Source organism: Camellia sinensis, chromosome 14, assembly GCF_055761805.1.
Source record: "Camellia sinensis isolate YWXY chromosome 14, ASM5576180v1, whole genome shotgun sequence".
Taxonomy (NCBI): Eukaryota; Viridiplantae; Streptophyta; class Magnoliopsida; order Ericales; family Theaceae; genus Camellia; species Camellia sinensis.
In genome coordinates this window covers 142274463-142346551 of record NC_138974.1, presented here as the reverse complement: position 1 = coordinate 142346551, position 72089 = coordinate 142274463, and the positions used below count along the sequence as shown (strand labels likewise).

At 40.9% G+C, this 72089-nt stretch overlaps 1 protein-coding gene across 1 annotated transcript; it reads right to left on the bottom strand.

Annotated features, from left to right (window-relative positions):
- Positions 1-50809: 50809 nt before the first annotated feature.
- LOC145807351 (uncharacterized) lies at positions 50810-51262 on the bottom strand. The gene has a single exon (XM_082905341.1). It carries the CDS (start codon positions 51260-51262, stop codon positions 50810-50812), a length of 453 nt encoding a protein of 150 aa, XP_082761467.1.
- Between the last annotated feature and the right edge of the window lie 20827 nt (positions 51263-72089).

Sequence of the window (72089 nt, the reverse complement as noted above, 5' to 3'; positions counted from 1 at the left end):
CTTAGAAGAAAAAATATATTCCATCATCGAAGTAAAAGAATAATGCTATATGTACCTGTACTAATTAGTGTGCTAATAGATAATGTGATATAATTGTAGAGGTTTTGAATATTTATAATTTATATAATACATGAAGTCAGTAATAATAACTGATTGATATACTAATTAATATACCAATTAATATATGTAACACACCGTAAATAAAATGCATAATGGAACTAATCAAGGCACAAATCCAGGAACTTATAACGGAAACAAGTAACTAGACTCCTATAGACATGGTAAACAAATGGACTTCTAAAGACTAGGACAAAAGCTTATTCAAATTGACTTGAACTCCTAATGCCTTCCCTTGAACTGAGTGCTTTGCTAGCCCCTCCAACGACTTGTCCCTCTGAGCTTGCTTATTACCGAGTAACCTTTCAACTCCCTCCCTCAAACTGGATTCTCCAATGAACAAATTCCAAGTAAGCTTTGCAACTTTACGAGCATAGCTGGAGTTTAGTTATGCTGTGTTTGGTCAGAGGATTTGGAACGGAATTTGAAAAGAAAAAGAGAAAAGGTAGGTGGAATGTGAATAAAATATACCTACATTTCATATAGTTTCATACATTTTTTCTTTCTTTTTCCAAATTTCTTACCAAATCCTCAACCAAACACATTATTAATATATCAACAACTCAAACTTCACTTCTGCAAAAGATTAGATCAATGGTCCCATCCTGGTAGGAATGGCAACGTGCCGGGTCAGGCTGGGGATTACACTCCCCGTCCCTAATCCCCGATGGCAAAAAAATCCCCGTCCCCGCCCCCGATCCCCGGCGGGGACGCCATCACTCCCCATACCCCCCAAAGGGGATCGGGTTTCCCCGATCCCGAAAATCCCAGACCTGTTTTTTTTTTTTTTTTTAATTTTGTTCAACACAAAATTAATCTGTTTTTTCACCAAAAAAAAAAAAAAAATGTATCTATCATCATCATCAACAACATAAAAAAGAAAAAAAAAAGAGAGATCTGAGATTGTTCATCACACACACACACGTATATATATATATCTATCAGCATCATCAATAATCATCATCACACACATACATACATACATACATACATACATAGCGACAGAGAGAGCTTCACGATCTGTTCAGATCGGTGATTGGTGGCAACGGTCACGATCTGTTTACGAGCAGCGGTGAGGGTGAAACGACAGTCATCGGCGTCGTGTGTGAGAGAGTGAGAGAGGGAGGCGAAAGCAGCAGCAGTGAGGGAGCAGCGAAAGTGACAACCATCGTGTGTGAGAGAGAGAGGGAGGGGAAAGCAGCGGCGGTAAGGGACACTACTGTCGTTGTGTGTGTGTGTGAGAGAGAGAGAGAGGGAGAGAGAGCAACACCCAACACTTCTGTGAGTGTGTGAATGAAGTGAATGTGAACCAAACCTAAGCACACACACACACACATATATATATATATACTGGGCATAATGGTAATTTTACATCGGGGCTATTCGGGGCGGGGGTTGGGGGCGGGGCGGGGCCGGGTTTGGGGCGGGGATTTGTATCCCCGTCCCCGGTTCGAACATCATCAGGGATTTTTTTTTGAATACCATCCCCGACCCGTAGGGGATATTTTTTGAGGAATAACCGCTCAATTCGGGGTCGGGGGGTCGGGTCACCGTCGGGTCGGGTTCAGATTGCCATCCCCACATCCTTGTGGAGATCAATCTGTCTACTAACCTGTTTACTACACCCATGTAAAACTTGATTTTTTGAGATTTTGATTGCCGAACTACTTTTACTATCACAGTAGATCAGAGTAGGACTATAATGATCAGGAAAAATTTAAACTTTTAATTAATGTAATTGGGCCTTAATTAAGTTTAATCAATTGTAATTAAGGCTGCAAGTTTCCCTATTCATTTTAGTCTAAACTTTTGTCAATTTATTTTTTGCGCATTTCGTCATCTCGGTTTGCATGCATCGATTTTTGAGCCAACCCTAAACCCTAGGGACTAATTCTCTAGGCCCATTATACGGTCAATCCTGTTACATTAGAAGTACTTTGCATGTTTAAAAAATAGTATGACGATCACCTCGTTTTACATGCACTTGGACCAAAATTGACACAAGACTCAAGAGATGGACTCAGCATGCTCGATATTAGATATTTTTATACTTTTACAATATTATTGGTTAATTTGAATATATTCTCGTGAATTAGATATTTCAATGCATCGATTGTCTCGTTGTGTGCTCACATGAGCTTGATAGCTTGAGATTTGAGAAATGGACTCTCTGAGACCAGTAATTATTATTTATATATTATTTATGTATATTTTATTATTATTAGTTGATCTCGTGAATTTTGTGAAATTCTAGTACCAAAAAAAAAATCCCGATACTATATAAATTTGTGTTAGAATTTTGGAAGCCTGTTGAAACTCCCCCCCCCCCTCCCAAAAAAAAAAAAAAAAAAAAAAAAATTTGGAGTCTTATTTGGAGTCCACATGGCCTACGAGGTTGAAGCCTTTGTTTCTCTCTCCTTTGAATCACCTTTTTCCTTATCTAGTGGGTGCATTTTCTTTGACTTTTTTCTTACATCTCTTACAATACATCAAAGAGGAAATTAATGTTTTAATGGTCTTGCTAAGTGCTATTATTTTTCTATAAGCCTTATTATGTCTATATAAGCCTGTTGGGACTGTGAGACACCATAAATCAATCACACACAATAACACAATAATATTTACGTAGTTCAACAATTGTCTACGTCCACAGAGAGCTATCCACTATAGAATTTTTCAGAGGGAGTTTACACACTCACACCTCACAAACATTCGCTATAGCATTCTCACTTGTTGTTTCTTACAATCTCTCTCAGATTACATACTGCAATCTCTTATCTAACCCATCCTCCTCACCTCAATTTATACACAATTGAGGGAGGAGCTTATTGGTTGCCACCAAGCCCTTTCACTAGCTAGTCGGTTTGGTGGAGTAGAAGAGTGGGAGAGCCACCTTGAGATAATGGAGAAAGTGGGAGTTCTATTTGGGCAGTGGAGCTAACAATTCTCCCTCTCCACACCCATGTGGATAACTGACTTCTCACTTGAAGTCCATCCCGGCAATGTCTCTGTAGATTTCGAGTTTGTTTCTCGAGACCACCTTTGTAAGTATGTCAGCTAGATTCTTATCTGTGTGGATCTTGATCAGTTCCAATAACTGCTTTTCCATCACTTCGCGTATCCAATGATACCGAATATCAATGTGCTTTGTGCGAGAATGGTACATCGAATTCTTGCTCAGGTCGATGGCACTTTGTCTATCACAATGTACCGTGAACTTTTCTTGCTTTAATCTCAACTCTTGGAGAAACCGCTGCAACCACAAATCTCTTTTCCAGTTTCCGTTACGGCAATAGACTCTGCCTCGGTTGTGGATAAAGCAACACACTTCTGCAACTTGGACTGCCAAGACACAGCTCCCCCTGCGAAAGTGAACAGAAATCCTGATGTAGATTTTCTACCATCAAGATCTCCCGCCAAATCAGAATCCGTATAGCCTTCCAAGACTGGTTTAGCATCTCTAAAGCACAAACACATTTTTGTTGTACCTTTGAGGTACCTCAAAATCCACTTGACTGCTTCCCAATGCTCTTTTCCTAGATTGGAAAGGAATCTGCTTACTACTCCAACAACATGAGCAATATCTGGTCGGGTAGACACCATTGCATACATCAAACTCCCTAAGGCAGATGAGTAGGGAATAGCCTCCATCTCTTCTCTTTCTTTAGTAGAGGAGGGACAAGAACTCTAGCTTAGCTTGAAATGATTAGCCAGCGGAGTATTGACTGGCTTGGAATCTTTCATGTTGAACTTCGTAATCACCCATTCAACGTACTTCTCCTGTGACAGCCATAATTTCTTGGCTTTCCTGTCAGGCACAATTTGCATGCCCAACATTTGCTGTGTAGGGCCTAGGTCCTTCATGTCAAAGGACTGTGATAACTCCTTCTTTAGTGATCTGATTGCTGTGGCATCCTGTCCAACAATCAGCATGTCATCAACATAGAGTAGGAGTATGATGAAGTTTCCATCGGGAAATTTCCTAACATAAACACACTGGTCTGCAGTAGTTCTCTTGTACTCATGAGCCACCATGAATGAGTCAAACTTCTCGTTCCACTGTCTAGGCGCTTGTTTGAGGCCGTAAAGACTCTTCTTCAATATGCAGACTAAGTTTTCTTTCCCTTTTACTTCAAAACCTTATGGCTGCTCCATGTAAATTTCTTCCTTCAAATCACCATGGAGAAATGCCATCTTTACATCCATCTGTTCAAGTTCCAAATTCAAATTGGCGGCTAGTCCCAAAACTACTCGAATGGATGTCATTTTTACAACTGGCGAGAAGATTTCATCAAAATCAATACCTTTCTTCTGCCTGAAACCTTTGACAACTAATCGAGCCTTATACTTGACTAGCTTTCCACTGCCATCTTTCTTCAACTTGAACACCCATTTGTTCTACAATGGTTTTCGACCCTGGGGAAGTCTTACCAAATCATAAGTCTGATTTTTCTGCAAGGACTGCATCTCTTCTTGCATAGCTTGATGCCAGCTACTCTTCTCCTTATGATTTTGAGCTTCTTGAAAACTTTTTGGCTCCCCCTCATCAGTAAGCAAAATATAATCAGAAGCAGGGTATTTTGACGACGGCTTAGACTCTCTTGTTGATCTTCGCAACTGTGGACCAATAATCTCTGGCGGAGGGGGTTGTGGCTCCCCTGCTCCACACCCTCTTTTTCTGGATCATCTTCTTCTAGCAATCCATCCTGTAACTCTACATCATTGGCTGCATGCTGCGGTAGCTCTTCTTCATCAGTGGCATGCTGTGATGGTGTAGGATTGGGAACAATTTCTAAAATATCATTAACTTTGGGTTTGGCTGGTTGCCCAAAGTCTTCTAAGGTCTGGCCTTCTTGAAATACCACATTTCGGCTTCGAATGGCCTTTTTGTTTTTCGGATCCCATAATCTGTATCCAAATTCTTCATCTCCATAGCCAATAACGATGCATGGAGCAGTTTTATCATCCAGCTTTGTCATCCAGCTTCTGTCTGTGCTCCTTGGACCAAACACTCTCAAGTGAGAGTAAGAAATCTCCCTTCCAGACCATACTTTCTCTGGAATTTCAAAATTCAGTGAAACTAATGGTGATCTGTTGATCAAATAGCATGCAACACGAACAGCTTCTCCCCAAAATGGCTTTGGTAGCTTTTCCATTTTGAGGATACATCGGACCTTCTCCACATTGGTCCGATTCATTCTTTCAGCTACACCATTGTGTTGTGGGGTTCCAGGAACAGTCTTCTCATGTCGGATGCCGCGAGTACCACAGTAGGCTTCAAACTCCTTTGACGTGTATTCACCTCCATTGTTTGTTCGGAGACACTTCAGTTTCTTTCCAGTCTCCCTTTCCACTATAGGATGAAATTTTTGAAAATGTTGGAACACCTCAGCTTTGGTTCTTAGGACATAAACCCATACCTTCCGTGATGCGTCATCAATAAACGTCAGGAAGTATTTTTTGCCACCCAAAGATTCCACTTTTATGGGACCGCATACATTAGAGTATACTCTGCTCAACAACTCTGATTGCCTTCTGGATGATGAATGGAAAGCGACTCTATGTTGTTTTCCAAACAAGCAGTTGTCACAAAGGTTCAATTTCGCATCTTTGGCAAAGGGAATAAGCAACTTCTTTGCCAGAATCTGCAACCCTTTCTCACTCATGTGACCTAGCCTTTTGTGCCACAAATTTGGTGATGCCTCATCTTCTGCTGCGTTGAGGCTATCTGAATGCACCTCCACATGAGTCTTATACAACGTGCCACTTGCCTGTCCTCTAGCTACCACCAGAGATCCCTTTTTCAACTTCCACATGCCTTTGCTGAAGTAGTTCTCATAGCCTTGTCGATCTAAGGCTATTCTTGAGATAAGATTCAAGCGTAAATCGGGAACATGCCTGACAGCTTTCAACACCATAGTGCACCCAACTTTGGGTTGGATGCGAATATCATCGATTCCCACAATCTTTGAAAAACTGGAGTTGCCCATCTTCACTGTACCAAAATCTCCAGCTTGGTACGTATTGAAGAACTCATTCCGGGGTGTGGCATGGTAGGAAGCTGCTGTATCTACCACTCACTCGGTGTTGTTGTCTGACATATGGAGGCATTCTTCTTCTTCAATAGAGAATAATGTAATATCCTCTGAGACAGTAACTACAGTGTTCCCATCTTCAGTCTTTGGCTGTCTATTGCCTTGTTTTTGTTCTCCCTTCAAGATATAGCAATATTTCTTTATGTGACCCTCCTGGCCACAATGGTAACACTTGAACTTCGGTCGACTCGTACCTTCTTTGGATTTCCCTCTGTCTTGAAATCTTCCTCTGCTGCGTCCTCTGCTTTTGCTTCTTCCTCTGTCTCTGCATTTACCTTTATTTTCTGTGACAAGGGCATGGGATTGATCTCCACCCTAGTCTTTCCACCTTGTCTCTTCATTGTACATGGCGTCTGTGACCATGCTCATGGTCAGCTTCCCTCCTGGTGTAGAGTTGCTGAGAGAAACCACCAACGTCTCCCAGCAATCCCGTAAAGAACTGAGCAGTAGAACGGCTTGCATTTCATCGTTTAAGCGTATCTTGACGGTTGCAAGCTGATTTACCAAATTTTTGAATTCACTAGTGTGCTTAGCGACAGACACACCATTCTTCAATTTCAAATTGACAAGCCTTCTCATCACCAAGGCTTTGTTCTGAGTGGTCTTTAACCGGTACATGTCGTCTAACATTGTCCATAGAGAATAGGCATTTGTCTCCTCGGCGACATCATGGTACACACCGTGGTCTATCCATTGTCTGATACAACCGATAGCCTTGCAGTTTATCTTTATCCAGTCATCATCCTTCACTGCTTCTGGTTTAACCCCTTTAATAAAAATAGGGTCAAATAGGTCTTTATAATATAGGGTGTCTTCCATCTGTGAGTTCCAAATTGCATAATTGGAAGGAGTCAACTTGAACATAGATCCTGAAGTTGACGTTGATTCCTCCATCAACACTTGTCTATACAGAAAATAATCTCTATCAGAAAAATAGGCTTCGCTGTTGCGTCCGGACTAGTCAAATTAGCCAGAACAGCACTTTGGATTGTCCAAATACAAACTAAAAATTTTTGAAATAGGATTTGCAAAATCTGACAGTACAGATGTATCTAGAATATTCCAAATAGTTGGAAAGCACTATTGGATCGTCAAAAACGAACTCAGAATGATTCAGATCGAGCCAAAATAGTTTGGACGGTTCTGTTCTGCGGATGTACCTTAGCCTCGAAGCACTGGATCAATCCTCTGGAAGGTTGCCTGGTCAACAGGATGTGATGATGTGTCTGACACGTGTCTGACACATGGATGGAAGGTTGACACGTGTCACTGACGTGGCTGATGACGTGTCAAATAGGTGGCACTGACGTGGCGACACGTGGCGTGTCGTGGGTTTGGCGTGCCATCGATGTGGCTCGTCTTCTACCTTCAGACGCCTGTGAGGCGCGTGTCGAGAGTTGGCAGACGTGCCGACTGGTTCAATGGCACGTGGTGGCGCGTGATGAGACTGGGATTCACGCGCTTGCTTTGGGTGGCGCGTGAGGGCGCGTAGCAAGGATTCTGGAGCTCGATTTTACAGTTTTGGACTCCTCTTGACGAGACCTTGCTCCTGGTATGCTCAAAACCTAATTTCAACCAACTTGATTTCTGGCAGTTTCGAAAAAAATGCACTATGTTTTTCCGAAACGCAATCGATTCGGCTCTGATACCACTTGTTGGGACTGTGAGACACCAGAAATCAATCACACACAATAACACAAGAATATTTACGTGGTTCGGCAATTGTCTACATCCACGGAGAGCTATCCACTATAGAATTTCCCGGAGGGAGTTTACACACTCACACCTCACAAACACTCACTATAGCATTCTCACTTGTTGTTTCTCACAATCTCTCTCAGATTACACATTGCAATCTCTTATCAAACCATCCTCCTCACCTCAATTTATACACAATTGAGGGAGGAGCTTATTGGTTTCCACCAACCCCTTCCACTAGCTAGTGGGTTTGGTGGAGTGGAAGAGTGGGAGAGCCACTTGAGATAATGGAGAAAGTGGGAGTTCCATTTGGGCAGTGGAGCTAACAAAGCCTACTTAGTTTGAATTGTATGGCTTGGATTGATTCTTTTGTTTCAAGATGAGATTTTGACGTTTAGATTACAAAATATATTAGTAATTCATGAGGGTTAATGTCTAATTGAAGATGGGTCTTTACTCTTCCATTTTAGATAGAGGAAATCAATTCCTCTCCCATTTTCAAACCCCTAGTCATGCCTTCTCTTTTTTGTATGTGAATCTTTTGGAAATTCACATATTTCAAATGTGGAATGAAATAGAAAGGAAGTTTATCTTGGATTATGATGAGACTTGTGAGCAATTGGGTATTACATTGATTTTGGTATATATATAATTGGTATCTCAATCATGGATTTAATTAGTGTTATTTTAGATTATGGAAATTGGAGCGTTACATCTCTCATTTAATTTTCTCCATTATTACACATTTAAGATTTTGTATTATTTTACCTTTGGTCACCATTGTTGCAAATGAGTGAGAGTTAGTCGGTTAGGGCCATAGATTAAACACTTTGGTGGGATAATTAGAGTGTTTTGAGTGGGCTTGAGCATTGGATTAAAGAACTTTTAGAAGAGCAATGTGGTGTTCTTGAAGCCTCGGTCTCCTGTCATCTCTCCTCTCCATTTTGGAATGTTAAAGCTTGATTTCAAGGTAGGAGTCTTCTCATTAGAAGCATGATAGGATTTACTTTTAAATTAATGGCATGATTTTAAATATTTAAGAATGACTTTTTTATTTTATTTTATTTTATTTATTTATTATTATTTGTATTTGTTCAAATCCATGAGATACATGTTTTATTTTATGCTTTATTGAACTACTTTTTTAGTTACAATGGGATTCTTGGCATGAAACCTTTAAAAGTGTTCTTGTTATGTGATATTATGAACTTTGAGTATAATATTGTTATATTTATCTTGAAATCATGAGAAGCATTATTTAATTAATTTAGGATTTTTTTATTCAAATATCAAAAAGCGCAATATATAACATATTACAAGGCTAATGGTGTTAAAAGCATGTAATTTAAATCACTTTAAATTTTTGGCAATTATTTAAAGTGTTATGAAATTAGAAAAAATGGCTTCATAGATTAACTATGGGTTAAAATAAGTTAATCTAAAAGATGGTGTGATTTAGAGTTGATTTACTATTTTTTTTTCTTCATAATATTAGCACTAATTTTGCTTAGTGGAGGGTAAACTAGTAATTTCATACCTTAAGGTCATTTTAGTAAATTGAACTTTAAGAGTAAATTGGAGAAGTCATGCCTTGGGGGAATTTGGGTAATTTGAAAAAATCATGCCTTAGGGACATTTTGGTTTTTTCACACTTACGCTCCGTTTGTTTGGGTTGAAAACATTTTTTGAAAAATGTTTTTTTGTAATTTCTAGTGTTTGGTACAATGGAAAACGAAAGTCAACATAAAATATTTTCCATAGTAAATAGAAAACAAGTCCATACGGGTAAAAAATATTTTCCACTTTTAAAAGATAGAAAACCTTTTCCAAACTAAAGCCTTATCAATATCACCACACAACCATTACCACTCTTACCTCCACTACTACACCACCATCACTGCAACTGCTGCCACCATTACTATCTTTATCACAGCCACCGTTAACCCATCACCATGCCACCACATCTACCTTCGTTTCATCGCCACAACCATCAAACATAGAAAATTATTTTTCATTTGAAAATGTTTTCTGGCTAAACAAACAGAGCGTTAGTATATTACAATTATAGCCATAGGGGCAAAGTGGTAAAATTGGCTAGAAAGAGTATTGTTGAGAAAAAAATGGATGTGTTAAAAAGCATTGTAACTGTGAAAAAGTGAAACCTTACTAAGTATTTATTATACTTGGTTCATTTTCGAGCGTGTCCTAGTTTAGGGTTGTTCTGCTGTTGTTGATTTTCGGGTTGTGTGGACTTTGTAACAAGTAGCTCGGAGGGAGCCTGAGGCATGATCAGGATAGGACCTAGTATGTATTTATTTATGGCTTGGATACTATATGTGTTGGTGAGATTGGGTTTATTATCCTATTGGCAAATTATTGATGCCTTGTTAGTGGCTATTGATTTCAGATTATTTCTTTTATTTAATTATAAGGTGTGAGTTTATTAATAAAATGAACTTAATGAGACTGTGTAAAAGAATTTGGGAATAAGACATGTGTGTTGCATTATATACGCTATCACTTCACTTACATGCTTAATAATGTAGATATGAGCTTACTGTCGAGTGATGGTCATTACTCTCCTCCCTACATTGTGTCGGTACTGATAGACACCCATAGGTACAGGTCTCAAGATGTAGTTTATTTTGTAAAGCTTAGACCCTAGGTTAATTGGGTATGCGTGCTTTTATAGCCTTTGTCAAATTATTTGTATTAGTTAATCATGGGTCTGTAACTTAAACATTTCATCTATTATATTATGTTGTATTTCATTTTATAAGACTATGTGCCAATGAGATTGACTTATGTAATTAAGTGTTTCATATGTTTTACAAAAAACATTTAACTATTATTTCTAAAAATAATGTTGACACGTTATCAAAGGCAAGTCAGTCCATAAATCGCTTCTTTTAGGTGTGTAAAAAAAATCGATGGAATCTGTAAACCGGTCTAATCCCATCTAAACCGCTAGTTTGGTATGATTTTTATTAGTTTCAGTTCTGGTTCTAGTTCTGAAAATGGTGGAACTGTTCAAATCGGTCCGGGTAAGGCTTTGATTACGATTCCGAACCTAATCGGATCGTGACATATTTGTTTATTATTTTTTTTATATGTTTATATGTAAAAAAATAAAATATAAAGAATCTCTTACAAGATTTGAACACTAGCTTTCATTGTGAAATTGATAAACTCTAACCAATTTAGCCAAATTAATTATTGGTAGTTTGTTTACTAACATAAAATATATATTATATTTATTGTTATATAAAATTTTTAGAACCCTAAAACTAACCGAACCGAACCAAACCGGTTTATATAGTTCAATTCTAGTCCAATTACATAGTCTAATGGTTCGGTTACGGTTCTAATTTTTTTGGAACTGGTTCTCATGGTTTGGTTTTTGATTTATTTTAAAATAGGACCAATTTGATCCATGTACACCACTACCTTCTTTTATCACTTAAACTCTACTTAAGTTTAAGAAAAAGATAATGGACACATTTTCTAATGTTGTTCAATCAAAGGCTTTTGGTCACATTTTACGACGCAAATCTAATTTTCAAAATTGAATGAGAATTTGATAAGAAAGTGATTTTGAGAACGAATTAAATAATAGAGAGAGTTTTTACTTAAAAACTCACTTTAGACACCCCATTTTTTACTAACCTTAAGAGTTGGGTGCTCTCTTTTGAGTTCTTGATGATGAAGATGAAATGTATTGATCTTACAAGTTCTATAGCGAGAAGCCTAAAGATCAGGCTTTAACCACCCCAAGTCCTATTTTGGACAATATGTTTTCAATCAGAATAAAAAACTTTATTTCAAAATGATTTTAGTGGTGTAATTCAGACATTTCCATAATGTTCTGAGGCTCACATTTTTAAAATCAAAGTGTTGTATTCATTTTAATAAACTGAGTAAAGGATATAGTGAGAATGAATAGAAGGGATCAAATCCTCTGAAATACTTATTTCTCCTTTCAATTCAGGCTAACCTTCTCTTGTTGACTTGACGATGTGCTTTTTGACTAGCCAGACATCATATATTGGTTGACCAAAAATGCACTCAGCCGATTACTAAGAAGAACGATCGGCGGAATGTTCCGGGTACAGAGCATTTTCAAGAATTTCAACTTGTTCTGCTTACCTACCACAAATATCTCAGATATTTACACCTTGAGCTCTATAAATAGAGCTCAACAGACCCTTTCTAAGGGTTGGAAAAATCTTGCCTAAAGCTTATACAAGCTTTTGGACCTTTCATTCTTCTTCCTTTACTTCCTACCTACCACCTTCACTTTCTAACATTAAAAGCTCTATTAAAGCTTGATCATAACCTCTGGACCAAAGGACTTGGACATAAAACAACATATCTAAAAGCTCTTGAGAAAACCAAAAGGGATTTGGTGAAACAAAAAGACTCACTCTCTTTAAGAGGTGAATTCTTTGCATCTTTAATCACCTTTCTCTTACTCTTTCTTTAGTCCTAACTTCATTTTAATCATGTGATTGTTGTCTTCATGGATGTAGAGGGAGTAGAATTTAGCCACCCATCCATTGAGTTGATAGGCTTTTCTTTATTTTCTTGTTTTCCTTAGCTTTAACTTCATTGTTGTTATATGTCTTGGACCCTTGTGAATGTGTTTGGAAGTAGCTATTAGGCATCCATTCACAAGTTCAATAAGTAGAATACATTTTCTTATTATTACACTCATCTCCTTCATCTATCATATCTCTCAAGTGCATCAATCCATGTATTCTAACTCTTTGCTTAATATCAATGCACGCTAAGGGTTGTTTCACAGGATTGCTTGGGTGATCCATGGGATTCAGTGTTGGAAAATTTGTGTCCTTAATTTTCCTTGAGCATTTTGGAAGCAAAACAAAGAGATTTTGGGTCAAAGAAAGTTGAAACATCTCCTCACAATCATTTGTGAACATAGAATGGGGTGTAACTATCCTTGTTCTATGACTAGATGATGAGTTTTCAATAAATTTGATGAATCCCTTGTTTTAATAAGCAAAGCTTCCACCAAGAAGTGATTTGCATTAATCTACGCTCTCCACTTAATAGCATAGATTTGGGTATTAATTTGCCCTTATTCACAAAGAGAAGATGTAGGTATCTATTTCTCGGGCTTAAATTGGTTCTTGATTTTGATTCATTGATTTGTTGCTTTGTTGCAAAGTGTCTGTTGAGGGTTATACCCCATCTACCTTTTCCCCAAGTGATCCTTGTAAACAGAGGTGTTAGAAGGGGTGAGCACCCCTCAAAAAATATCTTTTGGCCTTTGTCCTGGAATTTTGCACTGACCTAAATCCTAGTTGGAAGAAGAATTCGGCCGACCACTTTCCTGTTCGGCTGGCCCATTTTTGTGTCTGGCTGGACATCTCCTCTTAAGAACATAGTAAACACTTTCTGGAGAGTGCTCTCCTGAGTGGTTATGGAACTCTTGGTTAATTTATTTAGCATGATTATTGCATGTGCATGTTCCTTATCACATCTGTTACTATATCATGAGGGTAAGTGCTTAAATGAGATACCTGTTTGAATGCTAGTGGATGGAGGTTGTGTTGTTGATATTGGAATGTAGATGATTCTTATGCTATTGAGTTTGCAGAAAAAGACTTTTAAAAAAATGCATAAAATCAAAGCATAACCAAAATTAATGACATAATCTATACTTACATGCCTTGGATAGTAATGATAGCATTATTAAATAATCGAAACATGAATATATGTTGATTATAAAAACTATATCATGATTTAGTAGAGGCCAATCTTTTGATCGGGTGAGGGGTATGCTCAATTAATGACCTTCTCCTCTTATACCTAAGTTCCTAAACTGAGACACTTTGATTATGATGGACGGTGGCCTTTGGCACAAGTCATGGGTTTCCTAATTTTCCCAAAAGATTAGGGGGTGACTCTAAAATCTGGTAATGCAGTCCATTTAGGCAAATGTTTTTGCAATAAAATGAATTTTCTATAAAAAATGCCAGATCTAGACTCTCATATTCTGTTTTACATTGCACTAGTGACATCATATTAGAGATCGGGAGTCTGAACTGTTGGGCGCGCTTCGTAACCCCATAGGCATCCCATAATTTTTGGCAACTCTGCTGGGGAGCTAAGAGAACTTGACTTAAACTTCATGATGTGGATTTCATTTCATATATATATATATATATATATTTGTTGCATTTCATGCATGGTGCACCTAGTCACTGTATTTGTCATCTAACATCCGGAACAGCTTGTTGGACATGGGCTCTGTTATGGTGCGAATACAAGCCGTGGATCTAGATCACCAATGTACTGTTTGATCCTCCCTTTACTTATAGGTGTTAGACAGGATAGGTATATCTGGTGTATTGCTAAGGTATCCTTTTTGACAAGACTTACCTAGTCCATATTTTTAACTTTAGCAACTTCCACAATTAGGACATGATGCTTTCCACAATTAGGACATGATGCTTTCCCATGTCTAAGATGCAGTGATGCCGCTTGACTAAATAGTGGAGCCCTAGTTCATCTTCAAAACTAGGATAGGGTAACGCAAGCCCCTATAGGAGTGTTCTGCTCATCTTACTTAGTATATACTATGTATGCGGTTGTCATGATCCAAACCTGCCCGTAAAAGTTTGGTTCACAACCAGCCAATAATCACACGATTACCTATGGCCTCATATAGAAAACAGATGTTTTTAATAATGGGGCCTTAAGCTGAAGCAAATATAAGAAATAACGTCTATTGAGCGGTGCTTAAATGGTCAAGATAAAACACTTATATACATAGGAGTCAAGACATTAAGTTACACATCCACAAGACCAACATGACAGCACCAGGCAAAAGTCTTAACATAGACATAAAGTCAAAAGACAACAGCTTCATTTTGGAGTTTCGACACGACAGGTCCTTATAAGCAATTTCCTGAGGTTGACTCTAAGGTTGACCTCCATGCTAATACTACACATACAACATAAGGGGCGAGTGATGCTCAATGAATAATAGTAAAGTAAAGAGAATCAAATGAATAATCTTGAATTAAAAGAAAGCATATTATGTGAACACAATACTTTTTCAAAATTTCATCCTTCATCACACTATCCATAGTCACATTTACAGAATGGCCTCGGTCCCAACATATTACGGAACGACAGACCTAACATGTTACGGAATAGCCTTAGGCCCAATCATATATCATCATATCATTAACAAAACGACCTTAGGCCCAAGCACATCATAGCATAAACGGAATGACCTTAGGTCCCTATTGCACATGTCATATAACGTTAACAAAACTCATTCATTTCGATAAAAACACAATATCTGAATAAGTTACTGTACCTAGATTAAAATAATCACTTAAGAATATATCTTTACAATACTATTACTCACAGTGCATTTGGTCTTGCGGCATCTCTTTTAGCACACGACCTACATAACATTTCACAAAACCATATTCGATAAATAATTCGTTCCACTTCATACACTTTTGTTTTAATAATTCACATCCTTTTTCAACGAGTTGCTAATCATCAATTCACTTTCCATAGCGTTTAAATAAGGTCGAGAATGCGTTCAGAAGGTCGGAGGGCTCAACATAAGAAATCAGCATTTTCTACCCTGTTGGCCGCTCGTACGGTAGGTCCAACTGCTTGTGCGGTCAAGCTTTGCTCGTGCGGAAATGGTGGCTACTCAAGCGAGTAGAATGTTGTCCCCTATTTTGGTCCATGAGCGGAGCTCGCAGTCGCATGAGCTATCTAGGCAATTCCAAACAGCCCAAAAATGAGGCTTTGAAGCCAAGTTCCCAAACTCAATTCAAGCCCAAATTCATACAAAACTAAATCAAAAACATGATATACTAACACATTATTACATTTTTCTCTCACGAAGGAGAGTCCAAATGAATAAAGCAAAACTAACTAGCAACTAATTAGGGCTAAGCTAATTAAGCTAATTATTACAAAACCAAATGAATAACTAGCTAAACTAATTAACTAATTATTACAACACTTTTAATTTAACTAACTAGAAAGATAATCAAATTATAACACAAATGCAAATAAGCTAAGTAATTAAAGTAGTTAACTACTCTACCACTACTCTACCTCGGGTAATGGAAGATGCACATGCTCGGATATCACCTGAAAAGATCTCCGTTTCACTCCTGAAAGCCTTTGTTTGCAGAGTTGAACACTTCCAGAACCATTTTGCTCCACCTTACCAACATTCTGCTGAGGTTTGTATCAGTTGCCAGCCAGCCACTGGTAAAGACTGCCGGCTACTTGCTGGCCATGGAAGTGGCCTAGGTCATCAATGGTGCTCTGCCGGCCACCTGCCGGCCATGGATAGTGGCCTGCTGGCCACTGATGCACTGGTTCAACTTGCTACAATAGAGAACAAATAGAGCAAAAAGAGGATATTCCCACGGATTGTTTGCACAACTCATTCCTCCTTTTCATGAGCAAATCCAAGGAGTTGTGAACTTAAGCCACAAACCACCAACTCAAGCAATTTCATTGCATGATGGCTTGTGATTCAAGAGGTGCAAATACAATAAATGCAAAATGAGACACAAACCTCCTTCATTTCATGAAAGATCAAGGGAAGAAGTTGACCTTGGAGACTTGGATCATTTCATCACTAACAAGTGTGCAATGGTCCAAGTTCCACGTGTTCAATTAATGTTCGATTGAACACATCAAAACACAACCAAATTCTTATCTTGGCTCACTTTTAGTCCCAAGTTTTAATTACTCATTTTACTTTACCAACCATTCCTTGATCCAATTAAGTGAAAAAGGTGAGTTAAAGTCCTCTAATGGAAAGAAAAGCTCAAGACACAAGTTGCTTTGGGTATGAAAGAAGTATCATACCGTTGGTAATGAACCCCCTAAGGGATTAAACCATTAAATATGAAACCTTAATTTCACACTTAGGCAAACAAGCGACTTGAAACCACTTTCAAAGCAAAATCAAAAGCCAAGAAAGGAGGAAGGTTGCAGAGATAATTAGTGCTGAAATTGAGTGTGAAAAGCACCAAAAACAAGAAATCAACTCAAACAAGTGGTGTCTAATGGCCTAAAACACCAAGCTTGTGAGGACTATTACACTATAACTATGCAATACAGGACTCAAATGCGACTACCAACCCAAAATAGAGTTAAAAGAGCCTAAATCAGAGGCTAAAACATGCTGGAATTAAGCTACAACAAGCTAAAAAGATAAGCTAAAGCATGGCACCAACTAGGCTAGCAAACAAGACACAAGGAGGGGAGGCTAACCCCTCCAAATTTGGACTTCAAAACATGATTTTTACCACTGAAAACACTCTGAAATTCAGTGGTTAAAAGCCCAAAAAAAGATGGTTTGAAAATGGGAAACAAAGGTGCAAATGCTTTTTAAACATGGAATAAAGAGGGATGAACCACCCCTTAACCTTAAATGGCCAAAAACACCAATTTCAGCCCATAAAAATAGGTTTTTTAACAGCTCAAAAACAGTCAAAAAAAAAAAAAAAAAAAAAAGGTAGGAATACAAGTATGTAAAGCAAGCCTACGAAGCTAGTATTATACCTCTTGAAGAGAAGAGTGATTCCAAGCAACAATTCCAAGCGAATACCACCTTCTAGAGCTCAAACCAAGCCCAAGAACACCTCAGCTCATAGATGAGAGGAGTTGGTTAAGGGTGTATAGGAAAGAGTGTAGGAATTGTAGGCAAAAGTGTAGGAAATTTGTAGAGAGAGAGAGAAATGTAAAGAGAGAGGAAAATTTTGAGTCTAAAATTTTCTAACCCCAAAACATGAGAGAGGGGGTCCCTATATATAGAAAACATGAAATCTATACAAAGAGATTCATCCCTCCACGTGTGGACAGATGCAAGCATCTGTGCAAACAGCTGGCATAAAATATCTGCAGAAAACATTGGTGGCCGGTCGGCCATCAGTGGTGGTCGGCAAGGCATCATTGACGGCCGGTGGGGCACATCAATGGCGGCAGACAAGAAATGATGGCCGATGGCCTCCAAGGATGGTCGGCAGGCCACTAGAGATTGCAGGATGGAAAGACCAAGGCATGGTCCAAAAAGGAGACAAAATAGATGTAGGGTTTGAAAGGCTCAAAGTTGTGGTGTTCCATTGAGGACTTCGAGCACTTGGTGAGCAAACAGACTCATCATCGGATGTACCTACAAGAACATCCAAGTCTTGAAGGGCCGTAAAAAATGGGGTGTCTACAGTTGCCCCTCTTTGACAAAACTCGGAGTCATGAAATGACGTGAATGAATGTCAAAGGCCAGAGACGACCCATTTTGACAAGGCTATAAGACTTGGACAAACAATCAAGACAGAAATAAATGGTCGCGCCTGTAGGCTACCTACGTATCCCTTTGCAAGGAATCAAACCAGCATAGTTCCGGCGCAAAATGCAAATGATATGCATGATGCAAGAACATAACTTATGATCAAACAAACTGAGACAAGGCACAACAATTCCAATCACTAAAAGAAAACTACGTGTCACGCGCGAGAAACACGAGCCCAAACTACATTTCATGCGGAAAGGATGTAAGAAAATTAAAGCTTAACTACACGACGCGCAGAAAAGGCAAAGCGCGACATAACCGTCGGGCACACCCGAGGTCTCAACCGAGATTCTAACGCGTTGCATGTGGAAGGAGAAAAAGGATGGTGTGAACATCGAGCGCACCCAAATGTTTTTAACCAAATGGGGGGTGGTGTGAACACCGAGACGCACCCAAGTCTTTTTAACCGAAGGGTGGTGTGAATACCGGGACACACCTGAATGTTTTTAACCGAAGGGGTGGTGTGAACACCGGGATGCACCCGAATGTTTTTAACCGGAGGGGTAGTGTGAACACCGGGAGCACCCGAATGTTTTTAACTAGAGGGGCGGTGCGAACACCGAGACGCACCTGAATGTTTTTAACCGAAGGGGTGGTGTGAACACCGGGACACACTCGAATATTTTTAACCGGAGGGGTGGCGTGAACACCGGGACGCACCCAAATATTTTTAACCGATGCGATCCTAACGCATCTCATGCGAGAGGAGGAAGAGTGGTGAGGAAGCGATTTAAAGGGCACGAATGATTTTACCCGGAACTCCTTTGAATGAACCATACATACAATATCATGCATGTCTAAGAAAGAGACTTAACAAGTGTGATACGGTAAGAATGCATTGTTTAATGCAAGACAAACAATCAAGATACAATGTTAATGGCATGTTCGATGCAAGAAACAAACAATCGAGAAGCATATTCTATGCATGATTGATAACAGGAGCATATTCTATGCGTAAAAGCGAATGTAGATTCCATGCATGATTCAAGACCAAATGCACATTCTATGCATGATTCAAGAGCGAATAGAAGACGCGCATGCAATTCCTGTGAGATGCATATCTTATAACAACATATGTGAAATGCATATTCTATGCCACAAAGTGAAGTGCATGTTCCATGCAACAACGAATGAGAAATGCATGTTCTATGCAAGATACCAAAGCATGATTTGACGAAAATAAACTCAGTAGCAACTTCTGATTCACCTCTCGGAAGAGTTACAATATGTTTAAAAGGATACACCTCGTTCATGTTGACAAGTGATGAACATTGCGCACTGAAAACTCAGTTTTGAGCTTCCGTAGAGACATTCTGAACCAAACAGTGAACAATCCCTTCAATTCTTGAAAACCAAGGACGCAAAACTTCATCAGGACCCCAAGGGAAGCCGCTGGCTAGGTGCCGGCCACTGATGAGCCTTGCTGGCCATCGATGGCAGATCGAGGGTTTTTTGGTCATTTTGGTTTGGGTTTTTAAATATGAGCCACTAGGGCTCATTTAATCACTCACCCAAGTCCAAAATCTTCCCCCCTCTCTCTCTAAACACTAATTCTCTCTAGATTTACACTTTCTACGCGTTTTCCAATGCCCCACACAAATTTGATTTGCTAAACCCTCTTTATTTCCTTCACTTTGAACCGATTGAAATTTGATTTCGGTACTTCTTTCCTCATTTCCACCATTTTAGACTTGTTCTCCTTGAGTTTCTCTCGAGTACAGTGCACTTTTCTCGACTTTGACTTTTTCCTCCATTTTCTCTCTTTTAGGGTTGACATTTTTCAAGTTTACCATTTTTCTTCATTTTTCACCCATTTCGCACCTATTTTCAGATGGCGGATGTGATTCCTCATGGCGGGGCTTCTCTTGAGGTTCCCCCAGTAGTTCCACCTATTCTTGAGGTAGTAGAGCCGGTAGCTGACCTTGAGGCCGACCTAGAGGTAGAGTTCGAGCCCCAGGCCGAGCCAGAGCCAGAGCTGTTACCGCTGAGGGTATGGCCTTTCGATCCTAAGAGATATCACCCACAGACACACATATTGCCTACTTCCAGAGGCATCGGACGCTTCACCGAGTTTTCTCGCGGTGCACCGGAGCACCTTTTGCTAAGGGAGCCAGATTCTCACTTGTTCGCCATTGTCGTTGAGGTAGAACATCTATTTTCATGTAGTTTGCCTTTCATTATTTGCAATTCCTGCACTGCCTTGTATCGGATTCACTTGACTGTATTTCATACACTGCCTTGTATCTGACTATGCACTACCTTCATCTGATTGCATTTCATACACTACCTTCATCTGATTGCGTTTCATGCACTACCTTCATTTGATTGCATTTCATACACTGCCTTCATCTGATTGTATTTCATGCACTGTCCTATATCTGATTGCATTTCATGCACTGTCCTATACCTAATCGCATTTCATGCATTGCCTTATATTTGATTGCATTTTTTCTCTGCCACAGGATGAGTCTGGCGCCTTCGGAGGCTGTGGTGCTACGACCGCTCGAGACTGGTATAACAAGCTCCCAGCTGGAGTTCGCGACATCATTGACAAGGCGGGCTTCGGTCTCTTTTGCTCTGGCTTGACTCGGGTCACCGCGAGTCGTCCTCTCCTAGGAGCACTCGTGGAGAGGTGGTGGGATACCACCAACTCCTTCCACTTTTCCATCGCAGGAGAGATGACGATGACTCCTTACGACTTTGCCATGATCACCGGCTTAGACGTAGGGGGCGATTTGATCTCTCTTGATACAGATATGGAGGAGTGGGAGGTAGCCTGGTTCGAGTTGCTAGGGGCATACCCATCCATATACCAGACGGGGATGGTCAGATACACTTGGTTCATGGAGCGATTCAGAGAGACCGGGCCCAAGACGATAGAGGCGATCAAGCAGTATGCCAGGGGCTTCCTGATGTTCATCTTCGGTACCACCTTGTTTTCAAACAGGTGGAACACCGTTGGCCTGCATTTGCTGAGTGCCCTGGTGACCATTCCTCGAGTTCGTTTTTATGACTGGGGCGGAGCCGGCCTCACCATGCTATACGGATACATGAGCTCTACCTCTCGTCTGCAGGGAGACTTGATTGGAGGCTACTGGCGAGCCTAGGAGGTATACATCTCAACTTCCTTTGAGTACTTTACCATTTCTTTATAGTTTATGCTTTACATCTATTTCAATACATGCTTTCTGCTTCGCATTTCTGTATTTGCTCAAAAACTATTCATACATTGTGCTTTTTGTTTTGCACTTTCTGCATTTGCTTGATATTGTACTGATTACATACCACTGCATTTTTCCTACAGCTATGGGTATACGCATACTTTCCAACTCTCGCCCCGGAGCTTGTAGAGGAGCTTCCATTGATAGTTCCCTATTCGCGGATATATAACGGTCAACTCCGCCGTAGGACTCGTGAACCATTCACATTCTTCCACCAGTACTTCGACACGGTAGTGGCCGATGAGGTAATCCAAAACACAGTCATTTTTGCTTTGAAACTATTCTGCTTCACACATATAGCAATTGACAGCAACTAATAATCTATACAACTTCTGTTTGCAGATCACGTGGCAGCCATGGGCCTTGATGCCAGCGGGGGTTCGGGACCAGTTTGCTAGAACTTGGGACATTTCCCGCTACCAAATTCTACTCAAGGACCCAGTTTGCTAGGCTTGGTTCTTGGGTGAGTGCTTCGTGCACTAGATTATGGGCCTGCCCAACCCTATCATCCCGATGGCTCCACTAGAGTCCATGTGGTCCACAGAGAGCCTATCTATTGAGGAGGTCATCCAGTTCATGGTGGGCCTAGATGCCGACTTCTTCCGAGCAGAGGGTGACTATGCAGCTTTCATCCAGACACACTTGATGCCGTCCCTGACTAGCGTTCATAGAGCTGAGGAGCCAAGGGCTCCTATCGCGAGAGTGAGGCCCAGATTGACTCGGGTGAGCAGGGCTCGTGGCCGAGGGGTTTTCCAAGCGGGGCAGAGGGCTGATTGGCCAGAGCTTCCCACTATGTTGACTTGCTAGCGACGCACCAGGGATGCCTACCAGGTCCCAATTGAGCCCGCAACGGCTGGTCATGAGCTTGTTGGGGTTCTAGGCCTGACTCTGGTATGAACCACACTTTAGTACTTGCACTCCATGTTTCATTTCAGATATATTCATTTACAGACACTAATCATTCAAACTGCATTTACAGACGGCCATTGAGTACATAGGAGACGCCCTCAAGCTGATAGTCTCACTAATGGGGATGGTACAGAGGAGGGAGACACTGCTCGGCCTCCACGATATCCCAGTAAGTTCTTCAGTTTTACATTCTAGGTATCAAATTTCCCCTGACACACTGACATTGACATTCCAACTGAAACCGTATTTGACACACTACAATTACACACTGTATTCACACACTGCATTTAAACACTGTATTCATACGCTGTATCTGATTTCTACATACACTTATTCTACAGACTATGCTTACATCTGATACGCATACTGTAACTGATATGTGACAATTGCCTTTTCAGATTTCACCCATGCCAATGGCACCAGCGGTAGTTGCAGCACCTACACCAACAATACCTCCTCTGGCAGTAGGGAGGAGAAAGAGACAGGCTCTAGTATGCTGTTGAGGCAGAGCTAGGGACGCCCAAGCTGAAAATGGTCCTTCAGAGCCTATTCTGAGTGATGATGTTGCTGAGACGAGTGACTCTAAGGAGGCAACGAGTTAGCATTCAAAGTCATCTAAGAGTGGAGGTGATGACGCTGGCTCAGGTTCCGGCAACGGAGGCGATGATGCTGAGGAGGGCTCTGGAGCAGAGAGCAGAGATAGTTCCGGCTGAGACTCTAGTTCAGAGGGAGATTTAGACAGCGGTGCTGATGGAGATAGTGCCCCAGAGTCCTCTCCTCTGAGGAAGAGGATGAAAAGGGCTTCTCGAGCCTAAAGCGACCAATGCTGATTTTTTTTTTTTTGTATTTTTGCTTAGTTTCTTTTGTCTTATAGTCTTAGCACATGTATAGCTTCAGACAGGTTTTATTTGCTTTAAAAACTTGTACTGCACTTTTGTAAAAACAACCATGATTGGAACGAAAATCAGTTTTTATGAAAAAGTGTTGTATTTTGCATCATGAGCACCACTTAGCATGGAAATGAGATTGAATTTGATAATGAAAACTGAACACTTGTATTGGCACAACGTTTTTAATCGGGTAATGAACCGACCAACAGCTGAAATAAAAAGCAATATACAACTCAATGAACAACAAAACAATAACTTGATAAATAAAACGACAACAACTCGATAAACAGAGCAACATACAACTCGATAAACAAAACAACGCAACAAAAAAAGACAAACAAAAATAACAAACTTGCTAAAGCCGAAAGGACTCAAAACAAGACCTTAAAACAGACTAAAAGCAAAACAAAACACATGCTTCTAGCACTGTTTAGCACAAAGGTGAACAACCGGTCAAAGTGAGAGACTGTCGACCACAAAAAAAGGGGTTGTCGGCCACATGCCGGCCATGAGAGGTGGCTTGCCAGCCATCAATGCCTCTTGCAGACCATCAATGCAGATTGTCGGCTACCTGCCGGCCACATGCCGGCCATCAATGTGCAGGACCTCCAAATTATTGACATCTGGCTTCCACTCATTGCCTTATCTTCTACAAAAGGTTGAACTTCATAATTTCTTCATTTCAGTTGCAAATTCTTCACAAATGAAGCCTTTTTTCTCCGAAAAACTCTCGAATTGGATTACAACTTTAGATGGCTCGAAAAATGTGAATTTCTGGGGTTTTGGCATAAATGCACTTTTCCCGCTGAGTTTTCCCCGCTTTGTTTTCTATTCCTTCATGCTGCAGCTAGATATTGGAACCCGATTACACACGTCTTTAGCTTCTGGGGATAAGAGATATGCCCGACAATAGAAGAATTCGAGGCACTAATGAAATCCCGGCGTGATGAGAAAATCATACCTCAGCCCCGTTTCGGCCACATCCAAGCTTTGGGAAGGATGTGCGGGCTTATTCCATATAATGCTTGATCCTTGGTCCACAACGGAGAGTTGGACATTCCCAGTCTGATTTGTCGATTTTCTGAGGTCAGTGACCGAAGTAATCTTCTTTGGCAGGGTTTTCAACAACACGCCCTTTGTTTGTGTATGCTAGCACATTTCCTTATTGCCCCTAGATTTGGAGGGTCTAGCATTCGGCTAATTGAAGTGATGCAAGGCCTAAAAGAGGGCAAGAGTTGCATTGGCTTGGTGCTGTTCAAGACTTTGATGGGCTTAGACGCCTTCCATCGGCGAGAGACCACCAAATTCGCAGGGAGTCACTACTCCTTTAGGTAATGCTTCCCATCCTTTCTAATATGTGTTTCTCACATCTCTCGGCACTCATGCTCTGCTTTTCTCTCAAAGCTCTTTTTTCACTTTTCTCTCAACGTACATCTCTCTATTATTTAATCTCTCTTTTCTTTCATCCCTCCCCAGGTGTGGCTAATGGCCAAGCTGAAGGTAGTGGACTCTTGCCCTGCATACTGAGCTCGAGCATACTTTTTCTGCCAATAGCTAATGGATTTCCCGAATGAGGGATGGTGGTGCCATTGGATGTGCAACAGGTCTGCTGCTGACATTGCTTAGTGTTGCCCCTGGCTTAATATGACCGAAATGAGCTACAACATGACTCGGCAACCTGGCATTCAGTTGATTGGCCTAACACACTGTGTATTCTATTTTTCGTTCTGATTCAGGTGCCAGTTTGAACATGATCCCAGAGGAGGGGATAGAGTACTCGGCTTTGTTCCCCATCCGAGGTTTATATTTGACTAGGTACCTCACTGCTTGGAGGACAAGAGAGCTTCTGGTCCCCGGCCCTAGTTTTAGTTGTGCCCTTTCTCGCGAGTGTTTGTCTTGGCTCGAAGATGAGGCATAATTCGGGCCAACTTTAACATCAGAAGCTTCCACAAGCACAAGCGAGGGACGCAGGAGCACCGGACTCATCTATGCCCCTAGTTTATTGCTTTGATCTTACTTTTCAAGTTTTATGACTGTAATAAAAACAACTTTGATTTATATCGAGAGTTGGAGAACTTTGTATTGAAATCAATGAAATTAAAGTTGTGAGCACTAAAAGCTTTTCTTTTGGTCCAAAAATGGTCTAAGTTGTAAAAGGTAAAATTTGAGCAAAAATAAAATTTTATCAAAACTTTTAAAAACCATTTTCGATAAGGATCACTACTTGACACACACAAAATCTATCCTTGAGATGTACAACCTCAAATCCAAAGATCACAAATTGCCCCTTGACTGAATAACACTGCTCAGTACTTGTAACAACCCTCATACTGTTTACCGATTAATGACTGATTAATTACCGATAACCATCGATTACCGTTAAACTGAATTGATCATGACTGATAATTGAACTGATTAAAAGTACTGAACTGACTGATTGACCGAAATTGAAACTGAATGGAATGAATACATCTGTTTGAATTGCATTTTATCTGTTGACTGTTTGTTTGATCTGTTCATGTTTTATGTTTAAACTGCTAATTGAAGGCCTTATCGGCGGCCGAATCAGGAATTGGTTAGTGTTTTATGATCCTCATAATTAATGTAATTTTATGGTACATTCATTGAAAAAGTGATTAGGTATGATTAAATTAGATTAAAATGAGTTAAATTGCAATAGTTGCCTTATTTACCAAACTAGCCTTGTAGTGGCCCACTACCTCAAACCTTTTGAGCCTTATTACACCTAATGCATTTGATTAAAACAACATTTCCTCAGCCTTGTTTGGTGCTCTAGCCGACCTTAGAGAGAGAGAGACTTGAGGAGTTGATTTCATCTCAATCTTGCTTGTGAATTGTTTGGAAATTGAAGAAATTGTTGAGGAGATTGCATATTTGAGCTCCCTTCTTGAACTACAAGACTAAAGGTAGCTCCATTGTCTTCTTGCTCATGTTTTGAGTTGATTCTTGCATGGTTTAGAGCTAAGTTGAAGTTTAGAGCCACCCTATGGCTCAAATTGCTATGTTGAAGCTTAATTGTTACATGCATGTACATATATTGAAGTTTTGAGGTTGTAGTTCATAATACCTCACATGCATGTCCATCTTTTGGTCATACTCCATGAGTTCATCTTGTTTTTGAAGGTTTGAGCTCTTTTGAAACAGCATTAAAGCTTTGAAAATGATTTAAGATCATGCATGTTATATTTGAGGATTGTTCTTGGAAAATGGTTTGAAATTGGGTTTGGATTGACCACCCTTGGGCTTTGATTTCTCAAAGTTGAGCTTTGAATCATGTTATTCCATGTGTTTTTAAGAGTTTTCCAGAAAATGAGCCCAAGAGGATCGGTTTTGAGTTGTTAACAACTTGGTTTTGAGCTTGGAGGTGCAATTTGGGTTTTCCAGATTCTGCACTTCCGCTCGAGCGGGGGAAACGCCGCTCGAGCGTGGAATCCGAGCATCCAGCATCTCTCTGCACTGTTTTACAGTCCACTCGAGTGGAGGACTGGGCGCTCGAGTGGAGTCATGTCTCAAGCTCGAGCGGGCGTCGAGCGGAGATTTCACCCATCCAGTACTTTTATAGTACGCTCGAGCGGGAAAGTTTACGCTCGGGCGTGTACCTTTGTTGCATGACCGCTCGAGCGGGGAAACTTGTGCTCGAGCGGGACTCTGTTTTTCTGAAAATGTTTTAAATGTGCATCTTTGCATCCTCATCCCATTCTAGGCGTTCTTAGGCCTAGTTTAAGACATCTTGTTGAGGATATAGATGTAGAACACGCCGAGGCATTAGGGATTAAGTTGTTAATCTTTCCCAACTGTGTAGCTTAGGGTGTGTTCAATCTGTTAACTGTGTAGGGTTGGCGACTGGGGAGACACGCTCTAGCATACTGTAGCCCAAACTCTGTGAGTAACAATTGTGTAAAGATATGTTCAAATGATTATCTTCTGAATACTGAACTGAACTGTTTACTGAACTGATATTGTTTACTGAATGAATGTATGTCCTATCTTCTGAACTGTATTGTGGCATCCTTAGCACCTACTGTTTACTGTTACTGTTACAGAGATCTCCGTCGGTTCCCTCGTGGAACCACTACTGTTTACTGATTGATGGCCATCATTACTGTTCGGTCTTTAAGACCTACTGTTTACTGCTATGCTAATGGATGTACCACATATGACTGAATAACTGTTCTGACTGAAAGACTGAAGTATTGTTTGATGAACTGATTTCATTACTGTAAGGACATTTCATTCATAACCCCTTTACGCATTATGTTATTCACTGGGCTTTAGCTCACTGTTTATATATATATGTAGGTGCTCAGCCGCCAGATCGGAGCTAGGAGCGTGGGTTAGACTCCAGTTTTGTCAAGCCAGCCTTTGTGCCTCATGGAGAGGTTCCGAGTTGCCATGCTATGGCTTTGGGGTGTCTTGTTTTTCCCCCGTCTGTCTCCATACTGTTTGGATTACTGTAGAGACTGTTAACTGCTAACCGTACTGTTATCAAGGGATTAGGTCCCTGTACTGTGTGACTGTAAATTTTGTATAGACTGTACTGTTTGTACATGTAAATGCATGAAAAATCTTTTTGGCATACAGACTGTCACAGCTCAATGGACATTATTTATTTACTGTATTGGCTTCCGCCAGGCCCTGTACTCTGTTCTACTGTACTACTGCATCTGTAGGCCTTCGGTAATCTCGGATTACTGGCCGGTTACGGTACTAAACCCATAGGGCCGGGTTTGGGTCGTGACAGTACTGTAACCAGCTCTTCTCTCAGAGTAAGGATCCCAACCGAACTTTCAGATAAAGAACAGACAAAGATGACCTAATCAAACACATGGACAGGATAGTTGAATCGGAGGTAGTTATGGCCGAACTTCAGGATGAAGTTGCCTACGTATCCCGAAGATGGGAATCAAGCCTTACGTAGTTCAGTTTGGGTTCACTCGAGTATTAATGCTCTTCTTTTGCGCTCTAATTTTTGCCAAGGCTACCCTTTAGGGTTTTCAACCTTGCGAGCTCAATTTTTCTTTATTTTTAATTTTTTGTGCTCTAACTTTTGCCTAGGTCGCCCTTCCGAGTTTTCGGCCTAGCGAGCCTCTCAAGGATAGTATTTCTTCAACTTGTCCATGTTGATCGGTTGGGAAAATTCTAGGCCATCTAGGTCTATGAGAATAACCGCTCCACCTAATTGGATAGTTTTGATGATGTAAAGACCAGTCCAATTGGGTCTGAACTTGCGCCTAGGGTTATGGATGGGGGCTCGGTTGTCTTTCAGCACCAAATCCCCTTTCTTGAGATTCCGGGACTTAACTTTTTTGTTAAAAGCCCTGGCAATCCCGCGTTGATAAACCTAAACATGGTACAATGCTTTTAGCCTTCTCTTATCAAATAACATCAATTCTTCGAACCTGCTCTGTTGCTAGTCTGTCTCAACCATAACTTGCAGCAACGTGACTTTTATTTCGATTGGTAGAACAGCTTCCATTCTATAGACAAGAGAGTAAGGAGTTGCCCCTGTAGACATCCAAATTGAAGTTCTATAGCCCTAGAGTGCGAACAACAATTTGTCTGGCCAGTCCTTGTAGGTCTTAACCATCTTTTGCAAAATATACTTGATGTTCTTGTTGGCGGCCTTAACATCTCTGTTGGTTTGCGGGCGGTATATAGATGACTTATGAAAAGCCACATTGTATTTCTCAAACAAGTCTATCGATTCTTTCTTGAAGTGGGAACCATTATCTGAAATAATCTCATTTGGGACTCCATATCGGCAAATGATGTTGTTTTGGATGAACTTAGCCACGTGCGCTACTTTCAACACTGTGTAGGATTGAGCTTCCACCCACTTTGTAAAGTAATCAATGGCCACCAGAATGTATTCATGCCCATTTGACCCTTTCGGTGTGACTGCACCGATGACATCGATTCCCCAGACTAAGAAAGGCCATGGTGAAGTCATGTTGTACAGCTTCGACAGCAGGATGTTCATGCGATTAGCATGAATTTGGCATTTATGGCATCGCCGGACAAAACCAATACAATCCTCTTCCATAGTAGACCAGTAGTAACCTTGTCTGAGAATTTTTCAGGCTAACATTACTCCGTTCATGTGCGCTCTGCATTCTCTCCCACGGATGGCCTCCATTAGGCACTTTGACTCCTCTACTTTGACACACAACTTGTGCATGCCCAAATGACCTCTTTTGTATAGTTTACCTCCACAGATGATAAATTGAACGGCCATCCGCTGTATTGCCCACTTATCTTTGGCATTTGCCCCTGGTGGATAAACCTCATTTTCCAAGAAGTTCCAGATGTCGTATAGCCAAGGGTTTTAATCTTGTGCTTCATCTATTGCGGCGATAGTCTCGTAGGCTGGCGTATATCTCTGTTTGATGATGATTAGACGTATTTGGACTCCAAATGGGATGTCTATCAGAGAAGATATAGTTGATAAGGCGTTAGCGAACCTGTTGTTCTCACTTAGTAGATGTGTGAAAGTCAGCTTCTTAGGAGTTAGAACATCCAGGGTCTAATGATAGATCTTCATCTTTTCTTCTTTAACCTTCCAGTCTCCTTTTGCATGAGACACAACTAGGTTCGAATCCCCGATGACGTCCAACCTTTTTGCTCCTAGTTCCAGGGCGGCTTTCAAACCAGCGATACATGCCTTGTATTCTGCTTTGTTATTGGATACTTTGAATCAGAGTTTGAAGGCTAAGGGTATATGGGAATTGTCGGGTGCTATCAGCAACACCCCTATCCCATAACCATATTGGTTAGATGCTCTGTCAAAGTACATTGTCCAAATCTCTTCCTCGACTTGAAGAATAGCTTCATCTGGGAACAAGTATTCTACCGCTTTATCCCCTTCCACTGGGTGATCTGCCAGGAACTCCACTACCGCTCTTCCCTTGACAGACTTGCAAGTGACATACTTCAGATCAAAATCAGAGAAAAGAAGTAACCAACGGGCTAGCCTACCCATAAGCACTGCTTTCTTAAAGATATATTTGGTGGGATCTAATCTCGAAACCAGAATTACGGAGTGAGCTAACAAGTAGTGCCTCAACTTCCTGGTAGCCCATACCATGTCTATGCAAGTTTTTTCCAGCGGGGTGTAACGGGTCTCATAATCCAGCATTTTCTTGCTCAAGTAGTAGATGGCTTTCTCCACATTATCCTCAGATTCCTGAGTAAGCATGCATCCCATTATTGTGTCCGTTACTGATAGATACAAAATCAAGGGCTTCCTCGGCTCTAGCGACGACAACACGAGCGAGTTCTGAAGGTATTGCTTGATCTGCTCAAAAGCGAATTGACAATGATCATCCCATCATAACTTCTTTCCTTTCTTCAGGAGACTAAAAAGTGGTTCACAAGTCAAGGTTAATTTAGAAATAAACCGTCTTATGAATTGCACTTTACCCAGAAAGCCTTGCACCTCCTTTTTAGTCCTTGGTGGTGCCATTTCTAAGATGGCCTTGATTTTGGAAGGATCTACCTCGATGCCCCTCTGTATGATCAAGAAACCCAACATTTTCTTTGCTGTTACACCGAAAGTACACTTCTGTGGATTCAACGTCAGTCTGTATTCTCTAATCCGTTGGAAGAATTTCTTCAAGGCGGTATAGTGGCCTCTGTTTCTTTGGACTTGACAATCATGTCGTCCATGTACACCTCAGACCTCTTTATGGATCATATCATGTAGAATTTTGGTTGTAGCTCTTTGACAGGTAGCCCCGGCATTCTTCAGCCCAAACGACATCACCCTGTAGCAGTAGGTTCCCCACGGTGTAGTGAAAGCAGTTTTCTCTCTGTCCTCGGGTGCCATCAGAATCTGGTTATACCTGGAAAATCCATCCATGAAGGAGAGCAATGCATGACCCACGGTAAAGTCCACCAATTCATCAATATGCAACAAGGGAAAGTCGTCCTTCGGACTGGCTCTGTTTAGATCTCTGAAGTCCACACACACTCGTCTTTCTTCAGCACCGAGACGATGTTGGCCAACCAAGTTGGATACTTAGATACTAGCAAGAACCTTGCATCTATTTGCTTGGTGACCTCCTTCTTAATCTTCAAAGCCCATTCTGGGCGTATTCCTTCTTCTTGATGGGTCGGGCCTTGGGGTTGAGAGGGATCCGATGCTGTACAATCTCAAGATCAATTCTAGGCATGTCTTCGTAGGACCACGCGAAAACATCTTTGAAATCTTTTAATAAAGTGACTAAGCGCTCTTGCTCCTTCAAAGACAACGTGGACCTGATTTGGACCAAACGTGGATCCTTCTCAGTACCCACATTAAAAGCAATGATTTCATCAATGAGGGGTTTTGGAAACCTCTCCTCCTCTTGATTAATCAAAATTTTCAAAACCAGAGGAATTCTTTCCTCATCGTTTTCATCAAAATTTTGAAAATCATTATCAATGCAATAAACAAGCGGCACAGAGAAATACTTAGAATCTGCAGTGGCATTCTCATTCACAAGGTCAAGCTCATCAAATTACTCAGTTACAACCGACTCAAAAGAAAAAGAAAAGGACAACCTGGACAAAACATAGGCATCCGGGTTATCAACCCCAGGAATACTGGACCCAGACTCAGAAGCACCAAAATCGTATTTCGACTCCACAGACTCCGTGGAATTAGATTTTTGTTCACTACCCGCCTCAGAACTGCTAGACAGGTAGCTCTCCTCCAACTGCCAAATGAGGGATGATACGTCAGATGCATCCGAAATGCTGCTACAAGGGTTCACACCCAGTTGGTCCCCGATCATGGAAACGATCAGGTTATCCCCCAAGCTCTCTGAGTTGATTGGAGGATCCGAATTGAGACATGCCAATGCTGCTTCTACTTCAAGCTCGCTGTTGTTGGAATCACTTTCGATACTCTGTTCAGCTTCAGCAATAATTGGCTCAGCCTTTTCCTCTGTATCGCTGTCTTGCAGCTGCAAGTCAAAGAAGATTTCAAAATCGGGAACCCGCTGCTTCTCAGAGTTGAACCAAGGTCTGGGGAAACCATAGAATGTGAAGTTTTTGCCCTTCCGAACAAAATGACCATTCAGGGTTCCCCAGATTGGTTTATGTACAAGTTCATAATGCTTTCCGATCTACTTAGCTCTGGCTCTGCCGGCCATCTCTTTTCCTTTTCTAACCCAATCCTCTTTAGTGAGCATATAGCCAAGACCAAAGACATGCGGGTTATGTGGCACATCGGCCAATGCAGTAACGCCCTTCAGGCCACTTCTTCCCAACCCCATTCTTGGCATATGTTGGAGCTTGTTCATGAAGTAGATTGACTGTGCATTGACATACAAGTCCTCATCAACAGCCAAGATGGTCTGCACTGCCCTGGCCTCTGCTAGGGAAATCTAGAGAGGAATACATCCTTCTCCGTGTGAACAATTTTCAACATAGGTGTAGTTACCCCTGGCGGAGGATGTATAGATGAATTCTTGAACACAATAGCCACCCCTTTCCCATGGGGGTATTTTAGCATTTGGTGGAGGGTAGAGGAGACAGCTTTTTCTTGGTGCAGCCACGACCTTCCTAGCAATAGATTGAAAGTGGCCAACATGTCCAGGACATGGAACTCAATATCCTATTGAGCTAGGCCCACTTGAACCTTGATCTATACTGTGCCCATTACCTCCCTGCTGGTGTTGTCATACGCCCAAATCACTTGGGCTGTAGGCACAAAATCTGCAAGTTTCAAGCCGATGGCATATGCTGTACGAGATGGGTAGACGTTGATTGCTGATCCGGTGTCGACCAATACCACTGGCACCCATTTTTCTCTGCACTCCACTGATATGTACAGAGGTTTGCTGTGTGCTGAGCCTTCTGGCAGCAATTCCTTGTCTGAAAAGGTCAAAGTTGGCGCAGCACCTCCCAAGAAGACTAATCCGACTAACTGTTCAAGAGTCGTGCCAATGGATAATTTGGCTTTATCCATTGATGATAGCACAGCCTGTCGATGCATGCGAGAAGCCATGAGTAGACCCCAAATTGAAATATCGACCTGGATCTTCTTCAGTTGTTTTAGCACTGCTTCTTATTCCAACTGTTTTTCTCTCTACTTCTCTACCTCTTTATCTTTTCTGAAGGCTTCAGCTTGGACCAAATGTGAGGGCTTAAAGTACCGCCCACTCCTAGTCATATGGTCTACCTCTTTAGAGTACCAGGTATTGTCTGGCAGGTCTTCACTCCAATCCTCGTCAGTGTGGGCAAGATGCAGATCATCGTCTTCCCACCATATTCCTCCGACAACCGACAAACAAATATTTTGGTTTCAGCCTAATTATTCTCTCAGCAGAAACATTCTCCGTAGGGTGTTGAGCTATTCCAGCTTCCTGTTTGTTTTGATCCCTTTCTTGCACAAACCACTTCAGTGCGGTTTCTTGTTCAGTATTCGTGGTACTCATAGCACCCAGTTCTTGAGCTAAATTCTTGATATCGGTGCTCTTTGGCAATTTTCCCTTGTCCTTAGCCATTTCGGCCACTGCAATTATTCTAGCTCCCTTTTCTTCAGGTTTTGGTTGAGTTTCCTCCTCTTCGTTAGGCTCGTCACTAAGCCACTCGGAGTTGTCTATCGACCCATTCAGATCAAACCAGTCAATTTGCACATCTTCCTGATCTTGTTCGTCATAGAACTGCAGATTGTCTAAGTCTTCTTCCAGCTCCACTAGATCATCTAGACCTTGGCTTGGGCCATCTTCTCGAACCACATTAACCTTCACTACCTTTGGAAATACTATTTCAGGTTTGGCTTGGTCAACTGGCACAATATAACCGCACGGGTCATACATCTCCTTAGCTAAGTCCGTAGAGCTCTCAAGTAATGGACTAGCATTCTCCTCCAAGGCTAACCTCCCTCTTTCTGCCATTGTTACCACCACGGGTTCAGGTTGAAGAGTGGAAATGTTCATCATGCACAAGTCCGTACTCTCAGGGATGAACAAAGCTGGTTTGGGAGGGTGAGTAGCGGTTATGTATACGCTAGGGTCATATGGGATGGCCAGTGTATGCATTAGATTTAGGTTCCGAGGTGGGGAAACTTGGTTGTGGGCTGGAAGAGGGTTGGTGGTTACATTTTGCTTTTGGGGTGGTGCTATCACCTTGTTGTCAATGAGATCTTGAATCTCATGATGCAACCTATAGCATTGGTCGGTGTCGTGACCGTGCTGTTGGTAAAAGGCACAATATTTGGCTGGGTTGTGTTGAGGTGGGAGGGGATCGGGTAATAGGCGTTGTTCTAACGGCTTAAGGTGCCCCTTCCGGATTAGCACCCCTAGCGCTTTGGATAAAGGCATATATAGTGGGGTAATGTCCTTTTGAGATCGGGCTTGATTGTTTGAGGTTTGTGGATTTGTACTGGTGAATGGGTTAGTAGTCTTGGGTATCGTGGTGATGACATTCACATCAGATGGCCGTGCAGTTGTACTTTCACTCGTGGTTGCATTGGAATTGCGTGTGAAAGGCCTCTTAGGTTGTTTCTTTTCATCGGCGATCAATCCCTGTTTTATTACATCCTCAATCTAAACCCCTATCTCATGGAGCTCAGCGAATGTAAACAATGGCAAGACTATCATCTTTTGTAGTAATTTCTTTGCAGATTGTGGACCACCATTCTGATTTGATCCTTCTCGGACGGCCTGATAGTCATCATCGAAGCCTTGGCTCTCCACATGGTCACAAAGTCCGAAAAGCCCTCCTTTGGCTCCTATCGGGTTGCCTCAAGATCGCGGGTTGTGACCTCGATCTTGGTATTATAGGAGTACTGTGCGATGAAGGCTTCAGTCATTTTCTCCCAACTTCGTTTCACAGAGTCCTCGAGTTTTGCATACCAGATAGCCGCTATACCTGACAAGGTTCGGCCAAAAAGCGACAGCTTTTGAAGTCTAATGAGGCCCATTGGCCGCAGGATGTCTGAGAATAACCGTAGATGGACCATGGAATTCCCAGAGCCATCGAACCGGTCTATATGTGGCATCTTGAATCTGTTCGAAAAAGTTACTATGGAATCGGTATATCCATCCTCGATGTCAGAGATTGAGTTCACACCGTGTGCCCACTTGAAAAGCTTTTCTAGCTTTTTGACCTTCAGTGCAATGCGGTCAACTTCGAATTCAAATGGCGCCTTAGTTTGGTACACTGGTGCCTTAGAGGTTTGTGGTAGTATGAAGTCTACTGGGTTGCCCAAATTCTCTTGGACAGTGACAGTGATTCTAGGAGGTAGAATACCCACTGGAGGTGCATGGGAAGTAGAAGCTGCTGCTTGTAGTGGTTGTTGTTACTGCAGGCTATTTATCACTTCTGCTTGATGGGCTATAACTTCAACTTGGCAGGCAGCATCTAGCTGCATGGTTTCAATGGTTTGCTGGAGATGACGGAGCATGTCTTCCATGCTAATCAGGGGATGTTGAGCCATCAGAACTGGCGAGGAATCTCTTATTGGAGTGGAAGTAGAAGACTGAGCCTGAATGGGCGCAGGCGAAGTAAAAGATGACTGCTGGATTGGTGAATTATGCCTAACCCTCCTCCGTCTTATAACTGGTGGGAGTGAAGCAAACACTGGCGGTCCCCTAACAAGATCCCTGAATCTGTAAAGTCTTCTTACACGGGTCCAGAGTGCTTGAGGGGTAACAGAACTGTCCGAAGCAATTTTGATAAACTACCTTTTTTTTTGGGTGAGTATGATAAACTACCTTGCAGAAAGAAATAAAGCAAAAAGAAAGCAAAAATCAGAAACCACACAGCACCTCAGCTCAGATACTAACAACACACAGTTGTAATCATAAGTTGTAGAACTGCACTCAACATTGATTTTTGCCTCCAAACCTGATCCCCAAATCTGATAACCAAACTTGCCATTGATATGCACATTCCTGTAGAGTTTCACTCTAAAAGCACATACTAGTTAAGTGAGAGCCAAAACACCCCTATGATGGGGTAGGGTTACCCTGTCCTAGTTTCATCAGGAGCTAGGGTTCACTACTCAAGCAAGGTGGTTTCACGCAATCCTGTATTCGGGTAAGCAACCAGTCCTAGTTTGTAACAGTCTCTATGGCTTTCGATATGCAACTAGGCTGATTGACCAAAAAGGGTACCTCAACAAAACTACCTAATATACCTCAACAAAACTACCTAATATACCTCTCACACCTAACACCGAGGAGTGAAACGAGGATCAAACGGTACATTGGTAGTCCAGATCCAAGCGTTGTGTTCCCATTGTGGCAGAGCTTGCAACCTTTCAGCCTTTTGGCAAGCTTTTCCAAGTGAGCCTCCGACAAACCATTCAGGAATAGCAGATGGCAAACACAATGACTTAGGCACACCAATCCAAATGCAATGCAAAGAAACACATAAGTATAGATAAAATTTCTTATCATGAGTTCTAGTCAAGTTCTCTAAGTCCCCAGCAGAGTCGCCAGAAACTGTAGCTTGTCTTTTTCGCACCCCCTTTCGGAAACTCAAAAATAAGCCCTACTGTTTGGACTCCCGCAGTTCTGAATCTAATCTCACAAGTGCAATATGAAATTGATAAACACCAAAGAGTCTAAATCTGGCAAATCTTTTGAAAAATTGATTTTGAATCAAAAATGCCAAAATTGGACTGCTTTGCTAGATACAAAGTCGCCACCTAAATATTTTTAGGAAATCTAGGAAATCCATGACTCGTGCCAAAGGCCACGTGTCCGTCATCACCAAAGTTTCCTCGGCTCGAGAACTTAGGTACGAGAGGGGAAGGTCATGAATTGAGCACCCCCGCTCGCCCGATCAAAGATCGGCCTCTACTAATCATGATATGATTTTTATGTACATAATGTGCTCTTGTTCCGGTTATTAAGAAAGCTTTACTACGTGATGCGCACAAGCAAGTATAGACTAGTTTGCTCAAGTTGGAACAATTCAAATTCATACGTGTATTTCAAAAAGGGGTTTGAATTTGCCACCTCAAGTGGGCTTAAAGTTTGTGAATTTTCCATCAAACATAGTGGGCTTAAAGCTGATTTGCCACTCAACAAAATGGGCTTAAAACGTACATTCGTTGAATCGTTCCAATTCAAACAACAAGCCTTCATCCACAGGCATTCAAGCAGTTTAACAAGTAAGCATTTAGCCTCATGGTAAGCATACTAGTCACGGCAATCACTCACACTCATGCAAGTATGCTAAAGCACTAAAAACTCACCTAGTGCTCCAAGCCAAAAAGATATAAGTTATAAAATATGCTTGATCCCTAACTATACAAGATGTCTAATGCAACACATGCAATATGCAATTAAATAAGCTCAACTACTAATATGGCATATGAGACAATTTTGATAATATGTGGTTTAAACACGTATTCAAAAAATTATTGAAATAATAATGCAGTTTGAATGATGCGCCGAGCCTCGGCGCATGCAAGACAAGATGAATGGATGCAAGCATAAGGTATGCTAATTGAAATAGTGGTGCTCCTAAACTAACTATCAAAAGCGGTTAAATAAAAGGGAGAAAGGCGTGGGGTTGGAACACATACACATTATTACATTTTACTCTCACGAAGGAGAGTCCAAGTGAATAAAGCAAAACTAACTAGCAACTAATTAGGGCTAAGCTAATTAAGCTAAATATTACAAAACCAAATGAATAACTAGCTAACCTAATTAACTAATTATTACAACACTTTTAATTTAACTAACTAGTAAGCTAATCAAATTATAACACAAATGCAAATAAGCTAAGTAATTAAAGTATTTAACTACTCTACCACTACTTTGCCTTGGGCAACGGAAGATGCACATGCTCGGATATCACCCGAAAAGATCTCCGTTTCGCTCCCGAAAGCCTTTCTTAGCAGAGTTGAACACTTCCAGTACCATTTGCTCCACTTTACCAATATTCTGCTGAGGTTTGCATCAGCGGCCAGCCGACCACTGGTAAAGACTGCTGGCCATGGAAGTGGCCTGGGCCATCAATGGTGCTCTGCCGGCCACCTGCCGGCCATGGATAGTGGCCTGTCGGCCACTGATGCACTGGTTCAACTTGCTGCAATAGAGAACAAACAGAGCAAAAAGAGGATATTCCCACAGATTGTTTAAACAACTCACCCCTCCTTTTCATGAGCAAATCCAAGGAGTTGTGAACTTAAGCCACAAACCACCAACTCAAGCAATTTCATTGCATGATGGCTTGTGATTCAAGAGATGCAAATACAATAAATGCAAAATGAGACACAAACCTCCTTCCTTTCATGAAAGATCAAGGGAAGAAGTTGACCTTGAAGACTTGGATCATTTCATCACTAACAAGTGTGCAATGGTCCAAGTTCCACGTGTTCAATTAATGTTCGATTGAACACATCAAAACACAACCAAATTCTTATCTTGGCTCACTTTTAGTCCCAAGTTTTAATTACTCATTTTACTTTACCAACCATTCCTTGATCCAATTAAGTGAAAAAGGTGAGTTAAAGTCCTCTAATGGAAAGAAAAGCTCAAGACACAAGTTGCTTTGGGTATGAAAGAAGTATCATACCGTTGGTAATGAACCCCTTAAGGGATTAAACCATTAAATATGAAACCTTAATTTCACACTTAGGCAAACAAGCGACTTGAAACCACTTTCAAAGCAAAATCAAAAGCCAAAAAAGGAGGGAGGTTGCAGAGATAGTTAGTGCTGAAATTGAGTGTGAAAAGCACCAAATGCGATTATTACACCATGCTTGTAAGGACTATTACACTATAACTATGCAATACAAGACTCAAATGCGACAACCAACCCAAAATAGAGTTAAAAGAGCCTAAATCAGAGGCTAAAACATGCTGGAATTAAGCTACAACAAGCTAAAAAGATAAGCTAAAGCATGGCACAAACTAGGCTAGCAAACAAGACACAAGGAGGGGAGGCTAACCTCTCCAAATTTGGACTTCAAAACATGATTTTTACCACTGAAAACACTCTGAAATTCAGTGGTTAAAAGCCCAAAAAAAGAACACCTCAGCTCAGAGATAAGCGGAGTTGGTTAAGGATGTATAGACAAGAGTGTAGGAATTTTAGGCAAAAGTATAGGAAATTTGTAGAGAGAGTGGAAAATTTTGAGTCTAAAATTTTCTAACCCCAAAACATGAGAGAGGGGGTCCCTATATGTAGTAAACATGAAATCTATACAAGGAGATCTATCCCTCCGCGTGTGGATAGATGTAAGCATCTGTGCAAACAGCTGGCACAACTGGCATAAAATATCTGCAGAAAACATTGGTTGCGGGCCGGCCATCAGTGATGGCTGGCAAGGCCACCAGAGATTATAGCCTGGTAGGCCAACAGCTTGGTAGGCCATCAATGGTCGGCAGACAAGAAATGATGGCCAACAGCTTCCAAGGATGCCTGGTAGGCCACCAGAGATTATAAGATAGAAAGACCAAGGCATGGTCCAAAAAGGAGACAAAATAGATGCAGGGTTTGAAAGGCTCAAAGTTGTGGCGTTCCGCTGAGGACTTCGAGCGCTTGGCAAGAAAACAGACTCATCATCGGATGCACCTACAAGAACATCCAAGTCTTGAAGGGCCGTCAAAAATAGGGTGTCTACACTTGTGCCAAAGGCCAGTTATCTGTCATGACCAAAGTATCTCGGCTCGGGAACTTAGGTACGAAAGGAGAAGGTCATGAATTGAGCACCCCACTCGCCTGATCAAAAATCGGCCTCTACTAATCATGATGTGATTCTTATCTACATTATATGCTATTGTTCCGATTATTAGGCTAGCATTACTATGTGGCGCACAAAAGTATAGACTAATTTGCAAAAATTGGAATATTTTGATTTCATGTTTGTTTGAAAATTGTTTCGAATATGTACCACTTGAAAAAGTGATATCATAGACATTACTCAAATTATTCCAATTCAAGCAATTAGCCTTCATCCACGGGCATTCAAGAGTTATATCAATTAAGCACTTAGCCTAATGGTATCATGCTTGACATGGCAACAATCACATGCATGCGATATGCTAAAGCGAAAGATGCTCACCTAGTACTCTGAGGCAAGCCAAACAATACAAAAGAATTAGAAGACATGTAACCTCCTAAATAATGCAACATGACTAATGCAACACATGCAATATGCAATTTAAATAGGCTCGGCTACTATCATGGCATGTGAATCAACTTGATAACATGCGGTTTGAACACATTTGCAAAGAAGCAATAAATAACAATGTGAGTTAGAATGATGCACCAAGCTTAATGCATGCAAGACAATGGATACTTTGTACGTTGAAAATGCTAAGTAAACATGATGCTCTATGCTATCTATCATAAGCGGGTAAATAAAAGGGAGAAAGACGGAGGGTTGGAAGACATACACATTATTACAATTCACCCTCGTGCAGGAGGGTCCGAATAAATGTCCTAGCTAGCTAGCTAACTAATTATTACAACATCGAATTTAACTAACTGTCCTAGCTAATTAAATAATTACAATACAAGATTAATTACTCTAATTAATTACAACACCATGTTAACTAGCTCTTCTAACTAAATAATAAATAGTACAAGTTCACAAGTTAATGGGCCCCGAGAAATGAGGGAATGACTTATGTATGCACATGGCTTTCTATCCCAAAAAATGCCTCTGTTTTGCTGCCAAGAGGGTTCTGTTTTACAGTTAGAAATTTGCATTGTTTTTCCTCAGCCTTTGCTCTGTTCTGCAGGAAAAGTTGTACTGCTTCGCTGGAAAAGGTGGCCGGCCGACCACTAGTTTGTGGTACTGCCTTGCTGCAATAGATAACAAATAGAGCACAAACAAAGCATTTTCAGGGGATGTCTGTCCACTTTGCCTCTCATTATCATCAAACAGCTCAAAGAAGGGGTAGGCTCGATTCGCAAGCCATCAATCGGGGAAAATTCATTGCGTGATGACTTATGAACCAAGGGATATAATTTCAATAAATGCATAATGAAAGACCCACAAACCTCCTCCCAATCATGATATTGATCAAGGGAAGTGATTGACATTGACTCTTGAACCGTTTTCATCACTAACAATTGTGAAACAACTCAAGACTCAATGGGTTCAATTAATGTCCGATTGAACCCAAACCATTTTATTATCTTGCTTCATTTTATTCCAATTTTAATACCTCTTTTAATTACCTTTCCATTCCTTAAGCCTTTTAATCTAATAATGAAGATTAAGTCCACTAATGGAAAGAAGTGTCAAACAAATGGTTGTTTTGGGCATGAGAGAGATATCATGCTGTTATTAAGAACTTCCGAAGAGATTAAACCATTAAGCACAACAATCTCTATCTCAAGCTTAAACAAACAATCGGTTTGAAATGACTCTTAAAGCAAAGAAGAAGCCAAGAAATGTGAGAAGTACAGAGATGATTAGAGATGAACACAAGTATGGAAAGCTTGAAATAAATGCTATCAACTCAAATAGGTTGGTGTCTAATGCCTAAAACACCAAACCTATGAGGACCGTTACACTACAAGCATGCAATACAAAGCATAAATGGCATGAACAACTTAAAATAGTCCTAAACTAGGCTAAAACAACACTGGAATTAAGGTAAAAACATCCACAAAAGCAAGCTAAAATAATGGAGCAATTAAGCTAGTAAACAAACCAAAGGAGGGGAGGCTAATCCCTCCATTTTTGGGACTTCAAAACCACATTTTAGCCTCTAAAAAACCTCTGAAAGTCAGTGGTAAAAAGCTCAAAAAGAGTTTATGAAAAGATGGGAAACACAAGGGTAAAGGCCTCGAAAGCAAGGTTCATAGAAGAGTAGTCCACCTCTCTACCTTTAATAGACTTAAATCACAAGTTTCAGCCCATCAACACAGGTAAAAAATGGCCTCAAAATAGTAAGAAAAGATAGTGAACAAACCACCAATTCCACACCCTCAATAGCTAAAATGCAAGCTCAATAACCTCAGTAAAGGACCCTCAAAGTTTGGTTTAGAGGGTCTAGGTAGAAGTTATATAAGTTGCAAGAGAGAGAGAGAGAGAGAGAGAGAGAGAGAGAGAAATATTTTCCAAGATTTTGCTCCACAAATTTTTCTAACCCTAAATTTTGAGAGGGAGTCATCTATATATAGAAATATATGAGACTATCTTGAAAATATCCATACAGACACAACTAGCGCAGTGCATGCATCTGTGGAGACAGCTGGCACAATTGGCAAAAAAATCTATTTTTTTTGGCCACTAAAAAGGGGGCGACTGACCACTAATGCGTGGTAAGTCCCTGGATGGTCAGGCTTAAAAACACTGTTTTGGTCCAAAAACAAGGCGCACAATTTGTAGGTTTCTGAGGCTCAAAACTGAGGTTTCCTGCTGAGGAAATCGAGCATTTGACAAGTGTATGCATTCATCATTGGGTGATCAATTGGTGGCGTCCAAGTCTTAAGGGCAGTCAAAAATTGGGTGTCTACAGTTGCCCCTTTTTGACAGAGCTCGAAGTCATGCAATGACGTGAGTGAATGTCAAAGCCCAGATACAACCCATTTTGACAAGGCCGTAAGACTTGGACAAACAGTCAAGAGATAAAATAAATTGGTTGAGTTCGAAAGCTGCCTACGTATCCCTTTGCAAGGAATCAATCCAACGTAGTTCACGAGCAAGATGCAAATGATATGCACAAAGAATGTACAACTAGACTCACACGCTTCGCGAAGCTGACTAATTTGAAAATCCATGATCATGCAAGACGATGTGATAAGCAATAACAAAAGAAGTCCAACCACGTTTCATTCAGAAGAAAATAAAAACACACTCTAACCACGCCGAAATCGTGAGAAGATGAGAAAAACCGCTCAGAGTCGTGCGTCCACACACCCCGAGATGATACGATAGATGCAAAAAATATGAGATTGTGAGATAGATGCACAAGGCAGTGAAAGTGTGCGATAGATGCACAATGTAGAAAGGGTGTGATAGATGCACAACGCGAATGAGTGCGATAGACGTTCAAAGTGAACGAATGTGATAGATGCACAAAGTGAACGAGTGCGATAGATGCACAAAGTGAACAAGATTGAAAATTACTACAATGACAACGCATGTTCTATGCAAGATAATAAACAACCGACACATGATGTTAATTGAAAGCACGTTCTATGCAAGCATCGAGAGCATATTCTATGCAAGATAATTGAAAGCACGTTCTATGCAAGATAATTGAAAGCATGTGAGTTATAATACAATGAGCACATGCAACATACGAGGTATGTGAGAGTGCACGTTCTATGCAAAAGAAGATAATAGATATGTAAATCGAAAAAATGAACAAAAGTGATGTTCGACAACAACCTTTGACTTACCCCTCGAACGCTTTGCAAAATGCTCAAAAGTATACAACTTGTTCATAGTTTCACACACCGGAGTCCAACGGGCATTGGAACAGCGCAATTGGAACATAGTTTCGCGCTCCTCAGAAATCCAATCCAATTCAAATACGACAATCCTTCTTTCCTGACCCAAAATAGGACCTCCCATACACTGTTGGGGCAAAAGGGGAACAAAACCAGCACTGGGCCACAAAAGGGGCCACCTGGCCATTAATGGTGGACGGTCGACCACTAATGCAAAATCGGGGGCAATTTTGACATTTCGGCTTAGGTCTCTTTTAATAGACCACCAAACCTCATTTCCTCACACACCCAAGTCCAAAAACTCTCACTTTCCCTCTCTAGGTACTTCCTCTCTCTAGATTTGTGCTTCGTACGCGATTTCTAACGCCCCACACAAACTTTATTCGTAAAACCTCTTTGGTCCTCTACACTTTGAACCGATCAAATTTTATTTTCGTTGATTTTTCTGGGTTTTCAACACTTTGGGCTTGTTTCCCTCGAGTTTTTCTTGGGTTTTGTGAACTTTCCTGAGTTTTGACTTTTTCTCCCATTTTCTCTCACCTAGGGTTGACTTTTTCTAAGTTTTCCCTTTTTTCTCTATTTTTCTTCATTTTTTCCCCCACTTTCCAGATGGCAGACAATGTCCCACATGATGGTGCCCCTCCTGAGGTACCTATGCTTCCACCTGCTGTCGAGGTTGACGAGCTTATAGTTGATGAGGCTGGTGAGGCAACAGAGGACATTGCCGTTGATTTTGAGGCAGAGGCAGAAGTCTTCACCCCAGGGCCCGAGCCTGAGTTACCACCATTGAGGGTGAGGCCCTTTGATCCGGCCACTTACCATCCCCACACGCATACTATAGCGCTCGGAGGCATGATGCGCTTTGATGACTTCATTGATGGCGTACCGAAGGATATTTTGCTGAGGGAGCTAGACTCCCACCTTTCCCACGGTACTTCTGATGTACAAACTTTGTTTTCATACACTTTCATCTGACTGTCTTTTATCACTATTTTTTATCTGATTCACTCTTTCTTCACCACAGGAGGACTCTCGCTCCTGTAGGGGTTACGGGGTAGTGACAACCAGGGATTAGTATCATGAGCTTTCCTCCCAGGTCTGCGACCTTGTCAATGAGACAGGCTTTGGCTTACTCTCCATCGGGCTCACGTGCCACATGGCTAGCCGGGCCCTACTCGGAGCATTAGTGGAGAGGTAGTGGGATACTACCAACTCCTTCTATTTCTCTTTTTCTAGGGAGATAATGATGACCCCTTATGAGTTTTCGATGATCACAGGCTTAGGAGTAGGGGGTGATCCAATCTCTTTCGACATGGACATGGGCTAGTGGGAGGCGGCTTAGATCTACTTGTTCGGAGCGAGCCCAGCTATGTTGTGATACAGTTGGTTTCTTGAGCACTTCCACAGGAGTCAGCTTGAGACTCAGGAGGAGGTAGAGCAGTACACTCGGGGCTTCTTGATGTACCTTTTCGGTACCACCTTATTCGCGAACAGGTGGAACACTGTGGGTTTGTACCTGTTGAGTGCCCTTGTGACCTTGCCTGGGTCCGATTTTACGATTGGGGTGGAGTTGGCCTTGCCACACTCTACGGCTACATGAGCTCTTGTTCTCGCATGAAGAGAGATAGGGTCTGAGGCTACTGGAGAGCCTGGGAGGTATGCATTGCACTTTCAATTATGTTTACTTCTTATGCTTCCTGCTTTGCATTTTCTGCCTTATATCTGTTCATGCGTTGTGCTTTCTGTCTTGCACTTTTTGTTTAATATTTGCTCACACACTATTGACAACACTGTTGATCTCTTCTTCTAGCTATGGGTTTATGCATATTTCCTGGCCCTTGCTCCAAAGTTGATGGATGAGATTGCTCCGGTCGTGCCCTACTTGCGGCGATATGATGGCAAGTGCCACCGCCGGAGCTGCGAGGACATGACCTTTCCCTTCTATCATCGCTACTTCGACACAGTGGTTGCCCGAGAGGTAATCTAAAACTCACAGTCATTTCTGTTTTATTCCCATTACTACTATTCTGATCCATATTTTGACAACTGACAGCAACTAACAACCTGTATCGTCTCTATTTGCAGATCACGTGGCAGCCTTGGGTGACGATGCCAGCCGGAGTTAGAGACCAATATACTGGGGTTTAGGCTACCGCTTGATATCGAATTTTGCTAGATAACCCCTTCTATGGGGCCTGGTTCTTGGGAGAGCGGTTTGTATGCCAGACACTGGGCTTGTCTGCCCCGGTTGTTTCTATGCCGCCCTTAGCATCCATGATGACAGCTGATAGCCTCTCAGCTGAGGCCATTATTCAGTATATGGTAGGGCTAGACGCCGACTATTTTAGAGGGGAGGTCGACTACACAGCCTTCATCTGGACTCACCTTATGCCACCCTTGACTGGAGTTTACGCGGGCGACGCAGCAGGTACCCCTTTGGCTAGAGAGACTACTCAGGAAACCGAGGCTGGTATTAGAGTAGCCCCTTCTGCTGTGCGGGTTGCTAGTTGGCTGGTAATTCCCGCCATGATCCCTTGTGGACGGCCGAGCAAGATGATGTATCAGCTCCCGATAGAGCTCTTGGAGGCAGGGCATGGGTATGTTCGAGCTCCAAGCGCACCTCAGGTATGGACCACACTGTACAACTTGCATCCCGCATAAAATTTTTTAGATACTAATTATTTAAACTCACTTGTAGGCACCCACAGAATATACGGAGGGCCTTCTTCAACTAGTTGCCTCCTTAGTTCACATGGTACAGAGGAGGGAGATGCTACACACTTTGCACGTTATCCAGGTATTCTTTCCATTTTTCTTATGCATTTGCTTCCCACGCTGTACTGACGTGCCATATTCCCACTGATACACGATACTTATATGATGAACTGACATTCATTTTGATACACTGCACTGACACACTACACCCGTTTTCTGTACCATGCTCATACTATATACTACATTCTGTAACATATGTCTTGTATCTAATTTGTTAATGCTTGTTTTTCAAGTTCCATCTGCACCGAGGGCACCAGCACCAGCAGCAGCAGCAGCAGCACTGGTGGCACCTCCTCCAGTGGCAGGGAGGAGAGGTAGAAAGGCCCCAACATGCGGCCAAGATGAGTATCGAGGTCGAGGCAGAAGTAGAGGCGATCGGAGTTGGAGCAGCTCAGAGCCAATTTTGAGTGGGGATGATACTGAGACCAGCGACTCCGAGAAGGTAGTGAGCCTACACTATGAGTTTGAGAGCGAGGATGATGATGTTGGCTCGGGATCAGAGAGCGAGGAGGATGCTGAGGCTGGTTCTGAGTCAGGGAGCGGAGATGATGATACTGGCCCTGGCTCGAAATTTGATTTTGATAGCGGAACTGATGAAGACAGTGCGCCTGAGTCCCCACCAAAAAAAGGGGACGAAGAGGGCCTGTTGAGCTTGATGCGACTGGCGTTGATTTTTGTACTTTTTGCTTAGTTTCTTTTGTTTTGGTAGCTTAGCACATGTATAGCTTTAGATGGTTTTTTACTTTTGCTTTTGAAAAGACTTGTACTCTCTTTTGAAAAAACCATGATCGGGGTAAAAACTATACAGTTTTATGAAAAGAGTTATTGTTTTTGCATCATGAGCACCACATTTTGATGGAGTTGAATTTGAAACCGAGAATGCTTGTATTGGAACGATATTCTTAATCGAATAATAAGCCGACTAATGACCAAAATACAAAATACAACTTGATAAATGGAAAACAAAGTAAAAAAACAACTTAAACACAGCTATGCACACCTGCTAAAAACAAAAAGACTCAAAACAAGACCCCAAAACACAAAGAACAGGACAAAACCAAAATGCCAAACTACTAGGCCACAAAAGTGGAAGGCCAGCCACAAATAGTGTACGATCGGCCAATAAAAGTGGACAGCTGGCCCATAAAAGTGGGCCGTCGGCCACTTTTGGTGATCCACCAGCTGGTTGACAGGTGGCCTCCATTTACAGCCCTATCTTCTACAAAAGGTCTTCCTTTGCAATTTCTTCACCAGAACCTTATTTTAGTTGTTGTTTTCTTTAAAAATGGAAACATTCTTTGCCGAGAAACTCAAAGAGTGGACAACCACTTTAAACGGCACATAAAAGGTAAATTTCTGAGGTTTCGGTATAAATGTGCTTTTTCCATTAAGCCGTACTCCACTTTGCTTTCCATTTCTCCATGCTGCAGCCCGATGTTGGGACCCGATTACACATGTATTTCGCTTCGGAGCATGGGAAATGTGTTCGACTCTTGAAGAGTTTCAAGCATTGCTGCAATCCCGACACGATGACGAAATCATGCTTCAGCCCAGTTTTGGCCATGCCCTGGCTTTGGGACAGATGTGTGGGCTTACTTTGCACGAAGCTCGATCTTTGGCTCATGACAAGGAGCTAGCTATACCTGGGTTGATTCACTGGTTTTCCGACATTGGCGACAGAGGCGACCTTCTCTGGTGAGGCTTTCGGCAACATGCCCTCCGTTTATGTATGCTCGCGCATTTTCTTCTTGCCCCTAGTTGCGGCGGAGCCAGCATTAAGCTGATCGAAGTAGCCCAATGCCTGAAAAAGGGTAAGAGCTGCATTGGTTTAGCACTAGTCGAGACCCTAATGGGTTTAGACGGTTTTCATTGGCGAGAGACCACCAGGTTTGCGAGGAGTCCCCTACTGCTCCATGTATTATTTCCCACCCTTTCTTATATATGTGATTCTTACATAACTCAGAATTCATGCTCTATTTTCTCTCAAAACCCTTTTCTTTACTTTTCTCTCAACGTACGTCTCTCCGTTCTTTAATCTCTCTTCTTTTTCATCCTTTCCCTGGTATGGCTCATGGATAAGCTGAAAGTGGTGGACCCTTGCCCCGAATATTTAGCCCGAGCTTACTTCTTCTGCCAGCGATTAGTGGACTTTCCCAATGAGTGATGGTGGTGCAACTGGATGTGCAGTAGATATGTAGCTGATATAGCTCGGTGTTGCCCTTAGCTTGCCTTGGCTAAAATGAGCTACAGCATGTCTCGACAACCGGGCATACAGTTGATCGGCCTCAAGCACTGCATGTTCTATTTCCCCTTCCGGTTCAGACACCAATTTGGACACGATCAGACCCGACCAGAAGAGGGAGTAGAATACCTAGCTCCATTTCTACTTCGCGTTTCATCTTTGACTCGGTACCTCGTTGCTTGGAGGACGAGAGAGCTTCTGGCACCTACCCTTAGTTTTAGTTATGCCCTTTCCAGCGAGTGCTTAGCTTGGCTCAAGAAAGAGGCACAGGTTAGGCCAACTTTGGCTGCAGCGGCTTCCATAAGCGCAAACAGAGAATGCAGGGGCACCTGACTCATCCATGCCCCTAGTTTATTGCTTTGACCTTTCTTTTCAAGTTTTATGATGTAAAAGCAACTTTGATTTAAATTAGATAATTGGAGAATGTACTCGTGTTGAAATCAACGGAATCAAAGTTGTCAACACTAAAAATTTTCCTTTTGGTCCCAAAATGGTCTAAGTTGTAAAAAAGGTAGAATTTTGAGAAAAATCAACTTTTATTAAAACTTTTCAAAATCATTTTCGAGAATAATCACTACCTGACACACACAGAATCAATCTTCAAGATGTACAACCCCAAATCAGAAGATCATAACTGCCCGCAACTACATTCATCATGCTAGCCCTTCTGTCAAACTGAAGATCGCACAACTAAGCTAACAGATAATGAAGATGGCCTTATAAAAAATGAATAAATAGGATAGTTGAGTTGGAGATGGTTATGGCCAAACTTCAGGATGAATTTGCCTACGTATCCCAAAGATGGGAATCAAGCCTTACGTAGTTCGGTTCTAGTTCACTCAAGTATTAACTCTCTCCTTTTGCGCTCTAACTTTTTCCAAAGTCGCCCTTTAGGGTTTTCAATCTTGCAAGCTCAGTTTTTATTTATTTCTAATTTTTCATGCTCTAATTTTTGCCTAGGTCGCCCTTTCAATTTTTTGGCCTAGCGAGCCTCTCAAGGGTAATATTTTTTTAACTTGTCCATATTGATCGGCTGTGAAAACTCCAGGCCATCTAGATCTACAAGGATGATCGCCCCTCCTAACCAAATAGACTTGATGATATAAGGACCGGTGCAATTGGGTCTGACCTTGCCCCTAGGGCCATAGATGGGAGCTCGGTTGTCTTTGAGCACCATGTCTCATTCTTTGAGATTCCTGGACTTGACCTTCTTATTAAAAGCCCTAGCAATTCTGCGCTGGTAGCCCCAGACATGATACAATGCCCTTAGTCTTCTTTCATCAAACAACATTAACTCCTCAAATCTACTCTGCTACCAGTCCGCCTCCGCTATCTGACACTTGGCCATAACTCGTAGTGACGACACTTCAATTTCAATTGGCAGAACAACCTCCATCCCATAGATGAGAGAATAGGGGGTTTCCCCTGTAGATGTTCGAATCGACGTTCTGTAACCCCAGAGCATGAACGCTAGTTTATCCGGCCAGTCCCTGTAGGTCTCAACCATCTTCCACAGAATGTTCTTAAGGTTCTTGTTGGTGGCCACAACAGCTCCATTGGTTTGTGGTCTATATATTGATGACTTGTAGAAAGCCACATTATCCACCAACTCTTTCTTGAAGTGTGGGTCATTATCTGATATGATCTCATTCGGAACCCCATATTGACAGATGATGTTGTTTCTGATAAATTTGGCCACATACAACACTTTCAACACCACACAGGACTGAGCTTCCACCCACTTTATGAAGTAGTCAATCGCCACCAAAATGAACTCGTGCCCATTTAACCCTTTTAGTGAGGCTGCACCGATAACGTCGATTCCCCAAACTGAGAAAGGCCATGGCAAAGTCATTGTAGAGCTTAGACAGTGGTATATTCATGCGATTGGCATGGATTTGGCATTTTTGGCATCACCATACAAAACCAATGCAATCCTCCTCCATGGTTGACCAGTAATAACCTTGTCTGAGAATCTTTCGAGCTAGCATCACACCGTTGTTATGGATGACCTCCATAAGGTGCTTCGATTCCTCCTTTTCAACACACAGCTTGAGCATTTCTAGATGGCCTCTTTTGTAGAGCTTACCCCCTCAGATGATATGTTAGACGGCTAGACGCCATATTCCCCGTTTGTCTTTGGTATTAGCCCTTGGTGGATATGCTTTCTTTTCCAGAAAGTTCCAAATGTCATAGTACCAGGGGTTCTTGTCTTGAACTTCATCTATAGCGGCGATGGTCTCATAAGCTGGCGTGTATTTCTGTTTGATAATGATTGGATGCATCTTCGCTCCCAACAGGATGTCTACCATAGAAGATAGAGTTCCTAATGCATCAGTGAACCGATTATTCTCTCTTAGCAGGTGCATAAATGTTAGTTTTTCAGGCCTCGAAATCAGAATGTCCATGGTCTGATGATAAACCTTCATTTTCTCTTCTTTGACTTTCCAATCTCCGTTTGCTTGGGAAACAACCAAATTTGAGTCCCCAATGATGTCCAACCTTCTTGCCCGTAGTTCTAGGGCAACTTCTAAACCACGCCTTGTATTCTGCTTCATTGTTGGACACTTTGAATCGGAGTTTGAAGACTAAGGGTATATGGGAATCATCGGGTGCTATCAGCAACACACCTATCCCATAACCATATTGATTGGATGCTCCGTCAAAGTACATCGTCCAAGTTTCTTCTTCTCCTTGCATAATATCTTCATCTGGGAACAAGTATTCCACTACCTCATCTCCTTCTACTGGGTGGTTTGCTAGGAATTCCGCTACAGCTCTTCCTTTAACTGACTTGCGTGTAACATTGAGATCAAATTCAGAGAGAAGGAGCGGCCAACGAGCTAGCCTACCTATAGTGCTGGTTTCTGAAAGAGATATTGATGGGATCTAATCAGGAAACTAGGATTACAGAGTGAGCTAACAAGTAGTGCCTCAACTTCCTGGTAGCCCATACCAAGGCTAAGCAAGCTTTCTCCAAGGAAGTATAGCGGGTCTCGTAGTCTAGTATCTTCTTGCTCAAGTAGTAGATGGCCTTCTCCACCCTATCCTTAGATTCTTGAGCGAGCATGCACCCTATGGTTGTATCTGTTACCGATAAGTACAAGATCAGAGGCTTCCCTGGCTCTGGCGATGACAACACAGGTGGATTCTGAAGGTACTACTTGACCTGTTCGAAGGCAGACTAACATCGATTGTCCTATCAAAACCTCTTCCCTTTCTTTAGGAGACCAAATAGTGGTTCACAAGTTAAGGTTAGTTTTGAAATAAACCGTCTTACGAATTGCACTTTACCTAGAAAGCCGCACACCTCCTTTTCAGTCCTCAGTGGTGGCATTTCTAATATGGCCTTGATTTTGGAAGGATCTACTTTAATTCCCCTTTGTGTGATCAGAAATCCCAACATTTTTCCTGTTGTCGCCCCAAAAGCATACTTCTGTGGATTCAACCTCAATTTGTATTCTCTGATCCGTTGAAAGAACTTTTCCAGTGCAGTACAGTGTAGAGACCTTCTTGCTTTTTAGACTTAACAATCATATCGTCCACATACACCTCAACCTCTTTGTGGATTATATCATGCAGAATAGTGGTCGCAGCCCTCTGATAGGTAGCCCCAGCATTTTTCAACCCAAACGGTATGACTCGGTAGTAGTACGTATCCCATGGTGTGGTTAAAGCCATCTTTTCCCTATCCTCCAGTGCCATCAGAATCTGGTTATACCCGGAGAACCCATCCATAAAGGAAAGCAATGCATGGCCCACGGTGAAGTCTACCAACTCATCAATATGCTGCAGTGGAAAGTCATCCTTAGGACTAGCTTTGTTCATGCCCCAAAAGTCGACACAAACCTGAATTCTTCCATCCTTCTTCAGTACGGGGACGATATTGACTAACCAAGTCGAATACTTGGACATTAACAAGAATCCTGCATCAATTTGGTTGGTGACCTCTTCCTTGATTTTCAATGCCCAGTCCAGACGAATTCTATGCAGCTTCTGCTTGACTGGTTGGGCCTCAGGGTCGAGAGGGATCCGGTGCTATACAATCTTAGGATTGATTCCGGGCATGTCTTCATAGGAGCACGCGAAAACATCTTTGAAATCTTTTAATAAAGCGATTAAGCACTCGCGTTTCTCCAAAGATAATGTGGACTCGATCTGGACCAAGCGTGGATCTCTCTCAGTACCCACACTAATGGCAATGATTTCATCAAAACAAGGCTTAGCATACCTTTTCTCCTCTCGACTAATCTAGTTTTACAAAGCCAGAGGAATTCTTCCTCTTCGTTTTCATTCAAATTCTGAAAATCTTGGTCAATACAATAAATCAGTGGCATAGAAAAGTTCACAGAATCTATAGAGTTCTCATTCGAAAGGTCCAGATCTTCGGTTAGAGACTCAAAAGAAAAGCTGAATGAAAACCTAGACAGGACTTTGGTATCCGGGTTAATGTAATAACCAGACCCTCGTACATGATTCCGGTATATTTTCAGTCCCTTATTCTGTGCTTTTAAATGTTCATTGTGAAATTTTATGTGGAATTATGCTTAATGAAGTGAGTCCTATGATGATGGATGCATATCTATCTAATGAGAGAAAAATCTGTTACAATTCTAATGATTAAATCACAAATTGAGAACCTTAGAGGCTTAATTATCTGAAATTGATTTTACATTTAAGATCAGCATGATTTTTAGGTCATAGTATGATTTTCTGTGAAATTTCAATTAGGAATGATTAAACTGATTAAAATTCGTCTTTGCTCACTTATATATATATATATATATACTCTTTACCTATTTGACTTGAAAAAGCCATTCCTCAAAATATTTCCCGAGAGAGAGAATTAGAGAAGAAGAGAGTTGAAGAGAAAGGATCAAGAGGAAGGTTTCATCAAGAAGAAAGATTAGGAATTGAGAGGGATTGTAAGGTTTAAAGCTCAAGGTATGTGCATTTTACTTGAATTATGTCCTCTCTTGAAAATGAGTAAGATTTTCTTTGAGAATCATGCAATTAGAGTGTGTATTGGTTAAGTTAAGAAGATGTTTTATTGTTGGATTGATTTGGAGTTAAGTGAATTATATGGAGAAGAATTTCATTCTATTCCTTATCTTCACATATTTGAATTTAGTTATGGCTTTGAATGATTGTGTATATATTTGGTAGTTATATAGAAGATTCAAAGTGTTTAACTTGTGTTTATGAATTGTGAGGAATTGAAGAATCAATTCATGATGAAATTGATACATGTTTGAAATGTCTTTGTACATAAATTTTGAACCATGATTAGCAAATTAGGAGTCTATTTTGAACCTTGTAAATACTCACCAAAGATTGGATTTTATCTAAATTTCGGACTGGAACTTGAGCAAATCGCCACACGTGCGGGGGTCATGGCCGCACGTACAGGAACCCCAGCCGCACGTGTGGGAGTCATGGCCGCACGTGCGGGAAATGAGGATTTTGGGAATTTTGGCTACTGTCTAAAAGGCACGTGCGGGACCAACAGCCGCACGCACGGGGCTCACAGCCGCACGTGTAGCCCATGCTGGAAAGAACGATTTGCTCTGTTTTGCCTGCTTGACCCTCGGATATTTTTAGAATTTGTGTTTTATGCCTGATGATGTTTGTAAAATTCATTGAAGTGAAATGACTCAGGAAGTAATTCAACAAAGAGCAATAAACTAATTTGCAAGTTATAAATGTGTGCAGGACACACTCCGAGAGGAACTAGCACGTCATCACAACACTGTGAGTAGTAGTAATGTAATCGTACGTTTACTACCGTTAATAACACTCTGCTCTTTACAAGTAATTACGTTAACGTTTATGTTGTTTGTGAATCGGTGAGAACGTTGAAAAGACTTTGTGTACATCGGCATGACTCTGGTACTACTCTGCATTCTGGTTACGGTTAATAGTTAGCATAAATGTGCTACAATCTATAAGTTACTTATGACTCCGCATTAATACTGTGCAATTGATTGATGATACAGGAATTGGGGATGTAAACCCCGCTTACGGAAACATGATATTTTGAATGTCCTATTATGGACTCCTATAATCTGGTTGATTCGATGCATGTTTTATGACATAGATATCTGCCTAGAATGGATTAACGAAATGAATAATCAGATAGAACCACGGGTTGCCTTATAAGTCAAAGAATTGAATATCAACAACATTGTTATATGACCCATGTTATGGTGTGAATTGGTTTGCTCTCATGAATAGTACTGTAATGACGCATGTGTTTCTGTAAACAACTATTATTAATGCTCTGTTATACGCAAGACAACTGTGTTAATCTGTAACATACGCTCTACTTACAGCTAATGATGGCGATTAGCATTCTGTTATTGCATGTCAATTATATAACAATGTGAAGGATTCAAAGAATGTGAATGAATGATGGAAAGGATGTGTATACTTTCCCATGACTCTGGAATTCTGTAAGATTTTGAAACTAGCCTACTCTGATGATATCTGGGCCTTTGGCCAATCTGTATTTTCTGGTGTGAAACAAAGTGCTGTACGGAACTAAGTGCTACAATGTGAGTCACCTCTAGAATCCGTGCGAGACACCTCTTGAGTTCATACATTCTGCTAAGGGCTTAATGCCAATTTGATAAGGGCTGTATGCCATTCTGATAAGGGCTTAATGCCATTCTGTTTAAAGGCTCAATGCCAATCCGTCCAAGGGCTTAAAGCCATCATGTTTAAAGGCTGAGTCTAAGGCCGTTCTGAAACTAGTACAAAATCAGATTAACCACATGATCTCTGCATTTATATGCGCCTTGATATGTATCATGTTTTAAGTTGAGCATCGAATTGTTTAAGTACTACTATTCATCGAGCCTGGCTCACTCTGTGTTTTGTCTGATTCTGTCGGTAATCCTTCCGGAGGTCAGTCTTAACCCTGGATGCTTGTCTCTCTTTTGTCAGCCTCAGGGGGACCAGGCACTTAAATGAAGCCCATGCAATTTTATGGAGCCTTGTTAAGCTTTCAGCTTTGTGTTTTAATTGTCTGTCTAAAGTTGTAATGTGTATAACTTCTTCCTTCCCTCAATGTCTTGTTATATGCTCAATCATGAGGCTAGGTCTGCAATTATATATGTATGCATAACTAATTTCTTAGATGTACGTTACTATGCGTCTATCTATCTGATGCAAAGTTTGTGATCCTGGCATGATAGTAATAGCTCGATGGATGTAGTTTTATGTTGTTGTACGTTGTTAAATGCTTCCGCTCAGGCCCCATACATTATGTATACTAGGTTAAGTGTCCGTTTCTGAGTAGGTCATGCCCAAACTTTTAGGGGCGAGTTTGGGGCGTGACAAGTGGTATCGGAGCACGAGTTACTATCTCACACACGAATCCATTGAGCCTTAGGATGTCTAGAAAAGACTTAGGCATCATGCATTGCATTTTGAAAGTATATGAAAGATCGATGGCAACGTTAAAGGTACTCTGCTAACGCTAACGATTTTGAACTATGCCTATTGTATATTTTTGCGCATATTGTGATTGATTGTGATGCAGAACGTGATGATCATAAAGATAGAAGATCTGGAGGGTTTTACCCCCGCCTGGCTAGACACAATGAAAAGGAAAATTGTGCAACATAAGTAAAAAGGACCTGCGATGGAATTAAAACAACGACATTGCACTACGGAAGCGTGGTGAGGGTTCGAGCTGACCGGTAAGACATTGTATGTGCAACTAGTTAAATGAAATGTGTGTTATCGGATAATAATCACCTGTGGAAAATGATGATAACGTGACTGTACTTTCTAACATCTGTTTAGATGAGGTGATTAAACTCTAAGTATGGAATATTTCTAAGACCAAAGGAAATGATCTATGTGATGCCCTACCTTTTATGGTATAGCTATCACTTCCTTGCCATAACAATGTTCAGATCTGTGATTTTGAGGAGTTACTATGTTTGAATGTTTTGATAAGATGTGTTTCGCGTGCTGATTGAAATTGTGTTGGGAATGGCTGACTGTAAGAAAAAAATTATGCATATAGTGGTCCCTCTTAAAATTGTGAAAGGAGTTAATTGATTGTGATTTTATTTCTTACTGATGGTTAAATAGATAAGCTATGCTGAGGAATTGATTATTGACCTTGAAACAGCATATAATTAATATGATTTCGTAAACTGAGAAAATTATTGATGACTTCTGATGAGGAACCAAGGGAATTATTGATGGTGTCGGAGGAGTTTTGTTTATGTGCAATCGGGATTTGTTTGTGAAATTTATGATTTGAAATCTAAAATCTGTGGTCTGAAATCTGGAATCTGAAATCTGTCATCTGTCATCTGTACTTTCTAAATTGTTTTGTTTATGTGTAATCTGTAGTATGTAATCGGGATTTTCATAAAGATGGTCGAATGATAGGAAGAACCCTACTTGCATTACGTGTCTACTCTTATGACACTCAAAAAAAAAAAAAAAGGGGGGGGGGGATAGGTAGTTATTAACTACTTTGAGACCGAGACTAAATGATTGGTAATCTGATAATTTACCGTAAGAATTACAATTCTGTTTGTGTACATTCAGGACTTAAGATTGAGAAATCATTTCTGTGATAATTTCTGTGTAGATATGCGAATGTTAGATATTTACGGATTTGAACGATGCTCATTACGTGATTCCGAATTGATTTATTATCATATGAAACTAATCTCGCTAAGAATTCTAACTCTAATATTAGTTGGTCAAATGACCTTGTCGCAATACTGTTGAAATTCTAGACCTTATGCAATCCAGATGGATGTGATTATTGTATATTTAATGAATTAATGACCCTACGAAGGGATCTGATAGAGCCTACGTACGTGAAGTAACTGGATACGTTGCTTATATTAATTAACTGGGCCAGGCGACTGGTCTATAATTTCTGTCTGGTTGTTTGCTGACCCACTGTAATTACAAATTGTGAATATGAAACCATGTGGTTGACTTTATAGTAAGAAGAAAAGAATTATCCGAACTGTGGAACACAGAAATGATAAAAAAAAAAGGCCAAATTAATTGTGCTGTAGCAAGAAGAAATGCTTAATAAGGGAGGATGTTTCACTCTACTGTTATGATTAATCAAGTAAACATGATTTTGAATTTGATTTTTGGCCTTATCGTTGAATGACCCCCTTTGCTTGAAATGATGGTTGTTATATTTGTATCTATTGCTCAGGCTTGAACTCATGACAGTATGACTAAGTGTCTATAATGATATATCTGTATGACTTTACAAAGCTGTATGATGCTCGCTTTGATATGATCATAACTGTTTGATGGTGAAGCTAATGGCTACGTACCTGAACAACTTATTTGTGACTGCCGGAATAAAGTATACCCTGTTAAATAGGCAGAACTTTATTGATGGGCTCTGATGTCTGATTTCATTATGCATAATACGATTTGGAATTACCTACATAATGGATTTCTTTTGAAAAACACATATAACCTTAATTGATGATTTACTTTTGAGCGAATTGTAATACATGATTTACCCAAGGCATTACTTAACTGAGCAAGTTTGGACATGTACCTCCTAATGAGAATACTATTAATGCTGGGTCAATCTGGTTAGAAACTTGGTAGAGGATATTTTTATTATGATTGAAATTAACGTGTGTTATGGGAATTTACGAATTATGTACTTAAGGAAATGATATTTATTACATTTCTGTATTTGAGAATTGATGTGATGGAACTTATCGGCAGAAAAATATTGTGATTATAAACCTTGCCTACTGGAGATGTTATGTTTTGAATATTCTGCAATGGACTCTTGTAGTCTTATCTTTTTCGACACATGATCCTATGGACTAAATATATGGAGTTGATATTTTTATACCTGAACTAGGCATTGAAATGACTAGTTGAATAAAGTTACGAGATGCTTGTTATGTTAAGAACTTTTGAATAACTGTGATAAATATCGGATTAACCTGTGAATTATTCGAATTGAGGAATTATGTGAGCATCTACAAGTTTGAGGTGAGACAGGGATTTCTAATTTGTTACATGGTAAAACAAGTTTGAGGGACCAAACTTATTTAAGGGGGGGAGAGTGTAATAACTCGACCCTCGTACATGATTCCGGTATATTTTTAGTCCCTTATTCTGTGTTTTAAATGTTCATTGTGAAATTTTATGTGGAATTAAGCTTAATGAAGTGAGTCCTATGATGGTGGATGCATATCTGTCTAATGAGAGAAAAATCTGTTACAATTCTAATGATTAAATCAGAAATTGAAAGCCTTAGAGGCTTAATTATCTGAAATTGATTTTACATTTAAGATCAGCATGATTTTTAGGTCATAGTATGATTTTCTGTGAAATTTCAATTAGGAGTGATTAAACTGATTAAAATTCGTCATTACTCACTTATATATATATATATATCTATACTCTATACATATTTGACTTGAAAAAGCCATTCCTCAAAATATTTCCCGAGAGAGAGAATTAGAGAAGAAGAGAGTTGAAGAGAAAGGATCAAGAGGAAGGTTTCATCAAGAAGAAAGATTAGGAATTGAGAGGGATTGAGAGGGATTGTAAGGTTTAAAGCTCAAGGTATGTGCATTTTACTTGAATTATGTCCTCTCTTGAAAATGAGTAAGATTTTCTTTGAGAATCATGCAATTAGAGTGTGCATTGGTTAAGTTAAGAAGATGTTTTATTGTTGGATTGATTTGGAGTTAAGTGAATTATATGGAGAAGAATTTCATTCTATTCCTTATCTTCACATATTTGAATTTAGTTATGGCTTTGAATGATTGTGTATATATTTGGTAGTTATATAGAATATTCGAAGTGTTTAACTTGTGTTTATGAATTGTGAGGAATTGAAGAATCAATTCATGATGAAATTGATACATGTTTGAAATGTCTTTGTACATAAATTTTGAACCATGATTAGCAAATTAGGAGTCTATTTTGAACCTTGTAAATACTCACCAAAGATTGGATTTTATCTGAATTTCGGAATGGAACTTGAGCACATCGCCGCATGTGCGGGGGTCATGGCCGCACGTACGGGAACCCCAGCCGCACGTGCGGGAGTCATGGCCGCACGTGCGGGAAATGAGGATTTTGGGAATTTTGGCTCCTGTCTAAAAGGCACGTGCGGGACCAAACGCCCCACGTGCGGGACCAACCGCCGCACGTGCGGGGCTCACAGCCGCACATGCGGCCCATGCTGGAAAAAACGGTTTGCTCCGTTTTGCCTGCTTGACCCTCGGATATTTTTAGAATTTGTGTTTTATGCCTGATGATGTTTCTAAAATTCATTGAAGTGAAATGACTCAGGAAGTAATTCAACAAAGAGAAATAAACTAATTTGCAAGTTACAAATGTGTGCAGGACACACTCCGGGAGGAACTAGCACGTCGTCATAACACTGTTAGTAGTAGAACTGTAATCGTACGTTTACTACCATTAATAACACTCTGCTCTTTACAAGTAATTACGTTAACGTTTATGTTGTTTGGGAATCGGTGAGAACGTTGAAAAGACTTTGTGTACATCGGCATGACTCTGGTACTACTCTGCATTCTAGTTATGGTTAATAGTTAACATAAATGTGCTACAATCTGTAAGTTACTTATGACTCCGTATAAGAATTACATACGAATTATTAATGTTGTGCAATTGATTGATGATAAAGGAATTGGGGATGTAAACCCCACTTATGGAAACATGATATTTTGAATATCCTATTATGGACTCCTATAATCTGGTTGATTCGACGCATGTTTTATGACATAGATATCTGCCTAGAATGGATTATCGAAATGAATAATCGAATAGAACCACGGGTTGCCTTATACGTCAAAGAATTGAATATCAACAACATTGTTATATGACCCATGTCATGGTGTGAATTGGTCTGCTTTCATGAATAGTACTGTAATGACGCATATGTTTTTGTAAACAACTATTATTAATGCTCTGTTATACGCAAGACAACTGTGTTAATCTGTAACATACGCTCTACTTACAGCTAATGATGGCCATTAGCATTCTGTTATCGCATGTCAATTATGTAACTATGTTAAGGATTCAAAGAATGTGAACGAATGATGGAAAGAATGTGTATACTTTTCCATGACTTTGGAATTCTGTAAGATTCTGAAACTAGCCTACTCTGATAATATCTGGGCCAATGGCTAATCTGTATTTTCTGGTGTGAAACAAAGTGTTGTATGGAACTAAGTGCTACAATGTGAGTCACCTCTAGAATTCGTGCGAGACACCTCTTGAGTTCATACATTCTAATAAGGGCTTAATGCCATTCTGATAAAGGCTGTATGCCATTCTGATAAGGGCTTAATGCCATTCTGATAAGGGTTGTATGCCATTCTGATAAGGGCTTAATGTCATTCTGTTTAAGGGCTCAATGCCAATCCGTCCAAGGGCTTAAAGCCATCATGTTTAAAGGCTGAGTCTAAGGCCGTTTTGAAACTAGTACAAAATCAGATTAACCACATGATCTCTGTATTTATACGTGCATTGATATGTATCATATTTGGAGGTGTTGAGAGTTTGTTCTTGGAGTTTTGAGTTGGTTTTGATCAGAAGGAGGGGGCTGGAGTTGCTGTTCTTCAAGTGTTCTTCAAGGGTGAGCACTATTGCTTTATATTCCCCATTCTTGCACTAGCTTTTAACGTATCTTGCATGCAGTTTTAAGCTTGGTGTATAACTAATAAAAGTTCTATTTTTTGATTTTTAAGATGTTTCATTAAGGTCGTTTTGGTGTTGGGGGTCGACCTCCCCCTCTTAGGCCTTGTTTGGCCCTTTTTGTGCCTTCTTTGTTGAGCTTTGGGAACTTTCGTGTATTGGCTTTATCACCACTAAAATCCAGAGGATTTTTAGTGGTGATAAAGGGGTTTTGAGGTCTTTCATAGAAGAGGGACACCCCTCTCCCCTTTTGTCTCATTTGCTTGTGTTTTGGCTTATAAGGGTAGCATGCATGCCTAGCTTTGTTTGGCTTTATTTCAGAGGTTATTTGGTGTTTATTTAGCATGTTTTACCTTTGTTCCATGTTGGTTTGTCGACCCCTTGCATGCAACATACACTTGCCTTGCATTCCTCTATTTTGCCTAGTGATGCATCTTGCATTTGGATCACCATGCTTGCATATTTTGGCTTAGCTTTGTGAAGTTTTTGGTCATGTTTTATCATGTTTAAGCTCTGTTGGGTGTCGATTTGGTCATGCTTTTCATGCTTTGTATAGCCTCTTTGCATTTTAGCTTGTTGGCTTCGGGTGTGTGAGTCTTTAGCATGCATTACTTTGGCTATTTCAGTGATTTGGAATCACTTATCATGCCATTTCAGTCCATGTTTTATGCTTACATGCTTGCATTTGTTACCCTTTCAATGCCTTGAAGAGTTGTGGTCCTGTGCTCCATGTTTGAGTCCTTGGTGTATGCCTTTTTGTTTAAGTCCTTCGGCTACCATATCAGTGGGTTTTGGGGTGTATTTTGACGCATTGAAACTCTGTTTTTGGTTGCATAATCCATGCCATGTGTGGTCATGATAGTTGTAGTGGAATGCTCCCTTTTATGCCTTAGTTTTAGGCCCATTGGTGTGCATATTTGCATGAGCATTTGTCCATCATTTCCATCACTTTTGGCCACTGTTTATGGCAAGGCTGAGGTTTGCCCTTTGCGGTTTAAGTCCACCATTGCATGTTCGTCGCATGTTTGTTGCATATTTTGTTCATTGTGTGTTGGCACATGCTAGTTCCATTGCATATTTTTCCATGTTTGCTACATTGCATTTTGCATGCTTGGCATATTACATATTTGCATGTATAGGTTGCATTGCATTTGGCATGTTTTGCTAACTTAGCCTCATATTCCATACTTGATGCCATTTTGTACACTTGAGCCATATTGCATACATACATTGCATTATGTTTGGTTTGGGGTGTCAAACCAAACATGAGGAATGAGGTGTGTTCATACTCAAAGTGACGAAACACGTCTCACTCCTCGGTCGCCGACGCCCTTGATCTCAACATGATAGGGCGTGAAGCATTCACTCGTTTGTTGCATTCATTTACATTGATTTGCAAGCTTGGTGCCTTTGGCCATCATTCATCGAAATGCGTGATTGGTGGCCCGAGGACCGAGGGCCACACTCCCTTGAGTCTATAGCATGATAGGGAGAGTGGCCATGCACACATTGCTTTGAAATTTCCTTGCCATGCACTATCTGTCCTCTGCTGCTGTCAAAACAGGATTCTGCAAGAATATTTGGCCGACCGACTACATACAGTGCCGACCGACCAAAAATATCAAGCCGATGGCTTCACAACTGGTCGATGACCATTTATCAATGGCTGGTGGATCTTTACCTTGGCCGGTGGCATCTCAAAATGCTCAGGGAGCAACTCCGAGGCATCTCCAGGATTTTCACAGTCCTCAGAGGTGTAGAATAGTGCAAACAGAGGCAACAGTGGCATGGCAACGGGTTTCCGGGCGAGGCAAATTGAGCATGCATCATCCCATCATTCCGAGGCAGGGTTGCGACCACCTTCCTTCTATAATTAATTAGAAGTTTTGTAATATTTAATTAGCTAGAGTAGTTAATTATTTATTTGGTTTGTATTATTTATTCGGACCCTCCGAGCGAGGACAATGTTGTAATAAGTGTGCGTGTTTGCGATGTATGTCTTCCAACCCCGCGTCTTTCTCCCTTTTATTTACCAGCTTATGATGGTTAGATTATGGCATATTTCAATTAGCATACTTATGTTTGCATGTTTGCATCCATTCATCTATCTTGCATGCACCGGGCTCAGTGCATCATACTAACTGCATTGTATTTCAATTCCAAGTTGAATACGTGTTAGCTATAGCATCATCATATGCCATCTTAGAATAGCCGAGCCTATTATAGTTGCATTCCTGCATGTGTTGCATTAGGCATATCCGTATAGTTGGGATTCATGCATGTTTTCTAATTAGCTTCTTTCTTTGCTCGGAGTACTCGGTAAGCTTTTTATGCTTTAGCATCTTGCATGAGTGTGAGTGTTGCCATGATAGCATGCTTACCATGAGGCTATGTGCTTATGTGATATATCTGCCTAAATGCCTGTGGGTGAATGTTGGATTATCTTAATTGGAATAATGCATTGACTGTGAGTTTTAAGCTCACTAGATAGTGGCAAAACCATGTTTTCTAAGCCCACCCGAGGGTGGCAAAATCTGCATTTTTAGCCTACTTGCGAGTAACAAACCGCAAACAAACATGAAATGTTTTGTTCCAATTCAGGCAATCCAGTCTATACTTGTATGCTGTGCGCATCACATAGTAATTCTAGGCTAATAACCGGAATAAGAGCACATAATGTTTTCAAAACTCGATATCATGGTTAGTAGAGGCCGATCTTTGATCGGACGAGTGGGGGTGCTCATAGCTGACCTTCCCCAATCGTACCCAAGTTCCCGAGCCGAGGTAACTTTAGTGATGACGGACACGTGGCCTTAGGCAAACAAGTCAGGGTTTCCTAAATTCCCTCGAAAATAAAATATTTAGGTGGTGACTCTGTATCTGGCAAAGCAGTCCATGTTTGACACTTTTTTCTAACAAAATCAGTTTTCCAAAACGATTTGCCGGATTTGGACTCTTTGGTGATTTATCAATCTCACATTGCACATTGTGAGATCAGATTAAGAACCGTGACAATTTGAGTCCGAACTGTAGTGAGCCCCAATGAACAAAACGGGATTGCCTCTCGGTACGTTCGGGGACGTCTACAGTGGCACACAAAAGTATAGACTAATTTGCAAAAATTAGAACATTTTGATTTCATGTTTGTTTGAAAATTGTTTTGAATATGTACCACTTGAAAAAGTGATATCATATACATTACTCAAATTATTCCAATTTAAGCAATTAGCCTTCATCCACGGGCATTCAAGAGTTATATCAATTAAGCACTTAGCCTGATGGTATCATGCTTGACATGGCAACAATCACATGCATGCGATATGCTAAAGTGAAAAATGCCCACCTAGTACTCCGTGGCAAGCCAAACAAAGCAAAAGAATTAGAAGACATGCAAGCTCCTAAATAATGCAACATGACTAATGCAACACATGCAATATGCAATTTAAATAGGCTCAGCTACTATCATGGCATGTGAATCAACTTGATAACATGCGGTTTGAGCACGTTTTCAAAGAAGTAATAAATAACAATGTGAGTTAGATTGATGGGCCGAGCTTAATGCATGCAAGACAATGGATACTTTGTACGTGGAAAATGCTAAGGTGCTATTTGGTAACACTTACGTTTTCAGTTTATATTTATAAAAATTTTAAAAACTCAAATAAAAACTTGTTTGGTAAATTTTTGATTTATAAATCAATGGTCTCAGTTCATAAAATTTGGCCAAAAAATGTAAACTCAAAAAATGAGTTTACGTTTTGAGTTTTGAGTTTTTTTTTTTTTAACCACCCAACACTAGCCACCACCCGCCACCATTTTCCACCAACGTCTTCTGCCACCACCACCCACCACCGGCCACCACCACCCACTCGCCACCCACCTACCACCCACACGCCACCACCACCCACCCCTCGCCACCACCACCACCTGCCACCCACCCGCCACGACCCACCACCCGCCACTACCATCCACCGCCCGTCGCCACCACCCACCATCACCACTCACCACCCACCTACCACCACCATTCACCACCCGCCACCACCACCTACCTGCCACCCACCCACCACCACCATCACCCACCATCCACCCGCCACCCACCTGCCACCACCACCCACCGCCCACCACCACCACCACCACCACCACCACCCACTTACTACCACCCACCACCTGCCACAGTCACCCACCCACCCACCAACCACCACCACTTGCCCGCCACCACCTACCACCACCCGCCATCCGTCACCCACCTACCACCACCACCCATTACCTGCCACCACCACCTATCACCTACCACCACCACCACCACCAACACCACCCACTCGCTACCACCCACCACCCGCCACTGTCACCCACCGACCCACCCGCCACCGTCACCGATCCACCCGCCACCACCACCGACCCACCCACCGCCACCACCCGCCATCCGCCATCCACCCACCACTACCACCACCACCACCACCACCCAGTCGCTACCATCCACCACCTGCCACCATCATCCACCCACCCACCACCACCATCCGCCACCACCCGCCATCCGCCACCACCTACCACCACCACCACCCACCACCTGCCACCGTCACCCACCCACCCACCACCACCACCACCCATCCGCCACCACCCACCACCACCACATGCCATCTGCCACCCACTTGCCACCACCACCCACTCGCTACCACCCATCACCTGCCACCGTCACCCACCCACCCACCACCACCCACTCGCTATCATTTTCCACCACCGTCTTCCTCCACCACCACCCGCCATCATTTTCTATCATCGTCTTCCGCCGCCACCGCTCGTCTCCATCCACCACCCGCCACCACTTGCCATTTCTCACTCTTTTTTATATTTTTAAATTTTTTAAAATATTTTTTCTAAACCAAATGCGTTTGTAGTTTATGTTTTTCTAAAAACAAACAAAAAATAAACAAAAACCAGTTTATAAAATTTTTGTAAATATAAACTGAAAGCGTAAGTGTTACCAAACAGGCCCTAAGTAAACATGATTCTCTATGTTATCCATCATAAGCGGGTAAATAAAAGGGAGAAAGACGTGGGGTTGGAAGACATACACATTATTATAATTTGCCCGTGCACAGGAGGGTCCGAATAAATGTCCTAGCTAGCTAGCTAACTAATTATTACAACACTGAATTTCACTAACAGGTCCTAGCTAATTAAATAATTACAACAAAAGATTAATTACTCAAATTAATTATATAACCATGTTAACTAGCTCTTCTAACTACGTAATAAATAGTACAAGTCCACAAGTTAACGAGCCCCGAGAAATGAGGGAACGGCTTATGTATGCATATTGTTTCCTCCCTTGAAAAATGCCTCTATTTTGCTGCCAAAAGGGTTCTATTTTACAATAAACAATTTGCATTGTTTTGCCTCAGCATCTGTTCTGTTCTGCAAGAAAAGTGGTACTGTTTGGCTGAAAAAGGTGGCTGGCCAGCCAAAAGTAGTGGACAGCCGCACAGAAAAAGTGGTTGGCTAGCCACTAGTTTGTGGTATTGCCTTGCTGCAACAGATAACAAACAGAGCACAATCAGAGCATTTTTAGGGGATGTTTGTCCACCCTGCCTCTCCTTTTCATCAAACAGCTCAAAGGAAGGGTAGGCTCAATTCACAAGCCATCAATCGGTGCAAATTCATTGCGTGATGACTTATGAACCAAGGGATACAATTTCAATAAATGCATAATGAAAGACCCACAAACCTACTCCCTATCATGATATTGATCAAGGATAGTGGTCAACATTGGCTCTTGAACCATTTTCATCACTAACAAGTATGAAACGACTTAAGACTCAATGGATTCAATTAACGTTTGATTGAACCCAAACCATTTTATTATCTTGCTCCATTTTATTTCAATTTTAATACCTCATTAATTACATTTCCATTCCTTAAGCCTTGTAGTTCAATAATGAAGATTAAGTCCACTAATGGAAAGAAGTGTCAAACAAAGGGTTATTTTGGGCATAATAGAGATGTCATGTCATTGGTAATGAACCTCCGAAGAGATTAAACCATTAATCACAACAATCTCTATCTCAAGCTTAAATAAACAATTGGTTTGAAATGACTCTTAAAGCAAACAAGAAGTACAGAGATGATTAGAGATAAACACAAGTATGGAAAGCATGAAATAAATGCTATATCTTAAATAGGTTGGTGTCTAATGCCTAAAACACGAAACCTATGAGGATCGTTACACTACAAGCATGCAATACAAAACATAAATGACATGAACAACTTAAAATAGTCCTAGAATAGGCTAAAACAGTACTGAAATTAAGGTAAAAACATCTACAAAAACAAGCTAGAAAATGGAGCAATTAAACTAGTAAACAAGCCAAAGGAGGGGAGGCTAACCCCTCTATTTTTCGGACTTCAAAACCACATTTTAGCCTCTGAAAAACCTCAGAAAGTCAGTGGTAAAAAGCTCAAAAAGAGTTTATGAAAAGATGGGAAACACAAGTTTCAGCCCATCAACATAGGTGAAAACTGGCCTCAAAATAGTAAGAAAAGATAGTGAACAAATAGAGGAAAGAAGATAGGAATTATACCTCTTGAAGAAGAGTAACCATTTTGAATTATAAACCACCAATTCCACACCCTCAAGAGCTAAAATGCAAGCTCAATAACCTCAGCAAAAGACCCTCAAATTTTAGTTTAGAGGGTCTATGTGAAAGGTATATAATTTCCAAGAGAGAGAGAGAGCGAGAGAGAGAAATGTAGAGAGAGAAATATTTTCCAAGACTTTGCTCCACAAATTTTTCTAACCCTAATTTTTGAGAGGGAGTCATCTATATATAGAAATGTATGAGACTATCTCGAAAATATCCATACATACACAACTAGTGCAATGCATGCATCTGAGGAGACAGCTAGCATAGCTGGCCAAAAAGATCTGAATTTTTGCATAAAATGAGGCGGCCGGCCACTAATAGTGGCAGGCCACTAATGGCCGACAGGCCCCTAGATGGTCAGGCTTAAAAAAACACTGTTTTGGTCCAAAAACAAGGCACAAAGTTTGTAGGTTTCTGAGGCTCCAAACTGAGGTTTCTTACTGAGGAAATCGAGCATTTGACAAGCATATGCATTCATCATTGGGTGATCAATCGATGGCGCCCAAGTCTTAAGGGCGGTAAAAAATTGGGTGTCCACACTCTCCACAAAGATGAACTCAAAATAGCTAGATACATATATATAACTTAGGCTAATTAACTTAATTAAATCATTACGAATCATAATTTTAAAAAATTTCATAGCAGGCTCTAAAAATCATGCTAAACACAGGTATGAAGTCGGTTTTGGTTTCTGGCGCCTTTAAGGCTTTTCATTTTAGTTCAAAGTTCTAATTGCAACAGATATTCCACATTTGACAAATATACTTCCAAAATAACATAATTCACACAATTAAACATGCAAATTCATATCAAACACATAATCACATGCATAATTAAGCATAATACGAGTTAGGTTAACATAGTCTTCCCTCCCTTTAGGAAGTTTGGTCCTACAAACTTGTTCACTCATATGGAAAGCAAATCATATATCTCTATCCCGTTACTTTTCCCTTTTCCTTTTCTCAAGCAACTTCCATACCCATTGTGGACACCCCATTTTTGACCACCCGCAGGGCTCAAGCACTTTACTCGGAACACTCGATGATGAAAGTGGTATTGTGCGTGGTTCGAGGTCTCAACGAAGGATTCTTGTTCAAGCTTCGAAATAACCCCAAACCTTCCATATTTCCATTGATCATACCCAAGAAATCGCTTTTTATACCTTGTGCCACCCTATGTTGAGGCTAAAACAGAAAAGCAGGGGAATTCATTGAGGCCTGGCCGTGCCTCATTGAGGTCGGCTGTGGCTATTGAGGGCCGGCCAGGCTTCAGTAGCGAGAAACATTGTTCTGGCAGGAGGCCACCAACTGTCCATTTTTGAAGATATTTATGATTTTTTTTTTTTGGCTCAAATTCTATAAATACTACCATATACCTCTGTTTTGGGGGTTGTACAATTGAGAGAAAGCCTATACACATTGAGAGAGCTCCTTCTTCCATTGCAAGCTACCTTTGAGTTAACCTACCTTCCTTGTATCATCTATATACACCATACACAACCTTGACTCATCATCTTAGAGCCTTAGTTGACCCTTAAGAAGCATAATTCAAGCTTGAGAGTGTGTCAAGAGTGAGTTTGATCACCAACCAAAGCTTACTCCATTTTGAGAGGTATAACTTGTAACTTTTGTTCTTGCTTTCGCTTCATTTCTACCTATTTCTTGTATTCTTGGGTTGTTTTGCATCCATTTTAAGTATTGGAAGTTGAGTTCGGATAAGCTACCAAAGGTGGTAAGGTTAACACCCTTACTTGCACCTATTTTTATAGCTCAACCCTTGGTTCCTTTACACTCTTTTTCTTTTTCTTTTTCTTTTTTTCTTTTTTTTTTTTTTTTTGAACTGATTTTCAGAGTTGAACTAAGGTCAAAAAAACATGGTTTGAAGTCTTGAAATTTGAGGGATTGGCCACCTCTCCTTGTTTTTGCTTACATAGCTTTAGTGACTTTACTTTTGTTTAGCTTTTTTTGAGTTCTTTTCTTGCATTTTCAGCCACTATTTTTGGCTTATTAGAGACTGTTTTGGGGCTGTCCTATTCCATTTAATTGATTCAAGCTATGATTAGTTCATTTGTTGTAGTATTGGTCTTCGTACATAGCTTGTATTAGGTTGTTTTTAGCCTTTCCTTGTCTAACTTTCATGGTAATAACCTCATTTTAAGAATCAACGTGCCACTCCTTTCTTTCATTTGAGAGTTGTTTCAATCATTTGATGGTTATTCAACACATGAACTAGAGATTCGCGCTTAATGGCTTAATCTCTACGGAGATTCATTGTCAACGACATAATCTCTCTTTCATGTTGAGAATTATTTCCCGTTTGACGGTTCTCTCCTTTTAGAGGACTTAATCATCACTTTGGACAAATGGACTAAAGAATGGAAATGACTAAAAAAATTGGTTTAAAAGCAACCAACACACATAACGAAAATGAGTCATCTTGCTTGGGTTTGGCCGGACGTTATGCCAAGTTTATTGAGTCAAGAGTGGTCATACACTAATTCATGGCATTTTGATGATTCTTGAAGCATCTCTACTTCCTTTTATTGAGTTCATTCCATGATAAAAAGGGAGAAGTGGTCATATTCATTACATTCATTGATTTTTGTCCGAAATTGTATCTGAAATCATCAAGCAATCAATTTGCTCATTGATGATTTTGGAAACAATTCTAACCTTCTCCCGAAGCTTTTTCCATGACAGAGAAGGAAGGAAGGGACAAACAGAGCTTGAACAACTCTGTCTGCACTGTTTTCACTTCAAGACACAAAACAGAGTTTTGCACAAAATTGAGGCACGGCTAGCCTTCTTTAGGCCCGATCGGGCTTCATTGAGGACCAGCCGGTCCTCAATGTTTGGTCAGCAGTGTATTTTTGCAGAAAACATAAGGCAGTGGCTAAGGTGAAACAAAGCAAGCCTAGGGCAGACAGAGCTGTTCTTGAACATTGTGCATGTGCATGTATGCAATTCTTGCGCATCCTCGCTTACATTATGATCATCGTAATTAATTTAATTTAAAAATGTTTTTTGTAATTAGTCTCGTTAATTATTAAGTGTTGTAATAATTATTATTGTCCCTTTGTAATTGTTGTAGTTAATTAGTTTAAATAGCCAGTTTATTTATCTTGGTTATCCTTGTTGTAATCGCATAGTTAGCTAGTTAATTAGCCTCAATTATTTATTCATTCGATTTTGTAATAATTAGTTAAATTCAAACTTTTGGACTTAGATTCACACCCTTTTGCACGAGGGTAATGTTGTAATAAGTTGTATGTCTTCCAACCCCACGTCTTTCTCCCTTTTACTTATTCGCTTACGATGGTTAGTATAGGGCATCACGTTTCACTAGCATTCTTATGCTTTGCATCCATTGTCTTGCATGCATCCAAGCTTCGGCTCATCATGCTAACCCAATATCAATTTGTTCAAACTCATTACTTGAATATGTGCTCTCTTGCATGTCTTGAACGTAATCATATGCCATGCTCATAGCCGAGCCTATAAAAATACATAATGTGTGCGTTGCGTTTAGTCCTGTTGCATTTAATTAGGAACATGCATATTTTTCTAACTCTTACTCCTATTTTGGCTCGGAATGCTAGATAAGTTTTTATGTCTTAGCATCTTGCATCGGATGTTTGTAATGCCATATCCAAAGCATGAATACCATGATGCTAATTGCTTAAATGATATAATTATTTGAATGCCTGTGGATGAAGGCTATTTGCTTGAATTGGGATGGTTTGATTAAATGTCCATTTTAGCCCACTTTTTCAAGTGGCAAATTCATAAAACAATTTAGAAACAAAACATGAGATCAAGTGTTCCAATTCTTGCAAACTAGTCTGTACCTTGTGTGCGCATCACATAGTAAAAATAGCTAATAAATCAAAACAAGAGCATATAATGTAAATAAGAAACACACCATGATTAGTAAAGGCCAATCTTTGATCGAGCGAGTGGGGTGCTCAATTCATGACCTTTCCTTCTCATACCTAAGTTCCCGAGACGAGACACTTTGGTGATGACGGACTAATGGCCTTTGGCAC

Coding starts and splice junctions, on each gene's coding strand:
- LOC145807351 (XM_082905341.1), bottom strand. CDS start 51,262: ATGAAGCAGAATACAAGGCGTGGTTTAGAAGTTGCCCTAGAACTACGG.